The 72,089-nt window shown below is 43.7% G+C and overlaps 3 protein-coding genes across 5 annotated transcripts in view; 2 read left to right on the top strand and 1 right to left on the bottom strand.

Moving 5' to 3' along the window:
• The window catches only part of LOC115159262 (tyrosine-protein phosphatase non-receptor type 11), an 11,851-nt gene extending 11,175 nt beyond the window's left edge, over window positions 1-676 (bottom strand). The window contains exon 1 of the mRNA XM_029708815.1: window positions 417-676. Coding sequence (XP_029564675.1) covers window positions 417-430 — 14 coding nt within the window. The 5' untranslated portion in view covers window positions 431-676. The remainder of the gene's footprint in view (window positions 1-416) is intronic.
• Window positions 677-779: 103 nt separating this feature from the next.
• On the top strand, window positions 780-4,487 carry LOC115159263 (transmembrane emp24 domain-containing protein 2). Of its 2 annotated transcripts, XM_029708816.1 has the most exons (5): window positions 780-1,144; window positions 1,816-2,008; window positions 2,185-2,202; window positions 2,552-2,659; window positions 2,818-4,487. In XM_029708816.1, the coding sequence occupies exons 1-5, from the start codon at window positions 965-967 to the stop codon at window positions 2,940-2,942; spliced, it is 624 nt and encodes a 207-aa protein (XP_029564676.1). In that variant the 5' UTR covers window positions 780-964; the 3' UTR covers window positions 2,943-4,487. The 2 variants fall into 2 exon arrangements, with proteins under 2 accessions (XP_029564676.1, XP_029564677.1); XM_029708817.1 differs by lacking the exon at window positions 2,185-2,202 and having other exon boundaries at window positions 781-1,144.
• A 51,899-nt stretch (window positions 4,488-56,386) lies between these two features.
• Window positions 56,387-71,814, top strand: LOC115159261 (uncharacterized). 2 transcript variants are annotated; one of them, XM_029708814.1, is made up of 11 exons: window positions 56,387-56,506; window positions 61,626-61,701; window positions 62,303-62,543; window positions 62,898-63,193; window positions 63,456-68,560; window positions 68,621-68,878; window positions 68,995-69,211; window positions 69,439-69,683; window positions 69,905-70,174; window positions 70,460-70,566; window positions 70,752-71,814. In XM_029708814.1, exons 2-11 carry the CDS (start codon window positions 61,636-61,638, stop codon window positions 70,967-70,969), a joined length of 7,023 nt encoding a protein of 2,340 aa, XP_029564674.1. In that variant the 5' UTR covers window positions 56,387-56,506; window positions 61,626-61,635; the 3' UTR covers window positions 70,970-71,814. The 2 variants fall into 2 exon arrangements, with proteins under 2 accessions (XP_029564674.1, XP_029564673.1); XM_029708813.1 differs by having other exon boundaries at window positions 56,388-56,506; window positions 63,456-68,878.
• The last annotated feature ends 275 nt before the right edge of the window (window positions 71,815-72,089 follow it).

Genomic DNA, 72,089 nt, shown 5'->3' with positions numbered 1-72,089 from the left:
CTGAATAACAAGCCTGTCCTCCAAACTGAACCAGATGCATTGAACCGCATATCCTGGGCAGATAGCTTTTAAAAAGAGTTCACATTCAAAAAAGTCGCTTCAATTTCACAGATGTTATTGCCCAATAAAGAACTTACTTAACTAGCTAGCTAGCTAACTACTACTACTACTACTACTACTACTACTACTACTACTACTACTACTACGCTGACTTCAAAACACCGGCAAGGCACATCCTTGACAAATACGACTTTTATTATTAGGTCGTTACTGATTATCACATGTATGCATTAAATCACTGGGATAATCTTGTAAGTGTAAACAGTTCTAGGCTAATGCTAGCCGACAGGCTAGTTAGCTAGCTAACTACCATCATCAGATTGTTTTCCATGATCAGTCCTTAAGGTTTACGTTACCTCCGAGATGTCATATTTTTTCAATCCTTATTTCCTCGCGATGGCGTTAGTTCCTACAACTTGCTGGCTTTTCCAACTATTGTGGTTTTCTTCCGCAGTCTACCCCCAGCGAAAATGCCTCATAAGGTCCAGACCCCGCTCCAAACGGGCACAAAAAATGGACATTGGTTGGAAATTTTTACAACAACAAAAATTACCTAGGCCTCGGCACCGGAGACTTCAGAACGAGTCGACTGTTGAAACGTCACCAGACACGCGACACAACACACATTTTCCGTTTGCGCACGCGCTGTAGGAGGAATGGATGGCGATTTTTAAATCGCTTAGTTCTGTGAAAATATGACCCTCGCTACTTCCCGTTTAAATCCTTACGTGGCAGTCTACCTGAAAGCTAGCCTGCTAACAAGGAAGTTTCCAATCTCATCCACTATAATTTGTGCTTGTTCTGAGCCTCCTGATACGATACATGTGCACTTTTAGGGTGGGTTTGAAGTCGTGGGAATACAGAGAATCTACAATCGTTACGTAACGCTAGCTAAAACATTAACATGTTCACTGCTTCAGAGATCGTTGTCCTTTTTGCGGTCTTGTTATCCACAGCGTCCGGCTACTTTGTTAGCATAGACGCTCATGCCGATGAGTGCTTCCATGAGAGGGTCAACTCAGGAACCAAGATGGGCCTAATGTTTGAAGTTGCCGAGGGAGGCTTTTTGGACATTGACGTTGAGGTGAGATTACATTTGGTCTTTCTTATGGATTTGGTTTTTCTTATGGATTTGGTTTCACTTGTCACTTGCGCAAAGAAGGTGGGGAGTAGCTAGCTAACGTTAGCGGATATGGCTAACTAGCTAGCTATTTAGCTAGCTATTTAGCTTAATTGCTCACCACAAGCCAGTCATACTTGTTATTTTTAATGGCTAGCTATATTTTGTATAGTTTAAAGTCAACCCACTGCCTGTTTTATCAATTGTTAGCTAAATTGGTAAATAACTAAGTGACTGATCTGTTCATGAGTGATACAGCCAGGAAGTGTATTGTTGACCAACATTACTAGCTGTCATTCAAACAGCTGTCAGTTTAACAGAACTTGAGAAACAGCCCCTCCTTCCATTTCTTTAACAGCACTGCTCCACCACATGCATTCACCACCAGATAGTTGAGAATTGTTGTAATGCAAATGAGATCCATCTTTTTAGTGGATTTCAAAAGTATCCAATATGTAAAGTGTTTGCTACCATGTGGTGCAGACCACCCCGATCCCCCAACCACTGAATGAAATGTGTATTTGTTGCTACAATGGTCCAGAATATTTTTTGAATGTTGGTTAGAACGACAGCACACCACAACAATGTTGCACCATGAGTTGTCAAATATTTGTATTATATTGTCTCCTATGTAGATAACAGGACCTGATGACAAGCAGATCTACAAAGGAGACAGAGAGTCCAGTGGGAAATACTCTGTAGCAGCTCACATGGACGGGACCTACAAGTTCTGCTTCAGCAACAAGATGTCCACCATGACACCAAAGATTGTCATGTTCACCATCGATATCGGAGAGGCACCCAAGGGACAGGACATGGAGACGGAAGGTAAGCTTTATTTGTGTGTGTGTGAATTAAGCTCTATTCTTAATCATTTGCTAATTGCTTTAACGGATGATCACTTTTCTGTTTTCACATATTATTCCTCTTTTCTTTATGATGCTATTGTTCTCTCTTTCTCTCCATCCTCTTGACTGTGCTGGACTGTTTTCCCCTTCCCCCAGGTGGAGAGAGTTGGGATGGTAGGGTTCAGGCCTCATCTGAAGCTATGTTTGCCCAAATGCATTCAGTTTCCTCTAACCTAAGTTGAATGACTTTTCCAGTGCAATCTAATGTTCACAAGTCACCACTTAGTTACCGTAGTACATGTTGCCTGAGAATGATGTGAGAAATCTGTCTTTAAAAAAAAATAACTCACAATTTATAGATGCTGGAATATGTTGTGTGCATGATTTCATACATTCAATACAGGGACTAATAGTGTTCTTTTGTGGAGTGTTTTAATGTGTTCAGTGTAACACACATGTCATTTTCACTAGAATGTTGTTTCTATGCTGATCCTGATTGGTTGGTTGTGTGTTCTGTTAACAGCCCACCAGAACAAGCTGGAGGAGATGATCAATGAGCTGGCGGTTGCCATGACAGCAGTCAAGCATGAGCAGGAGTACATGGAGGTTCGGGAGAGGATACACAGAGCCAGTGAGTTACACACACCACATATGAAACTGCACGTGAAAGCAAATGGTGTCGGAATGGACTGTGGTTAAGTACCCATTCACTTTATTGTTATGCGTGTGCTGCAGTGTCAGTACTGACAGCCAGTCTTGAACTTAAGTCATGGTTATCTTTCCACCCAGTCAATGACAACACGAACAGCAGGGTGGTTCTCTGGTCGTTCTTCGAGGCCTTGGTCCTGGTGGCCATGACTTTGGGACAGATCTACTACCTGAAGAGGTTCTTCGAAGTGCGGCGAGTGGTGTAACACCTAAAACCTTCCCCCTGCGACTTCCTGTTCCACTGTTGTCTCCAGCACAGAGACGGCGAATCAGTCACACCTTGAAATAAGACTGGTAGATTTCAGTAAATGTCTGAGAAACAAATTGGATCTCTTATGTTTTTATTTTTTTACCCCGTTACCCCTTTGTTCCCATCTTTATCAATGTGCTGGTTACTGTGGTTACTGTGCTGGTTACTGTCATGTGTTTTCAACTCAATGCCTTTCAAAGAGCTTAGGTTTGATGATGTCAAGTTTGATTTTCTCTTCACTGAGGAAGCAAATTATTTGCTATGGAGTACTCCATGCAGCTTGGTCAACTGCATGATCAGCCATACATTAGCTAGCTCGGTTGTATGCCTGCCTGCCTGTCTGTATCTGGTCAGTGGATGGGCTGTATAAAGTAACAAAAACAGGACATGTATTCGAGAGATGCACACTGATAGTTAAGCAATGATGACAGTACCAGTGAAGAATGTATCCCATGTTTGACCCATTGTTTGGACCCCTTTGCAAATGATCTGACAAAGTAGTTTATATTAAGTATGCAGAATGCATCAGCTCAAGGTGAGATACTTAGGGCTTGTTCAGGAGAGTGAAATGTCACAGAACGTTCAAGTAGAAATGTATTGTGCAAAATAGACATGACTCCAGAAAAAATAATTGTCTGCTTTATATATCATATTTCTATCTGCAACTTTCAGAATTTTGCATCCTGCTGAATATCTGAAAGCAGATGTTTTTGCTCTTGTTGCTGTTGCGTTATACATATATAGATCCATGGCACATAATAATTCTGAATGTTTGTATGGGATGTGGAGGGAAACCCTTACTCCCATTACACCACAGATTGGTTATAGTAGGCCAGCCTTCCTCTATCCTGGCTCTGGGGATCCACTGGGTGTGCAGGGTTTTGTTGTAGCTCATCATTAACACACCTGCTGCAAATAATAATTTAACCCTGGATTCGTTGATTCAGGGTTGTTACAGCTGGGCTGGAACAAACCCCTGGACGTGTAGAGAATCAGGAATTAAGAACAATGTAATAAATTATGGGTGGGGATCTGAAACTATGTTATGATTGCTGAGGCTAGGTAGTTGCCTCTACTTTTTTAGACTGGTTGTGGTTTTGGGTTGGTCTCTAATTTCATACCTTTTAGTTTTCTGGTGCATATTCAGAAGGGTGCAACATCAGAATGTAGAAATGTTTATGTATAGAATGGGCATGCCTTTTTATTCCACATGTTAGAGGATGAATGGTAGGTATAGCCTGTCTAATCTATACACTACATATCTATCTGCAACACCATAAATGTTGCATCTTACTGAATATGCCTCAGTCTGTTTTGTACTTTACATGATCTGATTAGCTCAGGCACAACTGTCACTGTGAGACTGGAGTGACTCCTGAGGCGAAACAAGATCAAGTTCCTCCTGTACGTCAATGAAATTCTACTAAATGGATCTGTAAACTTTAAGAAAGATGCTTGTCTGTGGATCCAGGTTTAATAAAACAAAAATGATACTTTAAAATGCTGTTTAATTTTTGGTTAAACAATATGTTTATAGCTATTGTGGTGTGGGGTTATGCTGAGCCGCCGGGCACCCCTCTTTGGCCCGTGACATTAACAGCAAAAGCGCCCTTCTCAAATCAAACGGTGTGTGCCACTAGGTCATGTTGTTTTCAAGGCAGCATGGTGCATCGTCCAGAAACATCTCTTTTTCCATAAAATGTCTTTTGAATTGTCAAAGCAGTTTTTATTGGGAAGGCAGATATCAGTTTTATCAAAAGCAATCACTTTTGCATGTGAAAACACAGAATCATGCTCGATGACCTTATCTATATGAAGATCCTACTCATTTCTCAAATGTGTTAAAGAGCATGTGTAAGCTATTTCTTAATGCCAATAACACATAATAGTAACTTAGAGCACCCCAAGGAAGCATTCCCAAATTAAACTCTTCAATCAATATTTGTTCTAAAAGTTGAGTTTGGGGTTTTCTCCAAATCAGCTCAGACTTTGGAAACAATCCCACAAATCAAATAAAATGTTATTGGTTACATACACGTGATTAGCAGATGTTATTGCGGGTGTAGTGAAATGCTTGTGCTTCTAGCTCTGACAGTACTTCTTAGTGCACTATCTAACAAATTCCACAACATATACCCAATGCACACAAATCTAAGTGGGAATGAATTAAGACTACATACATATGGACGAGCGATGTCAGAGCGGAACGGACTAATATACGGTAGAATAGTATAGAGTACAGTGTATAAAAATGAGAAGAGTAATGCCAGATATGTGTATACATATGATATGAGTAATGCCAGATATGTGACTGTCTTGTTTTCTCTTTGGAGCGTGAGAATTTCACTCTGGCTGAATTCCAAACTCCCCCTCAGCCCTGCTCCCTCCTCACACAACTTTTCCAGTGTTGCATGGATTCCAGCCAGAGCACTAGCCTCAACCTCAATGGTAAGTAAATCGTCCGTGCCTGTAGAGGAATCAGTTTTTCTTTTTTTTGCCGGGTTAAAGTTATTTTGTGAGGTGGTCGGATCTTTCCATGAAGGAGTATGTTGTTCCTCCATAGCGTAAAGCTGTTGGTACTCGTCAATTTCCCTCCTGATCTGCTTGGTATCCAGATTGGCTCTATAATGCAACCAGTTGTTTTACGAAAAGATAATGAGTCTTTCCCACGACGACGACAGCTGTCTGTGGTACAGCCAGCTAGCACTCGCGGAATCCACGCAAAAAAAAGGAACACAAACTTGCAGTCCCATCTGACTGAATATTACCATCAACGGGTCAGTAGTCATTTAGGCAGGTTACCTTAGTATTCTTGGGCACAGTAACTATGGTGGTCTGCTTGAAACATGTTGGTATTACAGACTCAGTCAGGGACAGGTTAAAAATGTAATTGAAGACACTTGCCAGTTGGTCAGGGCATGCTCGGAGTACACGTCCTGGTAATCCGTCTGGCCCTGCGGCCTTGTGAATGTTGACCTGGCTACGGAGAACGTGATCACATAGTTGTCCAGAACAGTTGATGCTCTCATGTATGTTTCAGTGTTGCTTGCCTGTCTGCCTGCTTTATATAGCAAGCCACAGCCACTTGACTCACTGTCTATAAGAGCGAACCATTTTCATGAACGGGGTGGTGTACCTAATAAACTATGTGTATGTACAGATGTTCTGGTTGCTTCACAAAACCTGTGCTGGATCAAATAGTCAAGGTCACTCATGAAGCTGGTTCCTTGGTTTCTCCACATAGTGGTCCAGATCCTGCAGACTGCTATAGACCAAGGAAAAAAAATAATTCTGAAATGATTCACAAATATGCACTTTTATGAGATATATGACACTGTGTACTTATTTAGGTATTCTGTGAGTATGTATTGCAATATATATTTATTTTTAAATACATCATTTAAATAAAAGAGTGGACTGTAGTTTTGATATTCTGTAGACATGCTGTTACGAACCCCTTTGGCCCTGCAGTCTAGGGGGGATGGAAACGAGACCCGTAACATATCTCATGCAAATCATAATAGTGCAAAGGAACAGTGAGAACAAATAACAGACAACTTAAATCTACCGTCAAACACGGGTTTATTGTTCAAACACACAATAGCAGCTATGTTGACATTGCCATGCTGAGCCATGCTGTTGGAAAACCACTACAGTGTCCGACTTTAGTCTGTCACAGATGCACTACTCCTGACTTCACTCGTCGACTTTCGTCTACAGTCGGCTTCGTTAGCCTAAAGGCGTCCGCATGCTTCCCAGACAAAACAGTTCGGAAGAGTTTGTGCATATATTATGACGACATTTGTGACGTTTCTATTTGTTTTGGACTGGTAAGGGTTTTTAGGCTGTTTGTGTACACAAAATTTTTTCTTGAGGCAAGCCGTAAGTCGATAGCCGAAGTCTACACCCCTTCGTCGGTGGTTGGTCAACAGTAGGGATTCTTCAAAAAAGTATTTGTTGTCATTTCTATGAGAAGTACTGCACCAAACGCCTTAGGTGTAAAATTGAAATATCCTCTGCAAAATGTCAAAATTAATGTCCGATTTCTTGACTTATCTTCGATTAATTCTGACTATTTTGAGGAATTGTATACTGGCTACGGCGTCTGAAAATGGACAACGGTACGTTGCCGTACTATTGACCTTTTTTTCTTGTTTTTCAAGCGAAAGTCTTTTAACCTCTTGGTTCGGCAAGGCGCAACTGAGTTTGGCTAGGCACCTTTACTGCTCGAACACAACCAATCAATGAATCGCAATTGTGAATCACAAACCAGCCCCTCGCCCCTATCTACCTGCTCAGAGGGCCCTCCGTTTTCACGTGTTTCTGACGAAACTCAGAGGTTAACTTCAAGAGTGGCGAGGGGATCAAATAAACCCATCAACTTCGGGACACACTCGTGACTTGAATGATGCAGTTCATGTTCCATCTACATCTACATTTACATTATAAAACAAGCATTAAATTCAAATGAGAAAATTCCCCCTTCATTTTAAAAGGCATGAATCTTAAACATTTAATCTGGGAGTTATTTCAAATGTTACATATGTCAAGGCTCGAAATCCGACACAAACAAACATAGGGGGCTCATAATTAGCATGCCTCACCATTATTTTGTGTGAAATTGCTTAAACTCAAAACTAACTACCACTTTTATCTAAAGCCGGCAGCGTTAAGGACTCGGTCAGGGGCTCTAATTAGCTCCTACTCCCTCCACCATTTTCATTCCCTCAGCTACCGGACACTTGTGCATATAGCGGACGCGCGCGTGAATGTGCAAATGGGGGACTGAGTGGAAGGGGGTGATTTGCGAATGAACCTATGACTGTTTACTTGGCCTGACTCGTTTTGTGACTGTTGAAAATATGGAGGATAGCCTAAAGTAATACAAACCGTGACGTGATGGATGAAAATGACTGGCTATTGCTGTTTGGCAGACTGAGATTTAGAAATATTCTACTTTAACTTCTTTGGGACATGGGGGCACTATTGAGTTGCTTGGATGAATAAGGTGCCCAGAGTAAACTGCCTGCTACTCATGTCCAGAAGCTATGATATGCATATTATTAGTAGATTTGGATATAAAACACTCTGAAGTTTCTAAAACTGTTTGAATGATGTATGTGAGTATAACAGAACTCATATGGCAGGCCAAAACCTGAGAAAAAATCCAACCAGGTAGTGTGGAAATCTGAGGTTTGTAGTTTTTCAAGTCTTGGCCTATTCAATACATAGTGTCTGTGGGGTCATATTGCACTTCCTAAGGCTTCCACTAGATGTCAACAGTCTTTAGAACCTTGTTTGAGGCTTCTACTGTGAATATGGAGAGAATAAGACCACCTGGAAGTTGATGACTGAGAAAATGACATGAGCTCTGTGGCGCGCACTCACGTGAGAGTTAGCTGTGTTCCATTTCTTTTTTGAAGACATTGGAATCGTCCGGTTGGAATATTATGGAAGATTTATGTTAAAAACATCTTAAAGATTGATGCTATACATCGTTTGACACGTTTCTACGAACATAAATATAACTTTTTTTGACTTTTCATCGTGACAATTTGCGGGCACTTCCTGCATTTTGAGTAGTGGACTGAACACGCAAACAAAAAGGAGGTATTTGGACATAAATGATGGACTTTATCGAACCAAACAAACCTTTATTGTGGACCTGGGATTCCTGGGAGTGCATTCTGATGAAGATCATCAAAGGTAAGTGAATATTTATAATCCTATTTCTGATTTTAGGTGACTCCAAAATGGTGTGTATCTGTATTTCTTGATGTTGTTGTCTGAGCTCTGTACTCAGATTATTGCAAAGTGTGCTTTCGCCGTAAAACCTTTTTGAAATCGGACAATGTGGTTGCATTAAGGAGAAGTTAATCTTTAAAATGGTGTAAAATAGTTGTATGTTTGAGAAATTTGAATTATGAGATTTTTGTTGTTTTGAATTTACCTGTGTGCTCATTCACCGGAAGTTTTTGGAGGCAAAACATTTCTGAACATTACGCGCCAATGTAAAATGGGGTTTTTGGATATAAATATGAACTTTATCGAGCAAAGCATACATGTATTGTGTAACATGAAGTCCTATGAGTGCCATCTGATGAAGATCATCAAAGGTTAGTTCTTAATTTTAGCTGTATTTCTGGTTTTTGTGACGCCTCTCCTTGCTTGGAAAATGGCTGTGTGGTTTTTCTTCTTTAGGCGCTGTCCTAACATAATCTAATGCTATGCTTTCGCCGTAAAGCTTTTTTGAAATCGGACAATGTGGTTGGATTAATGAGAAGTATATCTTTAAAATGGTGTAAAATAGTTGTATGTTTGAGAAATATGAATTATGAGATTTTTGTTGTTTTGAATTTGGCGCCCTGCTATTTTACTGGCTATTCGCGAGTGTGTCCCGCAGGTGGGACGCTACCATCCCACAGATCACAGAGAAGTTAAACTGATGTTTTGTGTCACCATGTTTATATCGTTGTTTAATTAATGTGGGTTATGTGTAGACTGCATACCTGCAATCAGCATCCAGGGCCAGCGTTATGGGCGGGCCTTAGGGAGTCTGGCCTGCACTACCGTACCTCCTGGCCTCTCCAAATAAAATACATGGATGAATGGAACGGCTTTATGTATGATATTTAGGCCCATGTAAAGTTTAAATTACCTACAAAAAAGGCTCATGTAATTATGACTGACAGGGTTTTAGACCTATCACACGCATCATTAAGTCACGTGTCTTTTTACCACCACTTTGAATTAGTAGTGGGTGGAGCGTTGTTAAACACAACTGTGTGTCTCAGTGATAAGTAGGCCTGGCTACCTTAAAAATGGATATTCAAAATTGGTTTTAAAGAACGCATCATCTGCTGCAACAAGTGCTGCTGAAACGCCACTCGTTGAAACCACTGCTACAGCGGCTAGCACACAGAGTTTGGCTAGCCTAGTCTCTGTCAACGGTGAAGCTAGCAGAGTCCCCCTCCCAGTTCCACCACCAGCCTCCTTGTCGCCACCCAGCTGAGCAGCAGCTTCTAGCAATGCTAAAGCACACGGGCCAGAACCACCTACATCCAGAGGAGCACCCCCAGATTACCTTGGGGTTGAGAAGCCATATCAGGTGACATTAGATACGTTTCCAGTAAGATTGTATTCAGGGAAGAAGCGGTCTTTTGCTAGTACACGGTACCACATTGGAGATTGGCAAGAGTATTCAGTACTCAAGGTGACATGGCCTTTTGTTTCCTCTGCCGAAAATTCCAGTCCAGTGCGTCTGCTTCATTAGATCCAACCTTTACCATTAAAGGGTTCTGTGATTGGAAGCATGCATTAAAGACAGATAAAGGACTGAACAAACATGCCACCTTGAAATTGCAATTTTTTGCAGTTAATCAACTCCCTCTAAGGGAAGATCATGATGCATTCAAAAGCATGACAGAGGAAGTCAGCGGGCTGTTCTAAAGCATGACAGAGGAAGTCAGTGGGCTGTTCTAAAGCATGACAGAGGAAGGCAGTGGGCTGTTCTAAAGCATGAAAGAGGAAGTCAGTGGGCTGTTCTAAAGCATGACAGAGGAAGTCAGCGGGCTGTTCTAAAGCATGACAGAGGAAGTCAGTGGGCTGTTCTAAAGCATGACAGAGGAAGGCAGCGGGCTGTTCTAAAGCATGACAGAGGAAGGCAGTGGGCTGTTCTAAAGCATGACAGAGGAAGGCAGTGGGCTGTTTTACATTTACATTTGTCATTTAGCAGACGCTCTTATCCAGAGCGACTTACATTTCATGCATTTTTTTGTATTTTTATAAAAAGCTTTCAAATGAAACAAGCAATTTTACACACGGTAAAAAGTAGTTATCTTGACAATACTGCGTTCCAAAAGAGTAGCAGATTTTAACATTAAACATGTTTGGCTTTACCTTAGGCATCCCTCTCAAGCCCTGTACACTGAGAAGGGACAATAGCAGATAAGGTCAGCTCTAGCAGAGCTACAGTGAGCTCAAAGTATTGGGACAGTGTGTTTTGTTTTGGCTATGTACTCCAGCACCTTCGATGCAGACGGTCAGCTTTAATTTGAAGGTATTTTCATCCATATGAGCCGTTTAGAAATGACAGCACTTTTTGCACATGGACTCTTCCTCCCCCCCCATTTTAGGGGCCCAAAAGTATTGTGACAAGTTCACTTATGTGTATCAAAGTTATCAAAAGTGTATTTGGTCCCATATTCTTAGCACACAATGAGCATTGGATTCATTTGCTGTTTTGTTTGTGTTTCAGATTATTTTGTGCCCAATTTGTGTTAGGAATATCGGACCAAACACATTGGTGAATTTGTTCCAATACTTTTAGTTCCCCCTTTTTAGGGGACCATGTACAAAAAGTCTGTCGTTTCAAATTCAAAGTGCTGGAGTACAGAGCCAAAACAAATGGTCACTGTCCCAATACTTTTGGAGCTCACTGTATTTATAAATATACAACCCTGGATGACAGGTTTAAGAAATGTCTTTGATTGGACAACAGTAATGTCTAAAGTGTTCGCACAGATGCCAATGAGCAACGTGTGAAGTTATTACATTAAAGGCCTGGGGACAGATCCCAACATTAAATTGATGGACTCTGAAAAGCACTGTGCATAACTTCTCATAGTAACACAGTAACATTTGTGGTCATTCTGAAATGAAAATAGATTTATGGTTGGCCATAAATAATTTTCAGTTCAAATAAATCTTTACTATTCCTATAACATTGTGCACATCTGGAATAGTTTTAGAAAAAGGTAACTTATCTCGCCGCTAACTGGCTGAAAATTGCTGCTGACTTATTGTATAACAATGTTATGTACCTGAAAAAATAAATCAAAGACATTTCTTAAACCTGCAAATAGTTAAAATCAGAATCAGAATCAGATATCATCCCTGTGTTCATTCATTGTCACTGACACACAGCAATGTTCATTGCACACAAAAGTTCATGCATATTTACAACGCAGCATGATCGATTAGGCAAAAATAAGAAAACTACACGATAGAAAAAAATGTTGAGGATTCATCATTAAATCAATATGATAATAAGAATTCTATGCTATAGCAAAAAAAAGGCTACATCGTGAAATGAGAAAAATGGAAACACCTATTTAATTTAACTGTTAGGTGGGGATGGGGGCAGGACATCTGTTGGCATCAGGTGTGGGATCTTGATCCAGCTCGAAGCTGACGTTGACGAAGGAGGCTTTGCCCTCCGGCTGCTCCATGGCTGGCTGCTGGATCTCCTGGTTGTGCTCCTCCTCAAAACGACGTTCTGCCTCCTCAGACAGCCGGTTCTCCTCCTCATCCTCCTCCTTTTTCATTCTGTAGTACTCGTCAATAGCATACTGGTACTTGGGTGAGGTTCTTGTCATTGTTTGAGTATACCCTCCAAAAGGACCCAGGGTTGGCCAAGATACTGTAGCACCAACCATTCCCCACAACGCAACCTACACGAGCCACAACATCCAGAACGACTTAATAAAACACATGAGCAACTTAACGAAAGAGCAGGACTAGGGGGCTCATTTTATTCTATTGTAAGCTATTAAAATAGGAGGGCTTTCTACATTTGATAAGCACATGCTGTGATAAACACCACATTCATGACAGCGGTTCCACACTAAAAATATGATTTATATTTTATTCTGTTGTATTCCGTTATATTAATTCTTACTATAAGATATATGTGTGTTGACGGTGATCAGTGCAGGAGAATGTAAGTGTGTTCAATGAACACAATAAGAACTATTGATTTACTTTCTATGGCACAGCCATGTAGCCTATGTTGCACAGACCAGTAACATAGTTAAACTCAAAATATGTTATTGTATTCTTTTGAAAATACATTTTATTAGTCTTACAATGTTGTTTTTAGGATTTTCGTAAACGAATGAATAATGGATTCTTGGTGATGGTGTATTTTCAATGGATTTATTAAAATAGACGTCCACCCACATCGCACACTACCACTCCTCAATGGTGTTGACGGCATGCATATGGGAGGTATAAAAGGCTTATGCTGGCAAGAATGTGGTAAAAAAATGTGGCTCTTTTTTACATGCAACATACTGAAAATCTCCGTGACTTGGTAGTTATATAGAGGCAATTCTATTTTTGATGCTTCCCAATCTACTTAATTACTGTAGTAAATCCTCTTGCCTTGGTCTGAAAATGCAATCAAAGACCTGTATTAGCCTATTATAAAGGCAATATTGATATGAACAGCTAAGAGGAGGGTTTTTAGTAACAACACTCCTCTTAGCAGGCCACGTCAACATGTGGAACATACCATTTATGTAGTCCTATGTTGTGCATTTTATTACAGGTTTGAAATGATCTATAACAATGGTAATTCGAATTCCAACCCCGCACATTGCATAATGTATTTTTACATATCAATAATAAAGGCTGAAAAAAATAAAAACCTGTCGGTCCATGGAAATCAAATGCCCGTCCAACTGATTCGTTCTGGCGCCGGGTCTGTCAGCCTCTAACTCTAACTTGCGCACTGCCCAGGTGGTCCCTTAGAACGTCCATACAGCATTGAAGTTGACATTTGAAATAGGTAAGGTAAGGTTAGGTAAGGATCATGGTTAAGGTTGTCAGGGGAGAATGACTGCCCCCTAGCATTGAAGATTTTAAGTTGAAGGCCGACCGCGGTACTGCAGGCATTGATTTCCATATAACAGGATCCCCCATTATAGTGAATAATCTTCATGGTCGATATTAGTGGCGATCTTCTTGATCAATATTAGTGGATATATAAAAAAATATCCAACACAATTATGGTACCAACAATTGCTTCTATTTCACTAGATGCATGTCCTTGAACCGATTACTTTCAAATCAAATGCAGACGAAGTTAAAAGGATAATTTAGGCGCTAATGGCAGCCTGCAGTACCTCATTTTTATTTTTTTTATTTCACCTTTATTTAACCAGGTAGGCAAGTTGAGAACAAGTTCTCATTTACAATTGCGACCTGGCCAAGATAAAGCAAAGCAGTTCGACAACATACAACAACACAGAGTTACACATGGAGTAAACAACATACAGTCAATAATACAGTAGAAAAAAATAAAAATCGGCCTTCAACTTGAGATATTCAATGAAGGGGGGCAGCACTAAGCTATCCTGCAACGTCACATCCTAGAAAAGCTCAAACTTCGCATACGATGTTTCCAAAAACTCCATGTAGCAAGATGGTGACATGCTGAAATTACACTTCCTGATCTTCCACATACCGTCTAAACCAAGATCTGGGCTGCCTGTGATGCTGCTTCATCATATGTGTGGAACTTTCAAGTGCCAGATGGAGGAGCCCCTGAGAAGAACCAAGGGATGCGGGTTGTCCTGGACGTGACACAGGGACTCCGTGGCCACAACAACACATGCAATAATGGGACAGGAGCTCCTCAAGTGGAAGCTGACGAAAAAACGAAAGCCAGAGCTCCCACCTCAGCTGTAGAATATACGGAACAGGCCTATCAATTCCTCTAAGTTTGTGTTCATGGCCGACACGTCCCTAGTGGCCAGGAACATCAAAAAGCAGAAATCATAATGGATTACAATGCCACAAAAGGAGGGGTGGACAATTTAGACAAGCTGGTGACTGGCTACAGCTGCAAAAGAAGAACCCTACACTGGCCACTTGTGATATTCTTCAACATATTGGACATCTCGGCGTACAACGCGTTTGTCATCTGGATGGCGTTGAACCCAGATTGGAACAGAGGGAAGCTCCAGAGGAAACAACTTTTTCTCGAGGAGCTGGGCAAGGCATTTGTAAGACCTCAAATCCAGAGGAGGCAACATATCCCAAGGACCCCAGCTTCTGCAGCCATTGTGAGGAGGATTCAGGAGGAGGATGCTGGTGCCCTGTCCGCCCGACCCACAGACCCAACAACTCCAATACCGGAAGTAAGTGTGAGTGAAGTTGTTGCATGTGTGTGTGTCTGACTCTCCTACTTTGGCCTGCTGTAACTATATATGTGAGTGAGATGTTAGTAAAATTCCTGAACTAAGTGTTTTCATCATTCTAGATTGCAGCCGGTAGCAACAAGAAGAAGCGCTGCGATGTGTGTGGAACCAAGAAGCACAGCAAGACACAGTACACATGCATCAAGTGCAAAAAATATACTTGCAACACACACACTGACCCTCATGTGGTGTGTTGACCAGCCTTCATTTGTGTGCAATGGGGCTCATTTATAATTTCCATAAAATACCTTGTGTAAAATGTGTCCTTCCAATTTGTTCAGTTCAAAGCAACAAACATCAATAGTGATGAAAAAGTTGTTTTATATTTGTTCAAGATAAACATGATTAATTGCACAAGTCTTGATTAGAATTTATATTTGTTTATAAAAATCACATTTCATAAAAAAATGAATAGTGTTTTTATTGATAAATGTGATCTAGCAGAGGTAAATGGCAAATATTAACCATGTATGCTGTCTATATTGATTGTAATTGATATAAGTCAACATCTAAGTATAAAGTATTTTAATGTAAATTGTTATGGCTGTATTGTTTTAAAACCAAATAATGTGGTGGGTCCATCAGACCCGCGAACATTGGGTGAATAACAAAAACATGAACACCACACAAGGGTTAACGTTTAGGTTTCACATCCTAGCTAGCATACTCCCTTACTGGCTCGAGCTGCAGTTGTTGCCAGAGTGAGATTCAAGGCGCTCGCCTTACTAATCTCGCAAGAGTTGGGCAGTCTGTTTGCAGGACCTCTCCTCACACATAGTCGGTTACTGTGTCAGTTGAGTTTTGCAACTCACATCCATACCTTTTGGGGATTGTAAGTGGAATTTATTTTGGTATCCATAGAATGTATTATTACTTAATTCACATATTGCCCTGAGAACAGAACTTTTTTATACTTACACCTGGTAGTATTAAAGGGGTGTTATACAGATTATCCGTTCTATAAGACATATCTGTATTTCTACATCTGTCTAGACAGGGAGAAGATTATCCATGCCGTACTACCACGATAAATGCATTTCTGGCTTTGCATCGGCTGATGCCCATTCCACCTGTATGATGTGCCTAGGCATAGAGCATGCCATTCAGGCTGTGGATTCCCCCTTCAGCTGCATGTATTGGGCTACTCTTGGGCCACGCCGATGTGAAGCACGATTAGCTATGATGGAGACAATGCTAGAGGCTCTGAGAGCGGGCTCAAGCGTAAACAACCCTTCTCGGTGGTGGGCCCTCCCACCAAGCAGTCCAAGAAGGATAGGGGACCTACTCTGGATGAATTGGAGGCCCAGGCAGCCTCTTTGTCTAAGCAGCTCCGCTCTCTCGGCCCGACAGGCTCAGTTAAAGACTTAATATCGAGTCCTGATGCTATCTCTATCTTTACTGGTAATGACTTAGACGAAGAGACCTCCGAGGCTGGTTCTGGATCAGCAAACCATAGCTCAGAGAAGGCTGAGAGTGAAGCGCCCTCTTCATCAGCTGCTATGCAGGAGCTCCTCTCTTGGGTTCTGAAAGCTCTGGATATTAATCCAGACCCTAAGAGCAGCCGTGAGAAGAGTGTACATTCCTCAGTGCCCCAAGTTACAGTGAACCAATTAACTGCGTCAAACTTGGGCTAAGGTGAACTCAAGGTTCCATCTGTCAAACCAGTACAAGCTTTGGACCTTCATGGCTTCACCTGAAGAGTTGGTACTGGACCAGTACCCCGTCATGGACCCCATTGTTGCCACAATGGTACTCCCAGACAAGGAGATCATTGGTAGGTCCCCCGCTGTCCTCTGTGACCTCATCGGGCTGCTGATGACCACTTAAAGGACACCTTCCTGACTTTAGTCATGGTGGCTCGCCTCATGAACACGACCTCTCTGCTGCAGGCATACCTGCACGGTCTGATCTTTTGCCTGTCCACCGACGGTGACCCTGAGCTGACAGCTGAAATGTCTCAGGGGTCCACACTCCTCTCCCTCTTCAACACTGAGATGTCATGTGCTAATAGCAAAGCCCTGTCTACGGTCATCTCGTCACGCAGACAGCGTTGGCTCTCACAGACAAAGATGTCATCCTCTGTGAAGAAACACTTTATGGAGCTCCCTATCTCCCCAGGCCAAGCTTTTGGTCCTGGTGTGGATGCCATTTTGGACCAAACGGCAAAGCTGTGGAAGGACAGAGAGACCCTGCAGTCTTTCATGGTTCCCCCTGCCCTGCGTTACCCTACCCAGAGACAATTGCAGTCTAGACCTCAGCTCTCATCTGCATCTCTCTGAACCTCCCACAATCCAGCCACGCCCTGATCAGCCACGTCAACAGGCTCCGTGGCGCCACCACCAGCACAGGCAGCGGCATAACAAGCACCGTCCCTCTGCTCCGAAGAAGGATGGGCCCCCTCAGTCATCCTGATGGGTGTGGCCACGCCTTCGGGCCACTTCTCCCATGCCCATCGGGCAAAGTGGGAGGAGCTTTTGCTGGATACAGTAATACAGGGGTACAGACTCCAGTTCCGATGCCGGCCATCACCACCTTTCAGAGGGGTTTGGTCAACTACAACAGCCGACCCCCTGAAAAGAGAAGCTCTCCAACTGGAGATTGCGTCCCTGAATGGAGAAGAATGCAATCAGACAACTCAAATCATCAGAACAGCGCAGTGGGTTCTATTGAGTATATTTCCTAGTAGCCAAGAGGGATGGCGGCTTTCGCCTCTCCCATTCCAGATGCTATCAGCCCAGGCCACTGGTTCACCAGTGTCGACCTAAAAGATGTCTACTTCCATGTACTGATCCACCCGGCTCACAGGAAGTTCCTGTGCTTTCCTGTGCATTCAACGGCATAGCATACGAGTATCAAATGTTACCTTTTGGCCTCTCCCTGGCACCAATACCATTCACAAAATGCATAGATGACGCTCTAGCACCCCTAACAAGGGATGATGGTACTAAATTACCTAGACGATTGGCTAATCTGTGCTCAGTCACGAGAACAGGCAGCAGCAGACACAACATCTCTCCTGAAGATGCCCTGGCCCACGAGTGGCCTAGGAAGAGGCTATACGTCCTGATGTATACGCCCTATGCCCCCTGATGTACACAGTCTGTGTCCTGTGGAACTCAGTCCGGCTTTAAACTTACTCTTGAAAGGTGAAATAGTAGAATGCACAAGGTGCAATTTAGAATGTGGTACTGCATCATCAGTTCCTCTTGTCATGTTAATCATTGCATACGTTAGAGCTATTTATAACTTGTCAGAAATGTCCAGATCAACTAGCCAATGTCAGCTACCGTTTTTATATACTGAACAAATATATAAACGCAACATGTAAAGTGTTGGGCCCACGTTTCATGAGCTGAAATTAAAGATCCCAGAAATGTTCCATATGCACAAAAAGCTTATTTCTCTTAAATTGTGTGCACACATACCAAGATAATCCATCCACCTGACAGGTGTGGCATATCAAGAAGCTTATTCAAACAGCATGATCATTACACAAATGCATCTCGGGGCTCCCGAGTGGCACAGCGGTCTAAGGCACAGTGCTAAAGGCGTCACTACAGGCACCCTGGTTCAATTCCAGGCTGTATCACAACCGGCTGTGATTGGGATTATCATCGGGCGGCGTACAATTGGCCCAGCGTCATCCGGGTTTGGCTGGTGTAGGCCGTCATTGTAAATAAGAATTTGTTCTTAACCTACTTACCTAGTTAAATTAACATTAAATATAAATAATAATAAATCAAATAAAAGGCCAGTCTAAAATGCGCAGTTTTGTCATACAATGCCACAAATGTCTCAAGTTTTGAGGGAGCATACAATTGGCATGCTGACTGCAGGAATGTCCACCACAGCTGTTGCCAGAGAATTTAATGTTCATTTCTCCACCATAAACTGCATACAATGTCGTTTTAGAGAATTTGGCAGAACGTCCAACCGGCCTCACAACTGCAGACCACGTGTATGGCGTCGTGTGGGCGAGCGGTTTGCTAATGTCAACGTTGTGAACAGTGCCCCATGGTGGCGGTGGGGTTATGGTATGGGCAGGCATAAGATACAGACAACGAACACAATTGCATTTTATTAATGGCAATTTGACTGCACAGAAATATTGTGACGAGTACCTGAGGCCCATTTCTTTTATATTTTTGTTTAGTATATTTCGTTTTTTTAGCCTATAGATATTGTTGTAATTTTTTTGTCACTCAAATATCAAATGAATACACATTAGACATGGCAAAATGTATAGAATTGCAATAAAGTTTGCTTTAAAACTGCTAAATGTTATTTGCACCCCATGGCAAAATGTGTTGAATTGCAGGAAATAAGCTTTAAAAATGCAAGATTCTCTCCACCAACAAGGGGTGTGAACAGTTTGTCATGAACAGTGCTTGTGCCCATAGTAATGGACGTGTCGCAGGGGGGTGGGGGGGTGGGATGTTCCCCAATGCTGGAAGGGGGGGCCCCGAGTAAAAAAGCCGACTTACTCTGGTATTGTCATCCCCTTGAGTGATTAGCATAGTCCCTCAAGCGAAAGAGAAAAAGGTTAGTCATGGAACCATGGTTCTGAGCTAGGGACTATGCTAGTCCAGGTATTCATGAATCACACCCGTGGCACGGAATTACTCTGATATTAATATCTCGACTCATCCCGCCGCCAGGTGGAAGGATATCCCATTGAGTGACAAGCATAGTCCCTTGCTAATAACACCATGGTTACATGAGTAACCTTTGTTATTGTGTGTGTGTCGATGGGTGATTTTTTTTTTTTTACAATCCGTTTTGAATTCAGGCTGTAACAACAAAATGTGGAATAAGTTGAGGGGTATGAATACTTTCTGAAGCCACTGTAATTTGTGTCATCAGATTGCGACAGGAAGATTCCTAGATGCCCTTCCAGACTCCCTCCGCCTTCCCCAAAGACGTCAGAGTACAAAAATCAGTTAACCACCTAACTGAGGAACTCAATTTAACCTTGCGCAATACCCTAGATGCAGTCGCACCCCTAAAAACAAAAAAACATTTGTCATAAGAAACTAGCTCCATGGTATACAGAAAATACCCAAGCTCTGAAGCAAGCTTCCAGAAAATTGGAACAGAAATGGCGCCACACCAAACTGGAAGTCTTCTGGCTAGCTTGGAAAGACAGTACCGTGCAGTATCGAAGAGCCCTCACTGCTGCTTGATCATCCTATTTTTCCAACTTAATTGAGGAAAATAAGAACAATCCAAAATTTCTCTTTGATACTGTCGCAAAGCTAACTAAAAAGCAGCATTCCCCAAGAGAGGACGGATTTCACTTCAGCAGTGATAAATTCATGAACTTCTTTGAGGAAAAGATCATGATCAATAGAAAGCAAATTACGGACTCCTCTTTAAATCTGCATATTCCTGCAAAGCTCAGTTGTCCTGAGTATGCACAACTCTGCCAGGACCTAGGATCAAGGGAGACAATCAAGTGTTTTAGTACTATATCTCTTGACACAATGATGAAAATAATCATGGCCTCTAAACCTTCAAGCTGCATACTGGACCCTATTCCAACTAAACTACTGAAAGAGCTGCTTCCTGTGCTTGGCCCTCCTATGTTGAACATAATAAACGGCTCTCTATCCACCGGATGTATACCAAACTCACTGAAAGTGGCAGTAATAAAGCCTCTCTTGAAAAAGCCAAACCTTGACCCAGAAAATATAAAAAACTATCGGCCTATATCGAATCTCCCATTCCTCTCAAGAATGTTTGAAAAAGCTGTTGCGCAGCAACTCACTGCCTTCCTGAAGACAAACAATGTATACAAAGTGCTTCAGTCTGATTTTAGACCCCATCACAGCACTGAGACTGCGCTTGTGAAGGTGGTAAATGACCTTTTAATGGCGTCAGACCGAGGCTCTGTATCTGTCCTCGTGCTCCTAGACCTTAGTGCTGCTTTTGATACCATCGATCACCACATTCTTTTGGAGAGATTGGAAACCCAAATTGGTCTACACGGACAAGTTCTGGCCTGGTTTAGATCTTATCTGTTGGAAAGATATCAGTTTGTCTCTGTGGATGGTTTGTCCTCTGACAAATCAACTGTAAATTTTGTGTTCCTCAAGGTTCCGTTTTAGGACCACTATTGTTTTCCCTATATATTTTACCTCTTGTCATTCGGAAACATAATGTTAACTTTCACTGACATGCGGATGACACACAGCTGTACATTTCGATGAAACATGGTGAAGCCCCAAAATTACCCTCCCTGGAAGCCTGTGTTTCAGACATAAGGAAGTGGATGGCTGCAAATGTGCTACTTTTAAACATGGACAAAACAGAGATGCTTGTTCTAGGTTCCAAGAAACAAAGAGATCTTCTGTTGAATCTGACAATTAATCTTGATGGTTGTACAGTCGTCTCAAATAAAACTGTGAAGGACCTCGGCGTTACTCTGGACCCTGATCTCTCTTTTGACAAACATATCAAGACTTTTTCAAGGACAGCTTTTTCCATCTACGTAACATTGCAAAAATCTGAAACTTTCTGTCCAAAAATGATGCAAAAAAATGAATCCATTCTTTTCTCACTTCTAGGTTAGACTACTGCAATGCTCTACTTTCCGGCTACCCGCATAAAGCACTAAATAAACTTCAGTTAGTGCTAAACACGGCTGCTAGAATCTTGACTAGAACCCCAAAAAATATCATATTACTCCAGTGCTAGCCTCTCTACACTGGCTTCCTGTTAAGGCTAGGGCTGATTTCAAGGTTTTACTGCTAACCTACAAAGCATTACATGGGCTTGCTCCTACCTATCTTTCTGATTTGGTCCTGCCGTACATACCTACACATACGCTACGGTCACAAGATGCAGGCCTCCTAACTGTCCCTAGAATTTCTAAGCAAACAGCTGGAGGCAGGGCTTTCTCCTACAGAGCTCCATTTTTATGGAATGGTCTGCCTACCCATGTGAGAGACGCAGACTCGGTCTCAACCTTTAAGTCTTTATTGAAGACTGTTCTTTTCAGTAGGTCATATGATTGAGTGGTATCTGGCACAGGAGTGTGAAGGTGAACGGAAAGGCACAGGAGCAATGAACTGCCCTTGCTGTCTCTGCCTGGCCGGTTCCCCTCTCTCTACTGGGATTCTCTGCCTCTAACCCTATTACAGTGGCTGAGTCACTGGCTTACTGGTGCTCTTCTATGCCGTCCCTAGGAGGGGTGCGTCACTTGAGTGGGTTGAGTCACTGAAGTGATCTTCCTGTCTGGGTTGGCGCTCTCCCCTTGGGTTGTGCCGTGGCGGAGATCTTTGTGGGCTATACTCGGCCTTGTCTCAGGATGGTAAGTTGGGGGTTGAAGATATCCCTCTAGTGGTGTGGGGGCTGTGCTTTGGCAAAGTGGGTGTGGTTATATCCTGCCTGTTTGGCCCTTTCCGGGGGTATCGTCGGACGGGGCCACAGTGTCTCCCGACCCCTCCTGTCTCAGCCTCCAGTATTTATGCTGCAGTAGTTTATGTGTCGGGGGGCTAGGGTCAGTCTGTTATATCTGGCGTATTTCTCCTGTGTGTGAATTTAAGTATGCTCTCTCTAATTCTCTCTTTCTTTCTTTCTTTCTTTCTTTCTTTCTTTCTTTCTCTCTCTCGGAAGACCTGAGCCCTAGGACAATGCCTCAGGACTACCTGGCCTGATGACTTCTTGCTGTCCCCAGTCCACCTGGCTCTGCTGCTGCTCCAGTTTCAACTGTTCTGCCTGCGGCTATGGAACCCTGACCTGTTCACCGGACGTGCTACCTGTCCCAGCAGGAGCGGTAGAGATACTCTGAATGATCGGCTATGAAAAGCCAACTGACATTTACTCCAGAGGTGCTGACCTGTTGCACCCTCGACAACCACTGTGATTATTATTATTTGACCCTGCTGGTCATCTATGAACATTTGAACATCTTGGCCATGTTCTGTTATAATCTCCACCCGGCACAGCCAGAAGAGGACTGGCCACCCCTCATACCCTGGTTCCTCTCTAGGTTTCTTCCTAGGTTCTGGCCTTTCTAGGGAGTTTTTCCTAGCCACCGTGCTTCTACACCTGCATTGCTTGCTGTTTGAGGTTTTAGGCTGGGTTTCTGTACAGCACTTTGATATATCAGCTGATGTAAGAAGGGCTGTATAAATAACTTTGATTTGAATGGTGGATGGCTGTCAGATGATTCTAGGAGTGGTGGTTGGAGTCAGGCGCAGAGAGCAGAGGTAAAGTATACGGTCTTTATTTTCTCCGGCAACAAACTGGTCACGCCAAAACAGAAGGGCGCGTAATAATAATGACCAACCCAAAACACAGGGCAAAACGGTCCGAAGAGAGAAATAAGACGTCAGCCAGCACAAAACACAAAAAATACAAAAGCATCCAAAATACAACCAGCGAAGCAACTACATTCACAGGCCCACCGTCCTGAGTGGACAACAAACAATCCCGCACAAAATCCCAACTGAAAACACACATTAAATAAGTCCCCACTAATGACATACACAAAACAGGTGCGGAACAGACAGACAAACTAAACGAAACTGAAACAACGATCGGTGGCAGCTAATAGGCCGGCGACGACGACCGGCGAGCGCCGCCCGACCGAGGAGGGGCGCCACTTTCGTTGGATCCTGTGACAATGGCATACACGTAGCCTGTCAGTATGGAATGGGACCAGGGAGGACAAGGTGTGCCTCCATGACACTGCAATAATTGTAATCTACCCAATTAATATTGGTTCATCAATATTCTTACATGTCTAGGGCTAATATAAAAGTGAGTCTGTAATCAGGGTTAGGCCTAGTAGAATGTATTTCTATTTTTATGAACCTTTATTTAAACAGGTTGTCACGACTCCCGCCGAAGTCGACCCCTCTCCTTGTTCGGGCGGCGTTCGGCGGTCGACGTCACCGGCTTACTAGTTGCCACCGATCGATGTTTCCTGTTGTGTGTGAACGGAAGTGTTTTCTCCGCGATATGTATTGTCCTCGGAGTAGACTTATTGATTATTTAAGTAAACACGTTTGTTTACATTGATCCCTGTGTCCTGCGCCTGACTCCTCTACTTCTCCTAAATATAATCGTGACAGAATTACCGACCACAATGGAGTCAGCAGGAGCAGCCAGTTCACCTATTCAGATAGAGGAGCGCGTTCAGCAGCAGGCGAGTATGATCCAGGATCTTATGACTGCCATGGATTGCGTGCTACGGACCATGGAGAGAGTGGAGAAGAGAGGATGTCCCGTTGACCCAGCCACACCACCGCCCGGCACACCCCTGGATCCTATCCAACCACCGTCTGGATCTGGTGGGATTCGGCTCTCGCTCCCGGGAGTGTATGACGGAGCAGCTGCCGGGTGTCAGGGGTTCCTACTCCAGCTGGAGCTCTACCTGGCGGCTGTCCAGCCGCCGCCCTCGGGACGCGAGAGAGTGAGCGCCCTCATCTCCTGTTTGACTGGTAAAGCCCTAGAGTGGGCCAACGCCATCTGGGAGGTGGAAGACCCGACTCGGAATAACTACGAGGACTTCTCCCGCCGCTTTCGGGCAGTATTTGATCATCCACCAGACGGAAAAGCGGCGGGAGAGCGCTTGTTCCATTTAAAGCAGGAGATGAGGAGCGCTCGGGAGTTTGCCCTGGAGTTTAGAACTCTGGCGGCTGGTGCAGGATGGAATGAGCGGGCCCTGATCGATCACTACAGGTGTGGTTTGCGAGAGGACGTTCGTATGGAGTTGGGCGGGGCTGGTACTAGGGAGACCGGAGGGGAAACCGTTCCATGCACCAGAGGTGACCACAGAGGACACACTGCTGGTCGGTGCTGGGGAGGTTTTCCAGGTAATCGAGGTGGTAGGCGGAACACTGGTGGTTCATCTTAGGTGAGTAGGCACACGACTCACCCAGACCCCCCTGTTGCTCACATGTGGTTATCTATAAGATTTCCGGGGTTTTCCCCGCATTCCCAGCATAAGGCGCTAGTAGATTCAGGCGCAGCTGGGAACTTTATAGATCGGTCTTTGGCCAATAGATTAGGGATTCCTATTGTTCCCGTTGATGTTCCCTTCCCTATACATGCCCTAGATAGTCGTCCTTTGGGGTCTGGGCTAATTAGGGAGGTCACAGTTCCCATTGCTATGGTGACGCAGGAGAGTCATGAAGAGAGTATTAGTCTCTTTCTGATTGACGCTCCTGCGTTTCCCGTTGTGTTGGGGCTTCCCTGGTTGGCTTCTCATGATCCTATTATTTCGTGGCAACAGAGGGTTCTCAAGGGATGGTCCTGTCAGTGTTCAGGGAGGTGTTTAGGTGTTTCCTTAGGTGCCACTATGGTGGAAAGTCCAAACCAGGTTTCCACCTTGCACATTCCTCCCGAATATGCCGATTTGGCAATCGCCTTCTGTAAAAGGAAGGCGACTCAATTACCACCCCATCGACTGGGGGATTGTGCGATAAATCTCCTGGAGGGTGCTGCACTTCCCAGGAGTCACGTGTATCCTCTGTCACAGGAGGAGACAGCGGCTATGGAAACATATGTCACTGAATCTCTGTGACAGGGATACATTCGGCCCTCCATTTCACCTGTCTCCTCAAGCTTCTTTTTTGTAAAGAAGAAGGATGGAGGTTTACGCCCGTGCATTGACTATCGAGGTTTGAACCAGATTACTGTGAAATACAGTTACCCGCTACCTCTGATCGCCAGTATGACAGAGTCATTGCTCGGGGCGCGCTTCTTCACAAAATTGGACCTCAGGAGCACGTACAACCTGGTGCGTATCAGGGGAGGGGATGAGTGGAAGACGGCATTTAGCACTACATCTGGGCACTATGAGTACCTCGTCATGCCGTATGGGTTAATGAATGCTCCATCCGTCTTCCAATCATTTGTGGATGAGATCTTCAGGGATCTGCATGGGCGGGGTGTAGGGGTGTATATAGATGATATTCTCATATACTCCACCACCCGCGCTGAGCATGTGTCCCTTGTGCGTACGGTGCTTGGTCGACAGTTGGAGCATGACCTTTACGTCAAGGCGGAGAAATGTCTGTTCTTTCAACAGTCCGTCTCCTTCCTTGGGTACCGTTTGTCCGCGTCAGGGGTAGAGATGGAGACTGACCGCATTTCAGCCGTGCGTAATTGGCCGACTCCAACCAAGGTAAAGGAGGTGCAGCGGTTTTTAGGGTTTGCCAACTACTACCGGAGGTTTATCCGGGGCTTTGGCCAGGTGGCGGCTCCCATTACCTCCTTACTGAAGGGGGGACCGGTGCGGTTGCGGTGGTCGGCTGAGGCGGACAGAGCTTTTGGTAACCTGAAGGCTCTGTTTACCACGGCTCCAGTGCTGGCGCATCCTGATCCCTCCTTAGCGTTCATAGTTGAGGTGGATGCATCCGAGGCTGGAATAGGGGCTGTGCTATCTCAGCGCTCGGGTAACCCACCAAAACTCTGCCCCTGTGCTTTCTTTTCGAAGAAGCTCAGCCCGGCAGAGCGAAACTATGACGTGGGGGATAGGGAGTTGTTAGCTGTTGTCGGGGCTCTGAAAGCGTGGAGACATTGGCTTGAGGGGGCTAGACACCCTTTCCTCATTTGGACTGGCCACCGAAATCTGGAGTATATTCGGGCAGCGAGGAGACTGAACCCTCGCCAGGCTAGGTGGGCTATGTTTTTCACACGCTTTGTTTTCACTCTTTCCTACAAACCAGGTTCCCAGAACGTCAAGGCAGACGCACTGTCCCGGCTGTATGATACAGAGGAGCGGTCCACAGAGCCCACTCCCATAATTCCAGCCTCATGCCTGGTGGCACCGGTGGTATGGGAGGTGGACCTGCCCTGCCGGAAGCTGGGTCCGCGGTTTGTGGGGCCATTTAAAGTCCTGAGGAGATTGAACGAGGTTTGTTATAGGTTACAACTTCCCCCTGATTATCATATTAACCCCTCGTTCCATGTGTCTCTCCTCAGGCCGGTGGTGACTGGTCCGCTCCAGCAGTCGGAGGTACGGGAGGTTCCTCCGCCCCCTCTGGACATCGAGGGGGCCCCGGCATATACCGTACGAGCCATTATGGACTCCAGACGTCGGGCGAGGGGCCTTCAGTACCTCGTGGAGTGGGAGGGGTATGGCCCGGAGGAGCGAAGCTGGGTACCGGCGGAAGACATCCTGGATCCGTCATTAATCCAGGATTTTCACCGCTTCCGTCCGGATCGCCCTGCTCCCCGTCCTCCGGGTCGTCCCCGAGGCCGGTGTCGGCGCGCTGCTGGAGCCGCGCGTCAGGGGGGGGTACTGTCACGACTCCCACCGAAGTCGACCCCTCTCCTTGTTCGGGCGGCGTTCGGCGGTCGACGTCACCGGCTTACTAGTTGCCACCGATCGATGTTTCCTGTTGTGTGTGAACGGAGGTGTTTTCTCCGCGATATATATTGTCCTCGGAGAAGACTTATTGATTATTTAAGTAAACACGTTTGTTTACATTGATCCCTGTGTCCTGCGCCTGACTCCTCTACTTCTCCTAAATATAATCATGATTCACATTGAGGTAACTATTTTACAAGAGTCCTGTATACGTTTACAAATAAATCCCAGTACATAAATAACATAACAGCCCTAATATACATTACAAATAAAACACTATAATAAAACACAATACACAACATTAAACATATTTACGAAAAGCAATCGCATTCTGTAACATAAAAGTCTCCAATCAGTGTAACGGCCGTCTGAAAGAGTAGACCAAGGCGCAGTGTTGTTAGTGCTCATCTTTGTAATTTAATGGAAAAAGAGAACTCTTTCCAAATAAACAAAAGACAACAGCCAAACAATTCTGTCAGGTAACAAATGACTAAACAGAAAATAACCACCCACCAAAACCCAAAAGAAAACAGGTTGCCTAAGTATGGCTCCCAATCAGCAACAACGATATACAGCTGTCCCTGATTGAGAGCCATACCCGGCCGACACAAAGAAATACCAAACATAGAAAAAAGGACATAGAATGCCCACCCCAACTCACGCCCTTACCAACCAAAATAGAGACATAAAAGGATCTCTAAGGTCAGGGCGTGACAGTACCCCCCTCAAAGGTGCGGACTCCGGCCGCAAAACCTAAACCTATAGGGGAGGGTCCGGGTGGGCATCTACCCGTGGTGGCGGCTCAGGAGCAGGATGCAGACCCCGCTCCACCGCTGGCTCACCCCACTTTAATGGCTCCCCTAGAGCGTGGTCTCTTGCCGCCGACCACGGACTGGGGACCCTCGCAGCGGGCCCCGGACTGGCGGGCGACTCTGGCTGCGCCCGGCTGGCGGGCGACTCTGGCTGCGCCCGGCTGGCGGGCGACTCTGGCTGCGCCCGGCTGGCGGGCGACTCTGGCTGTGCCCGGCTGAGGAGCGTCTTGGCTGGCTCCGGGCTGTGGGCCGTCTCGGCTGGCTCCGGCTGTGGGCCGTCTCGGCTGGCTCCGGGCTGTGGGCCGTCTCGGCTGGCTCCGGGCTGTGGGCCGTCTCGGCTGGCTCCGGGCTGTGGGCCGTCTCTGCAGGCTCCGGGCTGTGGGCCGTCTCTGCAGCCTCCGGGCTGTGGGCCGTCTCTGCAGGCTCCGGGCTGTGGGCCGTCTCTAGACGGGGCACTGTCGCCGGAAGCTCTGCACGGGGAACTGTCGCCGGAAGCTCTGGACGGGGAACTGTCGCCGGAAGCTCTGGACGGGGAACCGTCATCGGAAGCTCTGGACGGGGAAATGTCGTTGGAAGCTCTGGACGGGGACTGCGCACTGAAGGCCTGATGCATGGGGCTGGCTTTGGAGGCGCCAGACTATTTACACGCACCACAGGGCTAGCCCGAGGAGCAGGAGCAGGAAGTACTGGACTGGGCTGACGCACTGAAGGCCTGGTGCGTGGTGATGGCACTGGAGGTACCAGACTGGAGACCCGCGCCTCAAGGCTAGTGCGAGGAGCAGGAACAGGGCGTACTGGACTGTGGGGTTGCACTGGAGATCTGGTGCGTAGGCTTGTTACCCATCTTCCAGGCTGAATACCCAACCTACCCCGGCGCGGGCGGAGCGCAGGCACAGGACGGACTGATTCATCCCAGCGCTCCGGAGACACAGTACGCAGCGCCGGCGCAGGAAAACCTGGACCGAGACAGCGCACCGGAGACCAGACGCGCTGAGCTGGAACACTCCGCCCCGGCTCAATGCCCACTCTCACCTGGCAGATGGTAGGAGCTGGGATGTAGCGCACCGGGCTCTCAACGCGTACTGGGGACACCGTGCGCTCTACCGCATAACACGGTGCCTGAACTGTACTATGATGCCTCCTGTAAGCACGGGAAGTTGGCTCAGTATTCCATCCTGACTCAGGCCAACTTCTCGTGTGCCTCTCGGGCTCCCGTAGCTCCCGTAACTTGTCTTCCCAGAATCTTCGCTCCTTCTGCCAAGTCCATCCGTCAACCCGATGCTCCAATCCACGCTGCTTGGTCTTCTTATGGTGGGTGGTTCTGTAACGGCCGTCTGAAAGAGTAGACCAAGGCGCAGTGTGGTTAGTGCTCATCTTTGTAATTTAATGGAAAAAGAGAACACTTTACAAATAAACAAAAGACAACAGCCTAACAGTTCTGTCAGGTAAAAAATGACTAAACAGAAAATAACCACCCACCAAAACCCAAAGGAAAACAGGTTGCCTAAGTATGGCTCCCAATCAGCAGCAACGATATACAACTGTCCCTGATTGAGAGCCATACCCGGCCGACACAAAGAAATACCAAACATATAAAAAAGGACATAGAATGCCCACCCCAACTCACGCCCTGACCAACCAAAATAGAGACATAAAAGGATCTCTAAGGTCAGGGCGTGACAATCAGTTATTTAAAATGCCTGAAAGTCACCAGAATATCTAACTGCAAGGAATGCTGCGTATTGTTCCACACATAAGGGGCAACAAAACAAAAAGCAGATTTGCCCAATTCTGTGTAGACCAAATGGATCTCCAGAGTTATATTAAGATTTGGTTCAGTTACATGAACAATTCCTTGGTCAACAAACTGCTACAATCAGTGGATGCTGCTGAGGGGAGGACGGCTCATAATAATGGCTGTAATGGAGAGAATGCAATGGCATCAAACACATGGAAACCGTGTGTTTGATGTATTTGATACCATTCCACTGATTCCGCTCCAGCCATTACCACGAGCCCGTCCTCCCGCAATTAAGGTGACACCAACCTCCTGTGGCTACAATATGTATAGGGCATACATTCATTACCTGGCAATACAAGTCATACTTAGATATGTTCCTGGTCAATTTTGAAGGGATATAGTTGATATAGTTTGATTGTACCGCTGACACAATTGTGTCTACACGAAACATTTCTACGTGACCGTTCTGTAATGTTGAGCCCTCCCTTCCAAAACAATATTGCAGTTTTTAAACTGCAGTAAAAGTGCAGTAACTGCAGTCGACTGTGGTATTTTGGACACATTGATTGCAGAATAACTGCAGTGTACTGCAGTTAGACTGCACGCTGACTGCAATCTTTTTTCGTAAGTGCTGCTGAACAGGTCCTGTATTTTTGACAACAGCAACTTTTGCTAGCAAAGGTTGCAATTGCTTGTATTATTATTACAATTAGAGGAACTAAATTGTACATTTTACAGGTTATGATCATAACAACAACTAAGTCTCTTTCATATAAAGAGGGAGAATGGTAAACATGCAGGTTTGGACCACAGCTGTGTTTTTCCGGTAGGTTATGTCGCATGACGTCACGTGACGTTGATACTTCCTTTGTAGGAAGGGTATCATGTGATCCTGTTCGATTTGTATTATTACTTTTTGATAGTATTCCTAAATTATTGTAGCTGCATCTGTCTTAAATTTGAATCACGTTGACGTTTGCTTATGCAATATCAATTTTTTCTGAAATCATTTATGTAAAAATAATTACACATTTTCTTCCCTAAACCGGATACATTGTGAACTACAAATATGGCGACATTTTGTTGTTTATTTTTCTAACCGGAGCCCTGCGTGGCCTAAATAGTGCAACACTGTATCAGCCCCTTCAAAACACCCTAATTCTTCATGACATCCCTCACGCAGGTCCACTGATCTCAGAATTGGCCTACATATTCAATCTAAGTATTTGCTTTTCAAAATACAATATTCCCATCACTTTTGCTGTTGTTTTCTCATTACTCACAATACTAGGACTACTAATTCATTATTATTAGGACTACTAAAGTTGTTCAGACCAATCTATCAAGGCGAGACCCAAATGCAAACACATGAGGCAGATGGTTGGAGTCTTACAATGTTTATTAATCCAAAGGGGTAGGCAAGAGAATGGTCGTGGACAGGCAAAAAGGTCAAAACCAGATCAGAGTCCAGGAGGTACAGAGTGGCAGACAGGCTCGTGGTCAAGGCAGGTGGGCACAAAGTCCAGAAACAGGCAAGGGTCAAAACCAGGAGGACTAAAAAAAAGGAGAATGCAAAAAGAAGGATAACGGGAAACCCGCTGGTTGACTTGGAAACATACAAGACAACTGGCACAGAGAGATAAACAGTACATTCCACTCAATATCAGATTAGAAAGATGTGGTACTTATAATGTTGAAAGGGGCAGCTATGGTTTGCAGCATGCTGCACCAACACTATTTATTACATCAAAATAATTCATTCATACTATGTAATCGATTGAAACACACACTCAGAGTTGTTAGTGCTTAATGCATTTATTTATTAAGACCTTTATTTATTTTAGCAGTCCCATTGAGACCAAAGACTCTTGTAACTCACAATTACATAAAAATATCAATCAGGCAGCATAGAAAATACAAAAAAACGATCATGAAGAACAACCACATTCCTCAGTAAAGAGGTCCTCAACCAACAGTCTGAGTTGCTGATGATGTCGCCATAGTCTAGGACTGGAAGAAATCTAGGAGAGGTGAGGAGAAGAAACATGGAAACAAATGTGCTGAAATGACACGTTCCTTCTCCACTATCTAGCGTGTCATCAGCCAAATTACATTTCCCTGGATGGGTTCAGAAGGTGAGGGCTCAGGGGTCAACATCAGGAGACCAGGTTGCTCCCAAGGGAGGTGGTGGCAGCCTTTTCACTCTTCTGCGGGAGAGAGCGAGACCGAGAGAAAGAAGCAGGGGTGATGTATGATTTCAGAAAGCATAGCAGTCGTCATTTGAGCTCTCAGCAATATGACTTTATCTTCATCTGAGTTCACATCTACATCAGAGTCATCACAAATATCCCCTTCTCCCAGAATCAGCTTGTGATAGTTATACGTGGTGTTGACTTGGTCTTGTGTCAGTTCACTCAATCTTCTCTTCAGGTGGCAGAGAAGGCCATTCCTTCCTCCCTCTGACAACTCCACTGCATTGCCGCAAATCCCATGTAAAGCATTACATTTTTTACAATTCCATTACAGAAAATATTGTCGAGGGTATTTGTAAAGCAAGACAGAACTTTCAGTCCAAAAATAGTATAAACCTCAACTTACTCTGATCTTGCAGCTGTAGGGACAGTGCCTCCAGAGTTCCCACTGCTCTTTGTAGGCTCCCCAAGTGCCTCTTCATCTTCTTCACCAGGATCCTCTCTTCCTCCTGCTGTCTTTTTGATGGTCAGATGGCTGTTGCCTGTGAGATGTAAACTCACAGAGGTATATAACAGAAAAACAGCAATGATTGCAGCCTATGCTGAAGTTAAACATTCAATCACAATAGATACCTTCTGCAATCATAAACTTACAGGTGCCAAATCTCTCCCATGGCCACACAAAGTTGACAGTATTGAGCAACTCATCCACTGTGGGGAGGCTAAACTCTGCCTGCTGCGCGTGAAGTTGAACAATGGCAGCTGTCTGATGCCTCCTCTTGTTGCCATCTGAATAAAAATGGGTGATTAGATGGACTGTATATTCAGATATATTACATGACTGTAAGTTATAGAGCTACTATAGAGGCACAAACAAAGAGAGTACAAAGCAAACAACTCATTTCTAAAGCATTTGTTGTCATGCAGTTATAACATTATACAAGGCATGCAGAGTTGTGGCTCACAATATACTTTGCTGTTTATGGTCACGTAATTTCTCAGTTTAATTAAATGTTTTGTATTAGATCAATTAAAGGCATAGGTTATTCTTACATTTGATCATAAACATGGTCTGATGTGTATGACAAATGCTTTTTCTTTCACAAATCAGTTTTACCGCTTGATTAATAATGTGTTTGAGGTCATATTGTTGTTGGGGCTTACCTGTCAAACGGTAGAGGTAGTGTTTCACACTGAGGTAAAACCCTTCAATCTTCTGCTGGAGATGTCCCATGTTATAGAAACTGAGAATGATTACATGATTGGTATTTGTATAGACACGAAGGATGACACATCGTCTTGCACCAGGAATACACAGTGGCGATTTTAGCATGTAAATATTGGTGAGGCAAACAAATAAAAAAGTGGGATGCATACCAGTAAAGCCACTACACAACACTAAACAATACATTAATTGGACTATAACGGTGACAAGCTGTGCCCACAAACTGTTTGGGCCTACATAAAGCTGTCCCAACAGCAGAGGTTTCTATTCAGCGCCATGGAGTGAATCCTTACCACTGCTACACCTGGCTATCAGCGGAGCCTTGTCTGGCAGTGAAACAGTTCATTCAGCCTCATTTACTGCCTTTTAAAAAAACGTAGCTGATATGGCTGACTTGCTAAAACAAATGTGAATTCTACTGACAAATGAGATGTACAAACTATGGCATAAGGGGATGACAAGCGGATAAGAGGCAATCCGTAATTCCGATTAAGACATTAATGAGCGAGCTAGGACGGACGTAGTCAAAATAACTATTTGTTTAGCACTTTTGAGATGTACAGCGACAGAATTCAGAACATGGGCCGTTCTTACAGTGTTCTCCCTGTCAGAACCATTGGATATATGAAGGGGGAATATAAGCAGACAATGAAAGCTCTAACAATATTGAATGATTACATTTCTCAAAAATTGGTTATAGGCTACATGTACACTACCAAGTCAGAACAGTAGGCGAAATTAAGAGGTGGAAATATACCAAATTATTAGGGTGAGGCACATGGCCTACTAACAGCTTACTACACAACATACACTTAGTATTACTTTCTTAGCTACAGTATACAGTTGAAGTCGGAAGTTTACATACACCGTAGGCAAATACATTTAAACTCAGTTTTTCACAATTCCTAACATTTAATCCTAGTAGAAATTCCCTGTCTTAGGTCAGTTAGGATCACCACTTTATTTTAAGAATGTGAAATGTCAGAATAATAGTAGAGAGAATTATTTATTTCAGCTTTTATTTCTTTCATCACATTCCCAGTGGGTCAGAAGTTTACATACACTCAATTAGTATTTGTTAGCATTGCCTTTAAATTGTTTAACTTGGGTCAAACGTTTCGGGTAGCCTTCCACAAGCTTCGCACAATAAGTTGGGTGAATTTTGGCCCATTCTTCCTGACAGAGCTGGTGTAACTGAGTCAGGTTTGTAGGCCTCCTTGCTCGCACATGCCTTTTCAGTTCTGCCCACAGATTGTCTATAGGATTGAGGTCAGGGCTTTGTGATGGCCACTCCAATACCTTGACTTTGTTGTCCTTAAGCCATTTTGCCACAACTTTGGAAGTATGCTTGGGGTCATTGTCCATTTGGAAGACCCATTTGCGACCAAACTTTAACTTCCTGACTGATGTCTTGAGATTTTGCTTCAATATATCCACATAATTTTCCTGCCTCATGATGCCATCTATTTTGTGAAGTGCACCCGTCCCTCCTGCAGTAAAGCATTCTCTGGATGTATGGTGCTTTCAAAACAACTGGGAACTAGGTCATAGCAAGTTCATACCAAGGTCATAGCCCGAGTTCCGGATTTACAATTCCGAGTTGGATAAAAGTTCAAAACGTATTTTCCCAGTCATAGCTTGTTTTTCCCAAGTTCCCAGTTGTCTTGAACTCACTAAAGTCACATTTTGCAGAACCGAGTTAACAGTTGTTTTGAGCGCAGCACAAATCATGCTCATTGGCAGCATGGCCAATGTTGAATGTTTATCATTTTAAACTAGGAAAAGAGACCCTTAATCTTAGACTTGGGACCACACAGGCACTCCACTGAATAGCAGGCTAATGATTGCTTTGCAATGCTTACAGTTAGCCACTGCTTCCTTCCAAACCACTCAATGTTGAATTTGCAATTTCCAACTTGTTGTGTAATGTTTATGTCCAATGGCCGATGAGCACCGATATGTTTAATCTATCATTTCTCTTCATTATTTCTCCTCATATGACAAGGATTAAAAAGGATTTGCCAGTAGATTGTCGACTTGATTCATGATGATGACTGCTAGCTAAGATTTTGAAAGTATAAGAAGGTAGTACAAACCCTGAGGCTTTCTGGAAGCGGTATTGCTTGCGATTCCCATCCACTGATATAGCATGCATCTCCTGTAAGCAGGCAGAATTATTGAGAAGAGCACTTCCACAAAGCTTGTCTATTTCAAACCACCCGTACGTCCTACCAAGGAATGCCTCCTGGAATGTATCGCCACATATCTTCCCACTCTAATAACATGTAAAACATACAGAGGTATAAGTAATGGGCAATTTTTATTTTAGGGACAAATATTAACCACAAATTCCTTCAAATTACCATTTGATTTGAATATACACACTTACCCTGCAAAAGTGCTTTGTTCTTCCGTCAAGCATTCCCACAAAGGCTTGATGGGAGCATCCCGGGGCCAACACCTTCATGTCTTCAAAGAGCTCCACTGTGAAGATGGTCTGGTGAGTCACAGTGGCTGGCCAGTAGCCACTCTTACGGGTTCGTCCAGCCTCACTGTCCAATGTCTCAGACACCCGGAGCAGTTCAGAGCAGGAACGGACAGGTTGTAGCACCCCGAATCAGGAGTAATTATTAGGAAGTAATTAATTACATTCTTTAAAAACAGGTGAATAGAAGTAAAGTCCTTAAAAACCACATATTTACCATTTATTCCAATCAGGATGACCTGCTTGCCACTCGTCACTGTCAGGGTGCTGGAGGCGCAACCACACAGCTGTGGCACAGCCAAGGGCAAAAAACTACAAACCAAAATGTGACACCAAAGAATCACATATAAATTGGTCTATATATTTGGACTGTAAATACTGAAGCATTGAAAATATATTTGAAATACCGAAACAATAAATACACACCTTGCTCTTGGAAGGTAAGGGACCCCTCATCATCCTGATGAATTACAGTGGTTGGGGACAAGGGGCGATAAAACCCTTCAAACAGAGACTCCCTGTTGTGCAAAAACTTGGTGCTATGTCACATGTGGCACAGAGAAGATGCCTGGGCAGGCATCTCTATCACCGCACAACAGCGTCCTCTCTGTTGCAATATTGACACTGGCACAACACAACACAGTACCTTCAGCAGAGAGCGTGCTGTTATGACGACCCTCCCACTCTGTCTGCCGAATTCTTTCTCTTTGCTCTTGTTTTCCTAAATAGGATGTCGGTGGGCGGAGCCGGGAGGGACGTCAGCGAAATGGGACACATCTGGGCTCGGGTGTGTCCCAGGATAAATGCACCTCTTCCCCATTCATTGAGGAGACTCTCTCCATGCAGACACAATGTTAGAGTTTGGGTGTGACATTTTGTTTGTTTGCTTTGGCACCTTTCAACATCCTGCATTATCACATTTATGCATGCAAACACTCACTTACACTACTGATTACTGATTACACATGCCATAGTTCATTGTATTTAGTTTACTTTATTTAATAAATATATTTTGTTATTCCTTGTCTCCACGTTGTCACCCTTTTGTTACGAACTTCGAGCCGGTTACTGACACTGTCCACCATTGCCTCACTCTTTCCGCTCACATTTGTGCACACAAGGCCTGCCTCTCTGCCCAAGTCACCTTAGGGGTTACATGACTGTAACGCGGGTCGTATAAAGGGGACCAAGGCGCAGTGTGTAGAGTGCTCATATCTTGACTTTAACTTCTATGGGCTACGTGGGATGCTAGCGTGCGGGACACAGCCAGTGAAATTTCAGGGCGGCAAATTCAAAAACAACAAAATGTCATAATTCAACTTTCTCAAACATACAACTATTTTACACCATTTTAAAGACACACTTCTCCTTGATGTAACCACATTGTTAGATTTCAGAAAGGCTTTACAGCGAAAGCAAAACATTAGATTATGTTAGGAGAGTACATAGACAAAAATAATCACACAGCCATTTTCCAAGCAAGGACATGTGTCAATAAAACCCAAAACAAAGCTAAATGAAGCACTAACCTTTGACGACCTTCATCAGATGACACTCCTAGGACATTATGTTACACAATACATGTATGTTTTGTTCGATAAAGTTCATATTTATATCCAAAAACAGCATTTTACATTGGCGCGTGATGTTCAGAAAATGTATTCCCACCAAAACTTCCGATGAATGTGCACATCAATTTACAAAAATACTCATCATAAACGTTGACAAAATATATAACAATTTTTTTAAAGAATTATAGATAGACTACTCCTGGATGCAACCGCTTTGTCAGATTTTAAAATAGCTTTATGGAGAAAGCACATTTTTCAATATTCTTACATAGCTCAGCCATCACGGCGAGCTATACAGACACCCGCCAAGTTCGGGGCAACCTAAACTCAGAATTAGTATTAGAAATATTCTCTTACCTTTGCTGATCTTCATCAGAATGCACTCCCAGGACTGCTACTTCCGCAAGAAATGTTGTTTTTGTTCGAAATAATCCATATTTATGTACAAATACCTCCGTTTTGTTCGTGCGTACAGATCACTTATCCAAAGGCATAGACGAAAAGACGAAACCAGAGACGAAAAGTCAAAATGTTCCATTGAATTCCTGGGAGTGCATTCTGACGAAGATCAGCAAAGGTAAGAGAATATTTGTAATACTAATTCTGAGTTTAGGTTGTCCCGAACTTGGCGGGTGTCTGAATAGCTCACCTGTATGAGGGAAACTGTGTGGGGGATTTGTAATAGAGAAGCACAGGTTGTGTTTTCTGAACAGAGGGAGTAGTGTAACAATCCTAGCCTTGATAAGTCTATTAAGAAATCCCCGAAGGGAGATCTCACTTTTGGCATCTCCCTCCGAACTTTTCCATTTTTGTTTTAACCCTTAACTGGCACACATGGTTCAATTAGTCAAGTAATAATCATCCTTTGACTAATTAGATCAGGGGTGGCAATTTAGGGTTAAAACAATCATTTGAAACTTCTGGAGGGGGGGGGGGCAGTGGAGAGCATTGGGAAACCCTGTTTTAGGGTCAGTTGACCCAGGGTCAAGGTCTATTTAAGGTGGTACTCACCCTCGCAATTAGCTGCAATATGGTCACCTGTTCCGGTAAGGTCCATGTCCTTCACTGTGACTTTTGATGGCAATAATAGACAATTAACATGAGGTAGCCAGGACTGGCATATGTTATTGTCAGTGGAATTTTCTATCCCAATGATAATAACTAACAATCAATAAACCTTGACTAATCCCCAAGGTTTGTAAGACACCGGGTTATGTCACGTCCTGACCAGTAGAGGGTGTAGTTGGGTCAGGACGTGGCAGAAGAGTCTGTGTGTTTTGTTGGTTCATTAATTTTGGCCGTGTGACTTCCAATCAGGCACAGCTGTAGAGGGTTGTGGCTGATTGGGAGTCACACATAAGTGGCCTACTTTGCCTTTTGGGTTTGTGGGGAATTGTTGTGTGCACTGCGTTTGGACGAGCCTGCCACACTGTTGCTGTTGTGAGTATTGTTTGTTGTTTTGTTTGTTTGTTTCAAGTGGATGCTCTACTCCTTCTTTTGAACATTAAAAAATATGAGTATCCATACTTCCGCTGTGCCTTGGTCCTATTTCACCAATGACAACTGTGACAGAATTCCCCACCAACACACGACCAAGCAGCGGAGGAAGGCTGGCGAGGTAAGGGAGACCGAGAGGCACCCCCAAGAATTTTTTAGGGGGGGGCACAAGGGGAGTGTTGCGGGGCAAGAATGGAGCCCCAGGCCAGCTCCCCGCACTAGCATGGAGGTGCGTGGTCACAATCGGGTACGCCCAGTACCAGCACCACGCACCAGGCTTCAAGTGCGTGAACCCAGCCTCGTCAGTCAACAGTCGACAGAGCTGCCCGCCAGTCAACGGTCGTCAGAGCTGCCCGCCAGTCAACAGTCGTCAGAGCTGCCCGCCAGTCAACAGTCGTCAGAGCTGCCCGCCAGTCAACAGTCGTCAGAGCTGCCCGCCAGTCAACAGTCGTCAGAGCTGCCCGCCAGTCAACAGTCGCCAGAGAGGTCAGACTGCGCTGAACTGCCGGAGTGGCCAGACTGCGCTGAACTGCCGGAGTGGCCAGACTGCGCTGAACTGCCGGAGTGGCCAGACTGCGCTGAACTGCCGGAGTGGCCAGACTGCGCTGAACTGCCGGAGTGGCCAGACTGCCCTGAACTGCCGGAGTGGCCAGACTGCCCTGAACTGCCGGAGTGGCCAGACTGCCCTGAACTGCCGGAGTGGCCAGACTGCCCTGAACTGCCGGAGTGGCCAGACTGCCCTGAACTGCCGGAGTGGCCAGACTGCCCCGAACTGCCGGACTGCCCAGACTGCCCCGAGTGGCCCGAGTGGCCGGACTGCCCAGACTGCCCCGAGTGGCCCGAGTGGCCGGACTGCCCAGACTGCCCCGAGTTGCCGGACTGCCCAGACTGCCCCGAGTTGCCGGACTGCCCAGACTGTCCCGAGTTGCCAGACTGCCCAGACTGTCCCGAGTTGCCAGACTGCCCAGACTGCCCCGAGTTGCCAGACTGCCCCGAGTTGCCAGACTGCCTCGAGCTGCCAGACTGGCCAGACTGCCCCGAACTGCCAGAGTGGCCCGACTGCCGGAAAAGGCCAGAACCGGAGCCACCTCCTGATATAGGTGGGTTGGGGAGGGGGGGTGTAGCACAGTGCCGTCGTTGACGGCAGCCACCCTCCCTTCCCTCCCTTTAGTAGAGGGGAAATTTTGTTTTGTTGTTTGGGGTTGTTTTTGTTTTTGTTTTTTTGTTTTAAAGGTGCTTCCGGGGTTAGCACCTTTAAGGGGGGGGTACTGTCACGTCCTGACCAGTAGAGGGTGTAGTTGGGTCAGGACGTGGCAGAAGAGTCTGTGTGTTTTGTTGGTTCATTAATTTTGGCCGTGTGACTTCCAATCAGGCACAGCTGTAGAGGGTTGTGGCTGATTGGGAGTCACACATAAGTGGCCTACTTTGCCTTTTGGGTTTGTGGGGAATTGTTGTGTGCACTGCGTTTGGACGAGCCTGCCACACTGTTGCTGTTGTGAGTATTGTTTGTTGTTTTGTTTGTTTGTTTCAAGTGGATGCTCTACTCCTTCTTTTGAACATTAAAAAATATGAGTATCCATACTTCCGCTGCGCCTTGGTCCTATTTCACCAATGACAACTGTGACAGGTTAAGAATAATTAGGCAAGGACTCAGCTTTCTGCAAAAGGTCTGTACAGTTTATTCAGAGAACGTTCTGAGGTCCAAATAACAAAGACATTAATTTTATGCTCACTCTCCACTTACACACATACCTCCACACAAACAGTAGGTGAGTTGTATCCCTCCCCGGAGTTCACACCACTGTTAATCACTATCCAGCGCTGTCTGTTCCTTTCCCCCGAGATTAGAGAGACCTTGGGGGTCACTCCCTTTCTTCTCTAAGTTACTCAAAGTTCCTCGCTAGGTCGGGTCAAACACAGTCTACTATTTTCTTAGGCACACTAATACACACACACACACACATTTCATTTTTGTCCCGGGCCTCTACTAGACCTTATGGGCCCTTCGATTAGTATTTTAATTATTCATTATACATGCTACATAACTACTAATTACTAATTGGTTACGTGACAGGGTTGGATTATTTAATCATTTACCTTTGAACATATTATTCCCTTATCAGTTATCTATTCATGAAAAAGGTTTACACTTTACATGTGTAAACAAACACACAACTAAATAGGTACATAACACTTACCATGTCTTGAGGTCTTCTTATAGCTTTTTATGTTTTTAGGTCTTTGTGAATTATGTTGCCTACGCTGTCCCTGTCTATCAATTGGACAGGGTCAAGGCTAGTGGCAGAAGCAGGTGACTGTCACTTTGCAGCTCGCTCCTTCTGATCCTAAAGTATTGATTCAAATCAAACACAGAATGGGAATCTGTCTGTGATTAAAATTAAAACACAACGACATTGTGGTATGTACCCACAATTCAACTGCCCTAAAAATATACTGGGGAAATGGGAAGAAATATCACTTACAGCTACATGTTGAAATTGTAATGCTGTGCGATAGCTTTCTCGAAGAGCCTCCTCAAATGCCACCCATGCCACATCCCGCTCTTTGCTCAAAATCATTCTTCTATTTGGTTGAACATAAACATTATTGTACATTAACATAGAAAAAAAAGTTACAAAATGTGTGATCATACACTGTGAGACACAATCAAATATAGAGTTGAAGTTGGAAGTTTACATACACTTAGGTTGGAGTCATTAAAACTCATTTTTCAACCACTCCACAAATTTCTTGTTAACAAACTATAGTTTTGGCAAGTCGGTTAGGACATCTACTTTGTGCATGACACAAGTCATTTTTCCAACAATTGTTTACAGACAGATTATTTCACTTATAATTCACTGTATCACAATTCCAGTGGGTCAGAAGTTTACATACACTAGGTTGACTGTGCCTTTAAACAGCTTGGAAAAATCCAGAAGATGTCATGGCTTTAAAAGATTCTGATAGACTAATTGACATAATTTGAGTCAATTGGAGGTGTACCTGTGAATGTATTTCAAGGCCGACCTTCAAACTCAGTGCCTCTTTGCTTGACATCATGGGAAAATCAAAAGAAATCAGCCAAGACCTCAGAAAATTGTAGACCTCCACAAGTCTGGATCATCCTTGAGAACAATTTCCAAACGCCTGAAGGTACCACGTTCATCTGTACAAACAATAGTACGCAAGTATAAACACCATGGGACCACGCAGCCGTCATACCGCTCAGGAAGGAGACACGTTCTGTCTCCTAGAGATGAACGTTCTTTGGTGCAAAAAGTGCAAATCAATCCCAGAACAACAGCAAAGGACATTGTGAAGATGCCGGAGGAAACTGGTACAAAAGTATCTATATCCACAGGACAATGAGTCCTATATTAACATAACCTGAAAGGCCGCTCAGCAAGGAAGAAGCCACTGCACCAAACCCGCCATAAAAAAATCCAGACTACGGTCTGCAACTGCACATGGGGACAAAGATCGTGCTTTTTGGAGAAATGTCCTCTGGTCTGATGAAACAAAAATAGAACTGCATGGCCATAATGACCATCGTTATGTTGTGAGGAAAAAGAGGGAGGCTTGCAAGCCGAAGAACACCATCCCAACCGTGAAGCACGGGGGTGGCAGCATCATGTTGTGGGGGTGCTTTGCTGGAGGAGGGACTGGTGCACTTCACAAAATACATGGCACCATGAGGCAGGAAAATTATGTGAAAATATTGAAGCAACATCTCAAGACATCAGACAGGAAGTTAAAGCTTTGTCACAAATGGGTCTTCCAAATGGACAATGACCCCAAGCATACTTCCAAAGTTGTGGCAAAATGGCTTGAGGACAACAAAGTCAAGGTATTGGAGTGGCCATCACAAAGCCCTGACCTCAATCCTATGGAAAATTTGTTGGCAGAACTGAAAAAGCGTGTGCGAGCAAGGAGGCCTACAAACCTGACTCAGTTACACCAGCTCTGTCAGGAGAAATGGGCCAAATTTCACCCAACTTATTGTGGGAAACTTGTGGAAGGCTACCCGAAACATTTGACCCAACTTAAACAATTTAAAGGCAATGCTACCAAATACCAATTGAGTGTATATAAACTTCTGCCCCACTGGGAATGTGTTAAAGGAAATAAAAGCTGAAGTAAATCATTCTCTCTACTACTATTCTGACATTTCACATTCTTAAAATAAAGTGGTGATCCTAACTGACCTAAGACAGGGAATTTTTTCTGGGATTAAATTATAGGAATTGTGAAAACTGAGTTTAAATGTATTTGGCTAAGGTATATGTAACCTTCAGACTTCAACTGTATATAGTAGATTCACACCTGACAGATGTAAAATTGGTATACATTGTGGATGGTTGATTTTTGTTATTGTGGGGACTGAGTTATATTGTGAAAAGCAAAAGTCAAAGCCACCACAGATAAATAACAAAAACATTCAAGTGTTATCTGCTGTAATTTATTAACATCTCAGGTGCGAACAAAGCTGGTATTATTATTCATGAACTAGATGTATATTCATATTTACACACTTGGTATACAGACAGCAAAAAGAGAATTACAGTTTACAGTTTAAAATATGCAGACACCAGTGTAGCTTTGTAATCATATTTCTAAGGGACACACACAGACCATAAATAAACTAGGTATGAAATCAAAGATCTAATTAAAAGGCAAAATAGTTTATTCTGTTATATGTTGTCAGTGGCGACACTGAAAATAAGTTTTGAACTTTCATCCAACTCGGAATTGTAAATCCAGAACTCAGGCCTCTTTCTAGAGCTACAACCTGAAGATCACTGACGTCATCATGATTCAAACTTTTTTTCTCAAGTTCCCAGTTGTCTTGAAAGCAGCAGAAATCCAGAGAATGCCAGACTTTGATGATAAAATTTGCCCACGAAGGACCACTGTGCCATCTTCCTGTTCAAGTGAGCACAGCACAACAAGGTGAGTCCAAAAATGTATTGTATGCTGCTGCATAAATTATGTAATATGCTAGGGAGATACGTATACTGTAAGAAAGTAATACTACGTGTATGTTGTGTAGTAAGCTGCTAGTAGCCCATGTGCCTCACCCTAATAATTTGGTATATTTTCACCTCTTAATTTCGCCAGCTGTTCTGACTTGGTGGTGCACATGTAGCCTTTAACCTGTTTTTGAGAAATGTAATCATCGAATATTGTAAGAGCTTTCATTGTCTGCTCATATCCCTCCGTTATTTATCCTATGGTTCTGACTTGGTGTACAAGGAGAACACTGTAAGAACGCCCCATGTTCTGAATTCTGTCGCTGTACATTTCAAAAGTGCAGAACAAATAGTTATTTGACTACGTCCGTCCTAGCTTGCTCATTAATGTCTTAATCGAAATTACGGATTGCCTCTTATCCGCTTGTCATCCCCTTGTGCCTAGTTTGTAAATCTCAATTGTCGAAAGTAGAAACCACATTTGTTTAAGCAAGTCAGCCATTTCAGCTATGTTTTTTTAAAAAGCACTAAAATGTGCCTGAATGAACTATTTCGCTGCCAGACAAGGCTCCCAACACCTTACCACTGCTACACCTGGCTATCCGCTGATAGCCAGGTGTAGCAGTGGTAAGGTGTTGGGACTAGTGTTGGGACTCTGCTGTTGGTACAGCTTTATGTAGGGCCTAACAGTTTGTCACCGTTATAGTGCAATTAATGTATTGTTTAGTGGTATGTAGTGGCTTTGCTGGTATGCATCCCACAAATGTTTTTTTTTGCCCCACCAAGATTTACATGCTAAAATTGCCACTGTATGTTATCAGGGGCGGAAATCCCGGGGGGGACGGGGGACACACGACCCCCCCATCCTGGGAAAAATATGATTTGTCCCCCCCAATATATCACTGAAACATAACTATGTAATTTAAATAATATTAATAATACGCAATGAAAGCAATTGTGCTGATTATAGAAACTTAATAGCGCGTTTTTAAGTTTCAAAATATTGCGACCCCCCCACGTTTTGCCTCACAATGGTTTGATCCACTGCCAGTTCCTTAGTTGGCAAGGTGACAGAGGGGTCGTATCCACTGTCTGAAAGGCACTCAATGAACGTAACTGACGTGAGGTTAATCCAGTCAATCGCGCACACACACTAGCTGAATATGCAGAGCTAGCGCGCAAATATTAACTATTAAGCTAGCTAGTACCTATTCCATTTATGTGGCCTCGTCAAAGATGGAATCTTTGCTATTGTCAATTTATTCCAAGATCAGCATGCAGATGATGTAAGTTAGTGCTTCAAAGTCCCTGTGATAAGGTTAGCGATAAACTGGAGTCCAAACTGAACAGAACTACACTCTCTTCTACCATTGTCTTAAATATATTTAATGGTCTCGTTGCAAAAGCTAAATTGTCGCAAGGGAACTTTTATTTCTTTTATTTCACCTTTATTTAACCCGGGTAGCAAAGATTATAGCAAACACCACTGAAACAGAATTGGTGCTCGCTAGCTTTGCAAATTCAGCTATTGTTGGAAGCCAGCCAATATGAAACCAACTATTAAAATTACAAAAGGTTGCAGCCTATGTTGTGTAAATGGTGAACTCATACAGCTGTCAACTCTTATCATTTTAATCCGTTTCACATTTGCTAGCTACCTTTTAGATCGAAGCCCAAATAGAATGATAAAAGATAAGATGATAGAAGCCCATCTCCTACTGTAAATAACCTACACACTGTGTGTGTGTGTAGCCAGCCAGCCAGGTAGAAAAATGGCAGAAAAATAAAAGACGGACATCAGAGTATTTCTCAGTACACCAAAACGCAAAGTAAGAACCCTAGTAGCCTAATATCTCAAAGACTAGTTGATAAAATGTTCATAAGAAAGAAATGAAATTCTAATGGAAATGTTTCACAATGATGTCATTAGGCAGAGCAGGCAACAGATGGCACACAGACAGCAGAGTTGGGGACAGATATGCAGGGACAGACTGGCAGAGACAGGGAGTCTCAGGTAAAATCAAAATCAAAATCAAATTTATTTATATAGCCCTTCGTACATCAGCTGATATCTCAAAGTGCTGTACAGAAACCCAGCCTAAAATCCCAAACAGCAAGCAATGCATGTGAAAGAAGCACGGTGGCTAGGAAAAACTCCCTAGGAAAAACTCCCTAGAAAGGCCAAAAACCTAGGAAGAAACCTAGAGAGGAACCAGGCTATGAGGGGTGGCCAGTACTGTTCTGGCTGTGCCGGGTGGATATTATAACAGAACATGGTCAAGATGTTAAAATGTTCATAAATGACCAGCATGGTCAAATAATAATAATCATAGCAGTTGTCGAGGGTGCAACAAGCACGTCCAGTGAACAGGTCAGGGTTCCATAGCTGCAGGCAGAACAGTTGAAACTGGAGCAGCAGCACGGCCAGGTGGACTGGGGACAGCAAGAAATCATCATGCCAGGTAGTCCTGAGGCATGGTCCTAGGGCTCAGGTCCTCCGAGAGAAAGAAAGAGAGAAAGGTAAGTTTGTTGAGTCTTTGTTTGGCAACATTATGAAAGGTTCTCAATTTTTTTTACTTGTAAAATAGGAACACATTTTGGAAAATGCAATGGATACCCCCACTCTCAACTTAAACTGGTGACTGAACTAAGATTTGGTAAAGGCAATGGTATTGCTGTTGTGATTAGTTGTGTAGTTTTGGGTACAGGTAGTTAGGAGTACGGCAAACACCTTATTTCTTTGGTTCCTCAATATACATTTACCCTATTACAATGTAGGCTATGTGTTACAGCACTACTTTTGGTGTCCCCCTCAGGAATTGCTCTTGAGAAAATGTAATGTAATTGTCCCCTCCAAAGTTGATATCAGATTTTCGCCCCTGTATGTTATGTATTCTGTGCAGAGTAATTGTTTATTTTAAGTTGGATGCGGTATTTAACACAACCACAGATATAGTAAAAATGAACACAATGGTCAGTTCCGGTACAAACGATAAAACGTCAGTTCCGGTACAACGGAATCATGGGAGATTGATTTTCACAGTCCGTCACTCATGTCGGGGAAATATTGAATCAAATATTTCTCAGATACCGGAGCATGTGAATTCAAAGAGACGTTATTACAAAAGTAACAAAGCCGAGAAAATTCCATGGAAGAACTGACTCTCCATTCTTAGTACTTTGCTGTTATACAGTTATACCCTTACATAACATTCACTCCACTTTTATGTAAGTGATTGATACCTTCTAGCCTTGACCACCCTAATCTTGCTGCCTTTCTTATTGGCTCAGACATTAGGGCATAGATAATATAGGTGGCGTGACACACAGACATGCACACTCCTACTGCAGGTCTAATGGTGCATATATCTGATAAGCTAATGTTCCTGTCCAAAGGTCATCACAAGTTCAGGCCGATGTTGTCTATGTATGATTAACCCATGTGCATGTACAGTAGCCTTCACAAGATCAGATATGGCCCAGACCATTCACGTCTTGTGTTGGTCTACCTTGCCCCATCCACATGGATTCTGCTTACGTCCTGTTTTTACATGTCTACTGGTTAACTCGATGGAATCAAAGCAACGCTCCCTATTTACTGTTGTCTCACAGTAGTAAATAAAGTTAATAGTAAAAATGAGTGAGAACAATGTTAAGGCAATTGGAGGTTACAAAAGAATGGTTAGAGGTTGGGTTGGTGATCAAGATGGGGGGGGTTTAAAGTTTTATGTCTTGGGCTTTAAACAAAAAATGTGATTTCAGCCTTGTGACTTTACATAAACAGACACACATGTCATATGTCTCTTTATGGCTAGGATTTCCATAATTTTATGAATGAATAAAGTCAGATTAGATCAAGATCATGAAGTGAAAAACAAACTACTGCAGCATAAATACTGGACGCTGAGACAGGAGGGGTCAGGAGACACTGTGGCCCCATCCGATGATACCCCGGACAGGGCCAAACAGGCAGGATTTAACCCCACCCACTTTGCCAAAGCACAGCCCCTACACCACTAGAGGGATATCTTCAACCACCAACTTACCATCCGAGTATAGCCCACAAAGATCTCTGCCACGGCACAACCCAAGGGTTAGTCAGGGTCTCAGCTTACTTATTGGGGGGGGGGGGGGGGAGTAGAACACACAACGTGCAATCTTTTGTCAGTCACTGACAGTCACTCAATTAGCCTTTGTCAGGTAACATTTTACAGATTGCTATTTGCTCGGTAAATTAGTCTAGCCGGCTATCTAAACCTTATAGTAATTATGGCCGAAATACTGACCGGGCACACAAGGCACGGGCCCTGACCTCTATGGGCCCCACATTGATCTTGTTAGTCACTCAGATATCATATGAACATGGCATAAGTCATGGCAAAATGAGAAGAATCGTATGAAATTAGTTTTAAAACTGCGACATGTTCTCTCTGCCCCATGAAAAAATATGTAGAATTGCAGAAAATGTGCTTTAAATCTGCAACATTTTCTCTACACCCCATGGAAAAATGTGTAGAATTGGAGGACAAACTTTATTACTGCACAATTTACTCTCCGCCGCCAGGAGGTGGGCCACTAAAATGTTTTGCCTACGAGATGTGGCAACCAAATCTTGCTTAGGGCCCAAAAAAGCTGGATATGGCCTGCTTGCATCCATAGTTTTGTCTGAGTTTGAGTGATTACATTTATCAAGCCCTATCCATTTATCAAGCCCTATCAAGCCCTACTTTTTACTGAAACAGTGGTGGGAGAGAGCTTTCTTGTTGTTTCAAATGCTGACAACTCATTTATTTTAACAGAGCGGGTTATTTAAAACAGCTTTTTATTTGAGGCCTCATCACATCACATGGTTTTCTTCTGAGCTGTCTTGTATTATTCACGAACGTAATCTAGCCTGGGCTAAAGCAAGGAAATCATGTTCTGATGCTGATTGGCTTATTTTTAGGCAGTTACGAAGGAAGTGTTCTTTTCTTCTCAGGAAGGCCAAGTCAGAATATTTTATGTCTGTTACCACTGTTAACCTGAATGACCCTAGAAAGTTTTGGAAGGCTATTAAGTCTATGTCTGGAAACAGTGATGTTAACGAATTACCGTCATGTGTATTGAAGGACTTTGTTGCTTTATATGACAAAACTGAAATGCTGAATTGTTTCAATGAGCACTTTGTATCATCTGGTAGGCTGTTTGATTCAGTGTCCCCTGTCTTTGTACAACCCTGTGTGGTTGAACCAGTGAGAGCTGGTCAAACTTTTAGCTTTTTGCCATTCTCAGTGCAGGTGGTACATAAAGCCCTGAAATCCTTAGATCAGATAAAGCCTGCAGGTCCTGATCTTCTGGATCCCTGCTTTTTAAATCTGGCAGCTGATTTCATAGCTGAACCACTTACATATTTGTTCAATCTAACCCTGGAATGTAATGAAATTCCAAAGATCTGGAAATCAGCATTTGTCCTACCACTTTTAAAAGGAGGAGATCCAACTCTTTTAAATAATTATAGGCCAATCTCAAAGCTGTCACCCCTGGTGAAAATACTTGAAACCCTTGTGAGTGAACAGCTAAAATAGTTTTTATTTACTAACTCTATTTAATCAATGTACCAATCAGGCTTCAGGAAGATGCATAGCACAATTACAGCAGCCATGAAGGTTTTAAATGATATCACTGAAGCCCTTGACAAAAAACAGCACTGTGTCTCACTTTTTATTGCTCTCTCTAAGGCTTTTGATACAGTTGATCATGCTATACTAAGGCAGAGATTGTCGAGTGTAGGTCTTTCGGAGCATGCAGTTGCATGGTTTGCTAACTATCTGTCTGATAAAACTCAGTGCACTCAATTTGATGGGCTCATGTCTGTTAAATTGTCTGTCTGTAATGGTGTGCCCCAAAGCTCTGTACTCTGTGCTCTGTACTCTTATTCACTATTTATATAAATAATTTAGACAAAAATGTCCAAAATGCGCAACTTCATTTTTATGCTGATGATACTGTTATTAATTGTTGTGCCTCGTCTTACAAAAGCTTTCCAGAACTTGCAAACTGCTTTTTATACTGTTCAACATACCTTGTGTCAATTGAAGCTTATCCTCAATACTGACAACTAAACTAATGGTGTTTTCTAAAGCAAGAAATAGACCTCTGAACTTTTAACCTATTATTACCTGTCAGGGCAATGAGACTGAGACTGTAACCTCATATAAATATCTTGGAATTTTAATTGATGACAGCCTCTCTTTTAAATTGCATATTCAACAACTTACAAAAGAATTTAAGCTGAAATTGGGATTTTATTTTAGGAATAGGCCTGTTTTTCTTTTGAAGCCAGAAGGAGGCTAGTATCAGCTACATTTTTGCATTTACTAGACTATGGGGAGATTTTATATATGAATGCCCTCCTGCTCAGTGTTTGAGATCAATTGACACCCTTTACCATGGCACTTTGAGATTTATTTTAAACTGCAAAACCCTTACGCACCACTGCACTTTGTATACCAGGGTTGGCTGGCCTTCTCTAGTCACTCGTAGGCTCCGACACTGGTATACTTTTATTTACAAAGCCATTTTGGGTTTACTACCTTTTTATTTGTGCATTTTTATTGTTCAGAAATGTGGTGGGTACTCTCTTCGTTCGCTGGACTTTATCCAGCGAACGACTTTATCCAGCGAATGTCCGAACTGAATTTGGTAAAAGGGCTTTTATGTACTCTGCGCCATCGTCTTGGAACGCCTTACAAAATACTTTTAAACTGGAAGAACTTGTCCCGATTGGTATTTTTAAATCACTGATGAATGATTTTGAGACTGATTCCCTGACCTGTCAATGTTTTTAATTTGCTGTTTTTGATTTTGTTATACTCTTGTGAATTCTATGGTTTTTACAAGATTACTTGTAGTTTTTCACCTTGTTTGTCTGTAATTTTTGTAATTACTTGGTGCTGCCTATCTTGGCCAGGACGCTCTTGAAAAAGAGATATTAAATCTCAATGAGCCCTTCCTGGTTAAATAAATCAAATAAAATGTTCACATGTCACCTGTGTTTTACACCACAAAGTTACACCACTGTCACAGCTACTCTAAATAGCAGGAGGGTGAAGTCAAGCGCAGGAGACCGAGGTATGTGAAAACACACGTTTAATAATTATGTCCACAAAATGCCAACACAAGGCAGGGTAAACAACACTCCCAAAAATAACACGAACAAAATAATCCTGAAGAGAGTCGGGATGCAACCCTAATGCCCAAACTGACAACAGCAGATACAGAACAACAATCCCCAACCTACTAAATCAGACGACACGAAAATAATCCCGCACAAACCCCAACAAAAACAGACAGACTAAATACCCCACTAACGACCTAACACAAAACAGGTGCTAACCAAGACAGACATAACCAAATGACACAGAAACAGAGATCGGTGGCAGCTAGTAGACCGGCGACGACGACCGCCGAGCACCGCCCGACCGGGGAGAGGTGCCACCTTCTGTAGACGTTGTGACAGTACCCCCCCTGACACGTGGCTCCCGCAGTGCGCCGACGCCGGCCTCGAGGACGACCCGGAGGGCGAGGCGCAGGGCGATCCGGAGGGCGATCCGGATGGAGGCTGTGGAATTCTCGCAACAGCGATGGATCCAAGATGTCCCCCACCGGTACCCAGCACCTCTCCTCTGGGCCGTACCCCTCCCAGTCCACGAGGTACTGCAGGCCCCCTACCCGACACCTGGAGTCCAAGATGGACCGGACTGTGTACGCCGGGCCCCCCTGACGTACACAGGGGGGGCGGAGGGACCTCCCGCACCTCAGCGTCCTGCAGTGGACCAGCTACCACCGGCCTGAGGAGAGACACATGAAACGAGGGGTTAATATGGTAATATGAAGGGAGCTGTAACCTATAACACACCTTGTTTATTCTCCTCAGGACTTTGAATGGCCCCACAAATCGCGGACCCAACTTCCGGCAGGGCAGGCGGAGGGGCAGGTTCCGGGTAGAGAGACAGACCCTGTCCCCCGGGGGAAACACGAGGGCCTCACTGCGGCGGCGGTCAGCGCTCTCTTTGTGCCATCCCCCAGCCCGTTTAAGGGATTCCTGGACGGCACTCCAGGTATCCTTAGAGCACTGTACCCAGTCCTCCACCGCAGGAGCCTCCGTCTGGCTCTGATGCCAGGGCACCAGGACCGGCTGGTAACCCAACACCACCTGAAAGGGCGACAGGTTAGTAGAGGAGTGGCACAGAGAGGTCTGTGCCATCTCGGCCCATGGCACGAACCTCGCCCACTCTCCCGGCCGGTCCTGGCAATAGGACCGCAGAAACCTGCCCACATCTTGGTTGATTCTTTCCACCTGCCCGTTACTCTCGGGGTGAAAACCTGAAGTCAAACTGACCGAAACCCCCAGTCTCTCCATGAACGCCCTCCACACCCGGGACGTGAACTGGGGACCTCAATTAGAGACTATGTCCTCAGGCACCCCGTAGTGCCGGAAGACATGCGTGAACAGGGCCTCCGCGGTCTGTAGGGCCGTAGGAAGACCGGGCAAAGGGAGTAGACGGCAGGACTTTGAGAACCAATCCACAACGACCAGGATCGTGGTGTTCCCCTGAGACGGCGGGAGATCCGTGAGGAAATCTACTGACAGGTGGGACCATGGTCGCTGTGGAACGGGGAGGGGCTGTAGTTTCCCTCGAGGCAGGTGTCTAGGAGCCTTACACTGGGCGCACACCGAACAGGAGGAGACACCAGCACCGTCCGCTCAATCCCTGGATGACCCGAGGAGGGTAGGGTGTGCAACCACCGGATCAGTCGGTCGCGAACACCGAGCGGGACGTTCTTCCGATCCGCGGGACACTGAGATGGAGTGGGTTGAGATTGCAACGCTCGCTCGATGTCCGCATCCACCTCCCAGACCACTGGTGCCACCAGACAGGAGGCTGGAAGTATGGAATTGGGGTCAATTTACCGCTCCTCGGCGTTGTGGAGACAAGACGAGTGCGTCGGCCTTGATGTTCCGGGAACCTGGAATGTACGAGATAGTGAACTGCAATCTCGTGAAGAACATAGCCCACCTGGCTTGGCGAGGGTTCAGTCTCCTCACCGCCTGGATGTACTCCAGGTTACGGTGATTAGTCCAGATGAGAAAAGGGTGTTGTGCCCCCTCAAGCCAATGTCTCCACACCTTCAGGGCCTTGACCACGGCTAGCAACTCCCTGTCCCCCACATCATAGTTACACTCTGCCGGACTCAGCTTCTTAGAAAAGAAAGCACAGGGGCGAAGCTTCGAGGGCGCACCCGAACGCTGCGACAGCACAGCTCCAACCCCAGGCTCGGATGCTTCCACCTCCAATATGAATGGCAAAGAGGGGTCTGGATGTGCCAGCACTGGGGCGTCGGTAAACAGAGCCTTCAGCTGACCAAAGGCTCTGTCCGCCTCCACCGTACCGGGCCCCGCTTCATCAGTGAGGTAATGGGAGCCGCCACCTGCCCAAAGCCCCGGATAAACCTCTGGTAGTAATTGGCAAACCCTAAGAATCGCCGCACCTCCTTAACCGTGGTCGGAGTCGGCCAATTACGCACGGTCGCAATGCGGTCACATTCCATCACCACCCCGGATGTGGAAATGCGATACCCCAGAAAAGAGACGGCTCGTTCGGAGAACTCACATTTCTCGGCCTTGACGTACAGGTCATGCTCCAACAGTCGCCCAAGCACTTTACGCACCAGAGACACATGTGCGGCGCGTGTGGCGGAGTAGATCAGAATGTCATCGATGTACACCCCCACACCCTGACCCAGCAGGTCCCGGAGAATCTCATCCACAAAGGATTGGAAGACGGCGGGAGCATTCTTAAACCCATACGGCATGACGAGGTACTCATAATGGTCAGATGTAGTACTGAATGCGGTTTCCACTCGTCCCCATCTCGGATACGCACCGGATACGCACCGGATACGCTCACCGCCAAAGCAATGAGCGGTAACGGGTAACTGAAACCCACCGTGATGGAATTTAGACCTCTGTAGTCAATGCACGGACGCAAACCTCCCTCCTTCTTCTTCACAAAAAAGAAGCTCGAGGAGACAGGTGATTTGGATGGCCGAATGTATCCCTGTCTCAAGGATTCAGCGACGTATGTCTCCATAGCCGCTGTCTCCTCCTGAGACAGAGGATACACGTGACTCTTGGGAAGGGCAGCGTTAGCCTGGAGGTTTATCGCACAATCTCCTCGTCGATGAGGGGGTAATTGAGTCGCCTTCGTTTCACTGAAGGCAATAGCCAAATCGGCGTATTCTGAGGGAATGTGCACGGCAGAGACTTTGTCTGGACTCTCCACCGTAGTCGCACCGATGGAAACCACTAGACACCTGCCTGAGCACTCCCTCGACCACCCCTTAAGAGCCCTCTGTCTCCACGAAATCTTAGGGTTGTGAGTGGCCAGCCAGGGAATTCCCAGTACCACTGGAAATGCCGGGGAATCAATGATAAACAGGCTTATATGTTCCTCATGACCCCCCCCCACGTCACCATAACCAGTGGCACAGTGACTTCCCTCACCAGGCCTGACCCAAGTGGTCGACTGTCTAGGGCGTGCACAGGGAAGGGTTGGTCCAGCTGAACCAGGGGAATCCCTAACTTACTGGCGACGCCACGGTCCATAAAACTCCCAGCCGTGCCTGAATCAACTAGCACCTTATGCTGGGAGTGAGAGGAGAACTCAGGAAAACAAACTAAGGCATACATGTGGCCGACAGGGGGCTCTGGGTGTGGCTGGTGCTGACTCACCTGGGGTGTCGATGTGGTGCTCTGCCTGCCCTCTGAACTCCCGGGCGAGCCTCTCCAGCACCGGTTGGCAGCGTGCCCTCTGCGACCACAGTGGGCGCAGGAGAAGCCCCCCCCTCCGGTGCTCCTAGCTGCAGCCCCCCTATCTCCATGGGCGTTGGAGCAGGAGGGCTGGGTGGTGGAACGAAAAGGCCCCGACCGGAATGCCCGCAGGCAGCCAGCAGGTTGTCCAGCCTGATGGACAGGTCAATAAGCTGGTCCAGGGTGATGGTGGTGTCCCGACATGCCAGCTCCCGGTGGACGTCCTCTCTCAGACCTCAGCGGTAGTGGTCAATCAGGGCCCTCTCGTTCCACCCCGCTCCAGCGGCTAGGGTCCGGAACTCCAACAGAAAGTCCTGGGCGCTCCTCGTCTCCTGTCTCAGGTGGAACAGTCGCTCACCCGCTGCCTTGCCCTCCGGGGGATGATCGAATACAACCCGGAAGCGGCGGGTGAACTCCGGGTAGTCGTCCCTAGCCGAGTCTGGACCCTCCCAGACGGCGTTGGCCCTTTCTAGGGCTCTACCCGTGAGATATGAGACGAGGACACTAACCCTCTCTTCTCCCGAGGGTGTTGGGCTGACGGTTGCTAGGTACAGTTCCAGCTGGAGTAGGAACCCCTTGCACCCAGCGGCCGTCCCATTGAACTCCCTGGGGGGCGCGATCTTGATGCCACCATGGCTGGGCTCCGTCGGCGCTGGTAGGGGCGCAGGGTATTGTACCGGAGCTGGCGTGGGTGGGGGAGCGCCTCTCTCCCAGTTCTCCAGACGCGCCAACAACTGGTCCATAGCGGCACCCAGTCGATGGAGGATGTTGGCATGCTGGGTAACCTGCTCCGCCATGGACAGAGTTGGCGCTTCTGCTCCTGCTGACTCCATGAACCTTGGTGCGGGATTCTGTCACGGCTACTCTAAATAGCAGGAGGGTGAAGTCAAGCGCAGGAGACCGAGGTATGTGAAAACACACGTTTAATAATTATGTCCACAAAATGCCAACACAAGGCAGGGTATAAACAACACTCCCAAAAATAACAGGAACAAACTAATCCTGAAGAGAGTCGGGACGCAGCCCAGCAACCCTAATGCCCAAACTGACAACAGCAGATACAGAACAACAAACCCCAACCTACTAAATCAGACGACACGAAAATAATCCCGCACAAACCCCAACAAAAACAGACAGACTAAATACCCCACTAACGACCTAACACAAAACAGGTGCTAACCAAGACAGACATAACCAAATGACACAGAAACAGAGATCGGTGGCAGCTAGTAGACCGGCGACGACGACCGCCGAGCGCCGCCCGACCGGGGAGAGGCGCCACATTCTGTGGACGTTGTGACAACCACAGTGCTAAAGTGTCTTTCTGGACCGTTTACTTCTGTTAACTTTCAGCACGTCGTGTGTTTAAGCGGCCCTTTCACAGAAGTGAAATGCAGACTTGTATTTAGTATCTTTAGGAATAAAAAAATGAGATATACAGGTTTTCTAATTGTTTAAAAAATCATATTGATTACATCAGACTCATCACACTTTTTCTCACTCTTTCTTTCATCATCAACACACGCCATGTTGGAATGTCTCAGTTGAGAAAAATGTATGGTTTACAATACCTTTTACAACCTCTAATAAAACGTTACCCTTAACTTATATACGACGAGAGCAAAAGGGCATAAACAGCTATAAAAAAATACAGTAAAGTAAAACAAGGATGCTGGTCTTTGAAATGTGAACGTGAAACCACCGTGGCTATTGGGTGTGTCAGGTCAAGGTCAACTTCTGAGAAAAGTACATAAGAAGCTGTGCAGTGTCTCAAAGTTCACTATGTTATAGGTGTTTTAGTCCTTATTTTCACCTTCTCAGAGCGCTGACTGAACACAGAGAAGAGGAAAGGCAGAGGAAAAGGTTAGTTCGAATCTTGTTCACTGTGTAGGCTATTCTACAGTTTTAAGGCTTTGATTTATGTTGAAAACTAATGGATGAAACTGGATTGTTTTCAATGGGCTATTTGTGTGTAGGGTGATATTTGCATGAGTGGGACACTTTTTGGTATATTATGTACACAATCAAAATCAGTCTACCCCTACTCAAGTGATGTTTATTTCACTAACTTCTATGGGTTAGGTGGGACGTTACCATTTTAAAGATAAACTTCTCGTTAATCTAACCACATTGTCCGATTTCAAAAAGGCTTTACGGCAAAAGCATTAAATTAGATTATGTTAGGACATAAACTTCACAAGAAAAACCACACAGCCATTTTCCAAGCAAGGACATGCATCACAAAAACCAAAAATACAGCTAAAATATTCACTAACCTTTTATGATCTTCATCAGATGGCACTCATAGGACTTCATGTTACACAATACATGTATGTTTTGTTCGATAAAGATCATATTTATATCCAAAAACCCCATTTTACATTGGCGCGGGATGTTCAAAAAATGTATTCCCACCAAAACTACCGGTGAATGAGCACATCAATTTAGAAAAATACTCATCATAAACGTTGAGAAAATTTACAACAGTTATTGAAAGAATTATAGATATACTTCTCCTTAATGCAACCGCTGTGTCAGATTTTAAAATAGCTTTATGGAGAAAGCACATTTTTCAATATTCTGAGTACATAGCTCAGCCATCAAAGGAAGCTATACAGATACCCGCCAAGTTCTGGGGTCAACTAAACTCAGAATTAGTATTATAAATAGTCTAATAATATGCAAATATTTGACTCTGGGCCCGAGTATTAGGCAGTTTACTCTGGGAACGCTTTTCATCCGAAAATTAAAATACTGCCCCCTATACCTTAAAAACGTAATTAAGGTCTTATCTCAAATCAAATGTTATTAGTCACATGCGCCGAATACAACAGGTGTAGACCTTACAGGGAAATGCTTACTTACGAGACCCTAACCAACAATGCAGTTTCAAAAAAGGGGCATTTGGGCATTTTTATGATGAAACAAGTTGATCATGTATTATGTACAACCCCTAAATCAACATCAGACCCATACTTTTGCTAAAGCGCGGCTTTAAGTTGTAGTGGGACACTTACGTAGATGAAGTGGGACACTATTTTCTCATTAGAAATACATCAGTGTCCCACTTCACCTGGCACTTGTAACGTTGTAGACGCTTGTAGATACCACACTCTGTTTTTACTATTTTGTGTCAATGACCTTCTACTAAACCATCTCCATGCTATTGGGAAATGTATTTGGGGACATTCCAAGGTCTGGGTGAAAATCTAACTAAAGGAGTCTGCACAACTTTTACTTGCCCCTGAAACACCTCTATTACTCCCCAAACGACCCTTTCATAAATTCAGCCTCCTTTCTTACACTGAACAAAAATATGAACACAACATGTAAAGTGTTGGTCCCATGTTTCATGAGCTGAAATACAATATTCTGGAAATATTCCACATGCACAAAAAGTTTATTTCTCTCAAATTTTGTCCACAACTTAAAGGACACTCTAAAATGTGCAGTTTTGTCACACAACACAATGCCACAGATGTCTCAAGTTTTGTTGGAACGTGCAACTGTCATGCTGACTGCAGGAATGTCCACCAGAGCTGTTGCCAGAGAATTTAATGTTAATTTTGGTACCATAAGCCGCCTCCAACATTGCAGTACGTCCAACTGGCCTCACAACCGCAGACCACATGTATGGAGTCGTGTGGGCGAGCGGTTTGCTGATGTCAACGTTGTGAACAGAGTGCCCAATGGGTTATGGTATTGGCAGGCATAAACTACGGACAACAAGCACACTCAATGGTAATTTGAATGCAGAGAGATACTGTGACAAGATCCTGAGGCCCATTGTCGAGCCATTCATCCGCTGCCATCACCTCATGTTTCAGTATGATAATGCATGGCCCCATGTTACAAGAATCTGTACACAATTCCTGGAAGCTGAAAATGTCTCAGCTCTTCCATGGCCTGCGTACTCTGTATTCCCAGTCATGTGAAATCCATAGATTAGGGCCTAATTAATTTATTTCAATTGACTGATTTCCTGAACTGTGATTTTTGAAATTGTGGCATGTTGCATTTATATTTTTTGTTCAGTGTACATGTCAGTGAGTAGGTTACAGTTACATGCACACAATACTGCGATTATTGTGGATAGTCAGATTAATATAGTAGTTTGGTTAAAACGTTTACATGCATTGCAAGAAGAACGATTTACATGGACACATCTGAAATCAGGCAAACTGATGGCGCTCAGATAAATGCAGAAAATCACAAATCAAAATAAACGTTCTACCACAGAAGACATGTTATTTTTGGGAAGCATATTTCACTCTGAGTTCGGACATATAAAGTTTGCATGTGAACTACTTCAGTTGTTCCCGAACTCTTCACTTGCACTAAAAAGGGAGGCTTGCGCGGCTTGTGCTAGCGCATGCACAGATTAAACACACCACTGGAACGCCGCATAGGGTGCTTACATTGGTGTGCGCAGGTGAGCAAACTGTACACATCTGCAATTACTAATAACACATCCGCATCCGCCTGACTATATGTGATATATATGTGATGACTCACTAGTATAGAAAATGCCTGTAGGCTATAGTCAGTGATGGCGGAACGATTTTATGCCTGATTTAGATGTTTCTCTATAATTTCCGACATTTTAGTTAACTTGTCTATAATTAGATACATGTAGCTTCTCTTCTTCTGTCAATATGTGTTGCCCTAGAAGACTAAATAAACCCTTGCTCACCAGAATAATGTCACAAATCGATAGACTAGATTGAAGCATTTATTCTATCGGTAAAATTCTCTGTCACTGCTGCTACTTTCGCGGATCAAAGACAAAATGCAATACATCTAAAAAAGTTATCAGTTGGACTGGTCTTATGGAAATATTAACAATCCAACATGGTTCTGATAATATTTCAGTTCGACTTGGAAGTACATTTTATGTGGTTGAAATACTATCAGCTTGTAAGATGCTGATAAAGATAGCACCTCTACAGGCAGCCTGGTCTCAGACTAGACTAACATAGTCAATGTAAATCCGGGATTCTGATATTACTATGATATGTTATGTTTGGTCTGGTTACATAAAACAGATGGTTTAACTTAAGGTAAAAACAAAAGTTGTCGTTCGAATTTCATCCCGGACAACTTTTAGCTATTATGCAACTTTTTAACTAGCCTACTTACTACTTTTTAGCTACTTTGAAACTACTCAGCATGTTAGCTAACCCTTACCCTAAACCTAACCCTTTAACTAACTTTTCACCTAACCTTAACCTTAACCCTAACCCTGATAAGTGTAGCAAATTCGTAACATATTGTATGTTTTTCTTATTCTTAATATATTGTAGCCTATATTTTTCAAATTTGTAACGTATACAGTGCATTTGGAAAGTATCCAGACCCCTTGACCTTTTCTACATTTTGTTAAGTTACAGCCTTATTCTAAAATTGATTAAATACGTTTTTTTCTTTATCAATCTACACACAATACTCATAATGACAAAGCGAAAACACATTTCTAAAAACCTGTTTTTGCTTTGTTATTATAGGGTATTGTGTGTAACCCGCCCGCTTAGATATAAATTGCACAAGAATTATACATTTATGGATTTTTAAGGTAGCCTATTGTTTTGTCTTTATCCAACCCGCCCGCCACGCACCCTCTCTTCATCCACACAATAGTTAATGACCCTAAACTCATCTACGGGTTATGAGGCAATCCGCGCATCACTAGTTTACATGTCCTAAAAATTTGAAAGATTACTCAGAAAACCAGGTGTTTTAAGCTTACTTGATTTTGACCTAACCCTGATTAAGATAAACAGAGTAAGGTGTTTAGGCCTACATGACTATTGCATAATCTGCCTACTGCAATAATCAGTTTAGCCTAATATCAAATTATTACGGTGCAAATACATTTCCCCATTGTCCTTCCTTTCTTTCCCTCCCCTTTTTATTTCCCTTTAAATCCTTCCACTCATACTATGTGGTTTATGTGCTAGGCCTATTTAGCATTTAGACTCGATTTTGAGATATGAACAACTACAACAACATATTCCAATGTACTTTAGAATATCTAATGAAGGAAATTACATTTGAAATGATTAAAGGTTTATTTTGTGCATAGTTAAAAAAGGGACCTGTCCCACTACTCAAACTCCATTCACGGGAAGTGGGACAGTAATATACTAAATCTAATTTTCATAAAATATAAAAGCTGTTTACATGAATGGTTATGTTTCAAATCACTACTAATTTTAACACCAAAAGCTAGATTGTTCAATAATAATTGACAGAAGAGTATGGCAGGTTTTTTTGTTTTCAACGGGTCACCTGATCTAAGAAACCTGACCACACACGCTAAAGTGATGTAACGCTAACACAAAAAATGTTTTATGCCCAGAACACATGCAGAAACAACCCAATAATATTTGTTGTGATTGGTTTGCAAAATTACTATAGTACAGCACCCTCAAAAGCAAATGTCCCATTACACCTGATGTCCCATTAATGCTGACTTCACCACAAGTTATCCAGTAGGCCAATACATACACATACTTGTCATGTTTGTTCAAATGTTAACAACTATTACCAATATTAAATGGCATGCTATTAGATATACTGCAAATCATTTTTATACATCATAGTTATCTAAAAACAGCATTTTCAAGAAAACATTTATTGCTACTTTATGTTTGACATGTTTATGCCCCAAAAATGATGCTTGCGGAGACTGCAGGGAGCTACACAATTTTAGATTGTTCATGTTTCCTATTAGAGAATTGTTGTACTTTGCAAGTTCAAACCACTGTAAATTATGAATAAATAAATACAACTTTTATTAATAAGAATGAATAAACAATGAATAAGTAGGAATAGTAATAGGTCTGCATTGTGTATTTTAAAGTGGTACCTCATATTCTCTGCTAGTATGATAACTTGAGAAAAGGTCCAGTAGATAAATTAACACATTACACTTCAAATTATACAGTGTAAGACTGGTGTAAGGCAGTTTTTTTCCCAACAGATTCTGAATAATGGGGGCCTCGGTGTCTATAAGGAACCAAACCCCTTACACTTGGCACTACGAACTTGTCGGCGACGTAAGTATCTGAGTCAATTTAAAATCATGATAGTTATAAACGTAGTGTAATGCTGTGACACTACTGTTGCTAACGGGAAACTTTCTTACAGACAACAAAATTAATAGCATTTAAATATGGCAAGGTAATTCATAACGACAATAATGTAATTTTGCTGAGTGTAAGGTGCTCTGTGAAATACCTGATCATGATATTTTTAAACCTAGATTATTGGCTCTTCCCAATGCTGGCATGCCACAAAGGAAGGCAAACATTATGAAGAGCTGAACTAATAATGGCAGTGTTGCTAGAGTTGAATTCTGTTGATGTTGTTAATATTAATAAAGTCGGCCCATTGTGTATGATAATGCTATTTTGCTGAGTGTAGCCTACCTTTCAAGTATTGTGGACTACCTAAAAGTGGCTGTCGGCAGTAAAAGCCAGGACGCTTATCAATATTGTCCCTGTGTCAAAATGAAAACCAGTGTAATATCAGACCTGGACATTTTATTTTGAGATCAATCTAGAAAATTGTTGAGCATTAAGTGGGATCGCTGAAGATTAATCTTTACACATTTTGAGATTTAAAATGTATATCTGGTAATGATTTTCTGTTTTCCAGGGAGGTGGCAGTGGCACGTTGCATGGTTGGGGTAGTGTAAAAAGAAAACTCAACTCTAGGTGGATCCATTGCTACCTAAAGTTAAGATATCACAATCACAGTAGCAACTCCTTCTCATATGAATTCAACAGTAACAAGCAGGACGGAAGTCAAACATTCACTATTATAGAAACCAGTGGCCGTTCACTAATTCAACTACTGTGCGACACAGAGTCTAATAGTCCAACATGTCCAAACTATGGTAAGTCCATCAAATTCTTATAAATCTGCTGAGCTACATTATCATGTTCAAAATGTTCCATTTGGAAATAAACCATATACTCTCAATACATCGTATATCAGCAACTAGCAACTGAGCCAATTAATGTAAGGACTATTCCTTACAGTATACAAATAATATTGTATTGGTTCATTTGTTCAGCAAATAGCAGTATTGGCTCAGGGCTGCTATTTTTCTTCTTGATGAGCATTTTGTTGGAACAACATTGGCTGTTGGCTACTACGTCTCAAATGCCACCTTATTTGTACACATGGTCTCTGGCCAAACGCTGTGCACAACATAGGGAATATGGTGTCATTTGTATTCATCCATCAGGGAAGCAAGAGGAAGACCGTATCCGTCAGCAGCAGGAGGAGATGGAGCGGCGAAGACAGGAGGAGCAACGAAGACGACAGCAGGAGGAGGAGAGGAGCCATGAGCAACTGGAGAGGGAGAGAACGATCCAGAAAGAAATCGAAAGGGAGAGTGAACTTTCGGGTAAGAAGGTGTCAAAGGGACGAGAAAAACTGAGACAGAAGCTGAGTCTAAAAGGACAACAGCGCCATCACCAGCGTACACAAGTACTACACCAAATGATAGAAGATGACGCTGCAGCAATCAAAAGGGATGAGGTATGAGATATTTCAAAAAGGGTTGTAGAATGGGTTTTATTTCGCATTAATGATTTTGTTTCACATAAATGTTGCGTTAACTTAATGATAAACATATTATATATTTCTGAAAATACAGTTTCTTCATATTTACATACAGTTGCCGATTTACACCACTAATAGAAAACGTGTTTATAGTATGACACATACATCTTTTAGTGCATCTGTACTAAAATATTCCTTTTCTTTGCACTTTTTTTGTGTTGGGAACATTTCATTCTAGCACGGGGACTTGAAAAATAAGTTTGATGAACTTCTGAAGAAATACAAGATCACTGAAGACAAAAGCATGCAAGAGGACAAACTTGAAAACCGAATGAAAAATCTTCAGAATGAACTAACCCTTCAATACTTTGGAGAGCCTCAACCGTCCATCTGGTGTCAGTTGACAATAGATCGTGCTATCAGCCAAGGAGAGCAATCACTCACCGAGCGGTTTAGCATCCTCACGGCTGTGACAGAGCTAACGTTGACCAACGACTCGGACACAGACAGTAAAGAGGACCAACTACCTGACTGGGACCAGAAGTATGACTTTCTCATCAGTCTTCTTGAACAGCTGTACAGCACAAATCCCACAGTGGCTCAAAAACTTGTTCTGAGCATTCTTGATGTGTTCACAGAGGTGTCAGAGAAAAACAAGGGGCTTCTTAGTCAAATTCTCTTCAACATGATCTGGACACCTTCAGAAATTCTGCTCTTTTTGCGAGGTGTTTCAGGCATAAACCAAGAGTTAGCAACCTCGATCCTTCATACTGTGCGGACAAACAAGCTGGATCTTCTCTCTACTCTCTCTGCTCTGAAAGATAAAGACCCTGTCAACTCTCTACAATGGTATGCTGAGGCAGAAGGGGACAAGGATGCCAACACCATTGTGAATGAAATGCAAAATGAAAAGTACCCAGAGAAAATACTGTCCATAATGAAGGAAATTCTAGGATATATGACAGAGGAACTTCCAAAACATGCAAAGGAGGACTTGGATCAGGTAAAGATAGAGGAAGCAAAGCAGATGATCAAGTCACTGGATTTTACTAACCCTGACCTTGCTGTTCTCAAGGAGGTCTTAATAAGGATGTCTATTGCTGTGCAAGACTGCTCAACCATTTACACTCAAAATGGAAAGAACATAGAAGGCTACTTTCCTAGCATCACTCCGCTGGCATCACTGCTCACTGCTGAGAAAATAGAAGGCTACTTTCCCCGACTCACTCAGTTGGCATCACTGCTCATGCTCCTTCTACCAAAGTTAACAGGGAAAAAAGGTATCCTTCTGGAAATCGGCACAGGTGAAGGAAAATCTTGCATCTTGGCTATGTTTGCCACCATCCAGGCTATCCGTGGCACTAAGGTTGACGTTGTGACCAGTTCTCCAGTCCTTGCTCGCCGAGACCAAGAGGAGTGGAAGAAACTGTATGACATGTTTGGTGTCACGTCCTCTGTTGTGCCACCACCACAGATACAGGGAAGCTCCCCTGAAAGCAGGGATAGTAGGCTACAGGAAGCTTACAGGAAACAATTAGTTTACGGAACCGTTGGCAGCTTTGCAGCAGACGCGTTGAGGCAGGAATTCGAAAAGGACACCACACGTGGGGAGAGGAGGTTCGACATGGTGATTGTGGATGAAGTGGACTACATGACATTGGACAATGGAGTTCAGGTGACGTTTCTATCCCACGAGGCAAGTGGCCTGAGGCACCTCGGACAAGTCCTTGCTAGCATATGGGCCATGGTATCTACGTGTCAGCCAATTGAGATGGAAGATACTGGAGAGATTGAGTGGGCAACTGGAATCCAGCATTTTCACAAGGCTGCAAAGTTAGCTGTTATCGGTCCAGCGACATCTAAAGAATTCTCTGAATTTCACATTTTGGAAGCCGGAGTGGAGTTGGGTATCTATTCAGATGACGATTTTGACATGTTCATGCAAGCTCTAAAGAACACAGAGAAAGACGATACAACGGAGAACAGGATAACTGTTGATACATTCATGGCCAAAGTTGGAATTACTCAACAGTGTGATCTGCTCACCATCATGGAGAAAGCACTGGAGAATGATGTGGCAATTGACTGTTACTCTGTAACAAACAATAAAGCCGTGCTGGTTGAGGAGAAAAAGTTGCACAACAACCCTGCTATCCTGGAAATCAAAATGCTTCTCCTCGAGAATGGACGAGCTAGCGAGATCATACCTGAAGACAAACTTATTAAGGCAACTGTCACTGAGCTGAAGTCTAAAATCAAATTTTCTGGCAACTCTCAGTCAAACTCAGAGTTTCTTGTGATCCCCTCTTTCCTTGAGAAATACCTTGAGAATCGGTTACCAGTCTTTGTGGAAAACGCCCTGAAAGCCATCATGATGACACAAGGCAGAGAGTACATGATTGATCAGACGTTGGAAGCTGTCGGAGACAAGCATCTCTACCATGCCATCATCCCAGTGGACTTCCAGGCCAGTGGAGTGTTGGAGAAGAACAAACGCTGGGGGGACGGCCTGCAGCAGTTTCTGGAGATGAAACACCAGCTGGCAACCACTCCTTTGTCCAATGTGACAAATTACCTTTCAAACTTCCATTACTTTCAAAAGTACCTAAAAGGGAATGGCATATTTGGTGTGTCTGGGACATTAGGCGGTGTTGCCGACAAAGATTTCCTTGCAAGGCACTATGAAACAGACAGCTACACAATACCAGCTCATCGCCATAAGAAGGTTGTTGAGCTTCCAGCAATTCAGGTCAGTGGGCAAGCCCAGTGGATGGAGTTCCTCTGTAAGACATCAATGAGAGTGGCAGAAAGTGGTCAGGTTGTCTTGGTCGTATGTGAGGATGTCAAGACCGCAAACGAGCTTTTGAAGAAAATAGAGAGTGAGAATCCACATCCCCCCATCACATTATACACAATCAGTGAGAAACACAACATTGAGAGTACCAAATTCAGAGGGGGACATATAATCATAGCCACCAATCTAGGAGGTCGTGGAACAGATATCAAGGTTGATCAGGATGTCAACCTATGTGGTGGCCTCTTCGTTCTCCTGACACATTACCCTGGCAGTCGCAGAGTGGAGAAACAGGTGTTCGGAAGAACTGGTCGGAAGGGAAACCCGGGCATGGTCCAGATGATCCTCTGTGGGGATAACCTTGCCCAAGCATACCAGGGCCAGCCTGTGGAGATCATGAGACAATTGAGAGAGGAGTACGAAGTCCAACGCATCAAAGATATGGAGACAGATGAGCTTCTTGAAATAAAAATAAAAGAGGACCTGTTTGGCACGTTTTGCGAATTTCTTGACAAGTTTGATGGCAACTTCACAAAACAGGAGAGACTTGACCTTTCGGAAATGGGGCCGAATGATGTCCCTGAGTGTTTTAAAGATAATGGCCCTAAGTTTGATTACCAGCCTGCACTCAATGCTTTGAAAGAAACATGGGCACTGTGGCTTACCCTTCATGAGGAGCACATCCGTCAGCACGAAGATATCAGTGTTCTTAAAGCAGACCTTCTTGAGCATCTCACAAATAGGGGCAACATGCTGCTGAATGGAAAAAGTCAAAACTTCTATGACCACATTAAGCAGGCTACCGGCAGAACTGACTTGCACCTCCGCAACAAAAGTAAGTGTGACTATGAAGCAAAGTCCTACTGGAAAGATGTTGAAGAATGTGACCCTTTTTACAGTGTCGTGGCAATGTACAACCAAGCTTTCATCACCATCAACATGGGCAAAGATGGCTACAAAACAGAGGCACGGAAATTACTGGAAAGGGCAAAGACATCTGTGAATGTTTACTTGTCAGAAACCACAAATACCATGGTTTCTTTTCAGATTGCCACAAGAGGCAACTTTGAACCACATCATGAAGGAGAACGCAACTTTCTAAAGCAAATAGATTCCAGGATGAGCATTCACAAAGCTTGGATACGTAACATTGACCTTGCCGTAAATAAACTTAAAGAGCTTGAGGGTGAAGGTACAGCCATAACAGAGGTATCCTCAGTGTACAACCTCTCAGAAAATCAAGACTACATCACAGCAAATGAACTCACGGCCTTGTATGACAATGGCCTGAGCATTGTGTTTGAGGTGAAAAAGAAGCCAAAGTTCAGCTTTGACCCTTTGATCTGCATCTTCATCGGTATGTGTCAGGTCATCCTTGGAGTTCTGGTTTGTGCCCTATCGTTTGGCACTGCAACCCAGTTTGGCTTAGGTCTCATCTCTGAAGGAGTCTCTGACATGATTGAAGGGATATCTGGCATGATATCGGGCACATTCGATTGGGCGCAATGGGCCATCTCCAAAAGCATCAGCATTGGGATGTCTCTGCTCTCCGCAGGGTTCAGCGCCATTAAAAAAGTTGCCATCACAGCATATAAAGTCCTCAATGGTACTAAAAAACTCTCATCTGTTGCAAAGGAAATCATTGGCACAGGAAAATATGTTTTCAAGTCCGCACAGGGAGCAGCAAAATCTATCTCCAAAGAAACAATTAAGACTGCAACAAAGAAACTGGCATCCCCTACAAACATGAAGATGGCTCTAAAACACGCAACCAAGTACGCAGTTCAGGAGGTAGCGAAGCAGGGTGTAATCACAGGAATTAACTACGCCATTGATGCTGGAATTGGGGCCATCTTTAAAACAATTTTAGAAAAAGCTTTGAAAGACATGGTCAGTTCAACAGTCAAAAAGAATGCCGAACTAGATCTTAGTCTCACTGAGTACATTAGCTCTGCAGTACCTAAAGGAGCTTTGCAGAACCGCAGCAACTATGAGATTGACTCAAAGCTTGAACAACAAATTAAATATTTTGTTCAAGATATGACAAAAGAACTTATTCCTGGCCTCATGACTGATGCCACCACATCCCAAGTCAGTGATGTTATCAGCAGACTCTCTGAGGTGTGCAATAATGCTACTGACCTTGTGGAAAAAAGTGGAACACATTTTATTGCAAAAGGAGTCAAAATAAGTGTAGAAATAGCTAAACACACCACAACCTTGGTCCAAATGATTCAGTCCATTCCTACAGAACATGTTATCAATGACATATTTGTCCTCGAATTAAAAAAAGAAATTGAAGAGAAGCAAAAAAATGGAGGAGCAGTATGGAGCAGTATGATGGAGCAGTATGATCAAGATGGCAGACATGACTTACCAGATGTGATTCGCCTGAAGGATGAGTTCCTAAGCTCCATTTCGGATAGTGTCTCTGAAGCGTTCATAGATGCTTGTGCTGGTCATATGTCCTCTTTTGTGACGGGAATATTCAAGAAGAAGGTCAATGGAGTCACTGGAAAAGTTGTTGACAATGTACTTGGCAGACACAAAACTGAGGGCTTTTTCCAGGACCGGCAGCATAAACATGATATGAAGTCAGTCAGTCAGAAGACTGGGAAAGCTCTGTCAGAGACTGAAACAAAAGAACTTCTGGACTATGCAGAGAAGATTGGTGATGTTCATCGACCAGCCTCAGCCCTGGACATTTATGTCCTCACAAACAGTGACTTGCTCCATGGTAAAGGCATCCAGTTCAAAGTGGTGGATCAAGATGGGAAAACACTCTCAGAGGAGTCCTACCCGGGAACGAACAGGTCAGCTGGCCAAATCACTCTACAGCTGACCAAAGAGCCTGAGAAAACACACAGGTATTTGTCCTAAACTGTTTGGTAGACCTTCATCAACAATACTGCAAATCTCTAAAAATTAGGATCTCTCCATTTAGAACTACATTAATGAGAACCAATGGTGCTCTTTATTTCAGTGAGAAAGGAATCCTCTCTAAAGCAAAAGACAGAATCCAAGGAGTGGAAAGTCCATACAGTGGTCACTTTGACATCATCCAAGATGGCAAAGTAATCCCTGTGCGCTCAGAGAACAAGAACTGCCTGTACCATGCCTTAGTACAGGCAACATCTAACAGGTCAGAGGATGAGATCAAGAATCAAGCTGTGAATCTACGAAACAATGTTAAAGACCAGGTACTGTACGCCTACTCATGTCTACGTATAGTTTAAATAATTCTTAAACTAAGTCACTTTATGAAATATGTAATTTTCATCAAATCCGACGAAGGAACACTAGGAAATTAAGATGATTGGTAGATACCAACTGTCCCTAAATAAAATAAATGAATATAACAGATTGCAACTTTAACCTTGGTTGTGGAGTAATTGGAGTTATTGATACCTGTTATGTCTTCCCATAGATTAAAGGGAACCTTCAGGCTTATAGTGAAATGGTTCAAACCCAGAAGGCCTATGATGCACTTGAGAAAAATCATGGAAAATATGCTGTAGTTGGAGGGGACTTGAAGAGAACACGGACGAGTGATGATGGGGAATATGAACATGATATCAGTCCCATGAAGAAATTTCCTTATAGTTCCTCAGGGATAAATGAGTATGACATAGCCTTTACGTACCACCTTGGATTAGTTGGTCCTTACAAAAGGTAATTTAGCATAATATTTGTTTCATTTTTATATGGGCATTGTTCAAATCTACCAATGTTATTATAATGACCCTGCATTGTGTTTACACTTGAATATATTATTAAGACCAGAAATGTATATAATAATTCATAAAGCATTGACATACAAATTGTATAAATAGATGTGTTTACTTGAATTGTACTTCCATAGTACAACCCTTTCTCTTCTATTCCCTCATCAGCGTCAAAAACACCAAACTTTTCTCTGATAACATGGGGGAAAGAGGCATTGTGGAGGTAGACCATATCCCACCAAAGAATTCCCTGAAGCTGGCCAGAAACCAAACATCTCAGATGAAAAATCTTCAACAGAAGAATCCAAAGCTTTATGATATGATAAACAGCATTGAGGCAGATAAAAAAGGAGGGAACCTGCTCACAATGCGGGTTCTCAAACAGCATCACAGGATTGCTCTAACCACTGGAGCCAGTAAGACATCCGTCATCTGCAGGTGAATTATCTATTAATATAGGTGCAATCCATCCCTTCCCTTCCGCCTGTGATACACAACTGAGGCTGAAATAAAAACACAGAAACAAAATTTATTTGATATAATTTAAGCAACGTTTCTGCCTGGTCTTCTTCTTAGACCTTTCTGCCCTTTAATTTATCCATAATGTGAAACGTTCCAATCTTGTTGTGTTTTAGGAATTGAATACTTACTGTCTATGCTGCTTCCCTATTTGTAATGTTCTCAATCTCCTAACAACACTGTACATGGCCTTCCAACTCATAGGAAGCTGCTGGCAGATACACTTGCAAGTGGAGATGTGGAGAAATCACTGAAGTTCTCTTTCATCATGGCTCATCCTATTGCTTCCGACCAGCTCAGAGACAAAGCAGGTGATTATTGTCCATTATACAACGGGTGGGTCTAATCCTGAATGCTAATTAGTTAAAACCACATTCCAGCTGGTGTCTATTCCACAAGTTACCACCGGCTAAATCTATTATGTTAAATTTGGCTACTTTGCTGTTATTCTGTCTGCACTTTTTGACGTGACTGTAACTGTATGTTTTTATTCTAGAAAAGCCCAATCCACTTACCCTGAGATCCATTGATATGTCTCCTGAAGGAACGGTGTTCTACTATAAAGTTGGCTTCAATCAGATGCTGAATCACCATAGTAAAGAGGGGATCATCGACCAGAATCAGCAGGCAAGGCTGAAGTCCTGGGTGTCCGATAAGAAGTACCTGGACCAGAACACCCCAGAGTACAACGACATCCTTGCAGCCATCCAGTAACAAAACCTCCACTGGGGAAATGTTGGTAGAGGGATAAAATCATACTTTAATATTCAGCATATGAATATCATGGATTCAGTATAATCATAATGTGAATCATTTGTTGTTGAACCTTAGGTGAATGACAGTTCGACATTTCTACTGATGCATAATTATTATACTTTTTTGTTTTTGCTTACACAAGGTAGTTATGGCTTTTCAAAATAGATACAGTAACTTATGTGCAAGTTGCATGAGATATAAGCTTGCTAAAAGAACAGTAGGTTCTTTACAGTAAACTGTAAATTGACTTTTCATTTTGTTTCATTCAGTACTGTATACTATACTGGGTGCCAAAGTTCATTTGTCAATGTCATAATATTTACTGATGTCATAATATTTCATGTCTGTAGTTAGTTGTGTTGAATTATATAGGCTACTTTCCATTTTAGTGTAATGATCATGGTAACCTTTTAAAATCAAATCAAATCAGATTGTATTTGTCACATGCGCAGGTGTAGCCCTTACAGTGAAATGCTTACTCACAAGCCCTTAACCAACAATGCAGTTTTAACAAAAATAAATAAATAAATAAATATAACAAATAATTAAGGAGCAACAATAAAATAACAGTAGCGAGGCTATATATTTTATGCTTATCGTCAGTGGTTTCACAAACAAATCATGGTCTCATTGACAGTGTTTATCATGTTCTTGATTTATTTACTATTGGATTATGGATGATTTTATATTTACTCAATCCAAGGTGGTGTTTTAATCAATTTGAATAAATGTTTTCATTCTCAAAAATATTATCTGTATTTGAAACTATTGATAATGAACTGATTTAATTTGCAAGACTACTAGCAATGTACACCTTCAAGTGGATACATTTTGTCTTTCAAATCAAATCAAATCTTATTTGTCACATACACATGTTTAGCAGATGTCATAGTGGGTGTAGCTAAATGCTTGTAAGCTGAAGAGCTGGAAGCAGAGCTGCCCTATCTGTCGGCGCCATCTCTCTAACCAATTAATTGTGCACACATTATGTTTTCAGTTTGTGAGCGTGTGATTTAATTTTTGTAATTTTTGTAATCTTTAATTTAACCTTTATTTAACTAGGCATGTCAGTTAAGAA

Source organism: Salmo trutta, chromosome 23, assembly GCF_901001165.1.
Source record: "Salmo trutta chromosome 23, fSalTru1.1, whole genome shotgun sequence".
Taxonomy (NCBI): Eukaryota; Metazoa; Chordata; class Actinopteri; order Salmoniformes; family Salmonidae; genus Salmo; species Salmo trutta.
Note: the sequence above shows the minus strand (reverse complement) of the source record. Positions and strands in the feature narration are given on the sequence as shown.

What these genes read in the sequence shown, in the direction of transcription:
- LOC115159263 (XM_029708816.1), top strand. Translation starts at nt 965, where the DNA reads ATGTTCACTGCTTCAGAGATCGTTGTCCTTTTTGCGGTCTTGTTATCC. An exon ending in TTTTGGACATTGACGTTGAG is followed by an intron (nt 1,145 to 1,815) that starts GTGAGATTACAT and finishes TCTCCTATGTAG; the next exon opens with ATAACAGGACCTGATGACAA. An exon ending in GGAGAGGATACACAGAGCCA is followed by an intron (nt 2,660 to 2,817) that starts GTGAGTTACACA and finishes CTTTCCACCCAG; the next exon opens with TCAATGACAACACGAACAGC.
- LOC115159261 (XM_029708813.1), top strand. Translation starts at nt 61,636, where the DNA reads ATGGGGGCCTCGGTGTCTATAAGGAACCAAACCCCTTACACTTGGCAC. An exon ending in ACTACGAACTTGTCGGCGAC is followed by an intron (nt 61,702 to 62,302) that starts GTAAGTATCTGA and finishes TCTGTTTTCCAG; the next exon opens with GGAGGTGGCAGTGGCACGTT. An exon ending in TTAGTTGGTCCTTACAAAAG is followed by an intron (nt 69,684 to 69,904) that starts GTAATTTAGCAT and finishes TTCCCTCATCAG; the next exon opens with CGTCAAAAACACCAAACTTT.